This window comes from Trachemys scripta, chromosome 3, assembly GCF_013100865.1.
Source record: "Trachemys scripta elegans isolate TJP31775 chromosome 3, CAS_Tse_1.0, whole genome shotgun sequence".
Classification (NCBI taxonomy): Eukaryota; Metazoa; Chordata; order Testudines; family Emydidae; genus Trachemys; species Trachemys scripta.
Genome location: NC_048300.1, coordinates 54,310,131 through 54,363,921, shown reverse-complemented (window position 1 = coordinate 54,363,921; position 53,791 = coordinate 54,310,131). Strand labels below are relative to the sequence as shown.

The following is a 53,791-nucleotide window of genomic DNA, read 5'->3' as shown; positions in this document are numbered from 1 at the left end:
TGGGGAGCTTATGGTTGAGACTAGCTCACTTTTTATATCTATATATTTTTAGATCTCAAAGCATTTTACAAAGGAATGGAAATCTCCATTTTATAAATGGGCAGATTGAGGCACAGAATTCTCAAATTTAAAAAAAAAAAAAATGGGGAAGTGGAAAGATTTTTCTCAATGACATTTAAGGAGTCCCTAAAGCAGTATCTACACTATAGAAATTTGGCACGCTACCATGGTGGTTATAGCACACTTCTAATGTACATTTTGTTCACACAAGTGCTTATAATGCTATAATAAACTTTTAAGTTAGTCTTGCTTTGAGCAAGACTATACCACACTGTGGTCCACCATTGTCCATTTCCACCGGTGCAATGTTGGTATGGATAGACTGATGGTGTAACTGCCCCATAATTGGCCTATAGAGTGCCTTGGAGTGCTTAGGTGGCCAGTCTGGTCTGCTTTCTGCATTTCACTTTCCAGGCATCAAGTTAGCAGCAGCCACCAACTATACAAAAAAAAATATTCACTGTGGAGCAAAGCTGTGTGAAGCTTGTGCTGGGAAAACTTCAGTGATTAATTTGATTCAGATCACCTGCATGATCCAGTTGGCCAAAGGCAGACACGTGAACACTGGTAGCTGAAGAGAGGTGATTTAGGGTCAACTGAATTCTGCTCTGCAATATTTTAGTGCAGTGATGTTCAGCTAAAGGGCCAATCATACATCAGGGGAGATACTTTTGGCCTGCTCTGCTTTATTTTGTCCCAGTCAGGTAATACAGAAGAAGCAGAAACCATCCCCAAATCCCCCTCTAGGGAGTCCATCAATGTGAATGAGGCCTTGGCAGCATATTCAGCACCTTTTATCTTCCTCCCCACAGTCTTTGGTGCAGGGATCATGTTGGGGGCAGGAAAGGTACGTGGGTAATGTGTGCTACCCTCTGGCTATCAACAGCTGGTGTATGGTTCTTGGTAACCATTTCCAGCTGGGCAGAGAATGAGCCAGTCATAACTGGGTGTTGTTGTTGTTTTTTTTTTTTTGCCTACAGTTTTTTGTCCCTCTTGAGTGCAGGGAGGAGGGGAAGCTGCCCATTGCTAGGGGATCCCCTGAACTCGGGCAGAGTCACTCAAGTATCTTTCTCTCCTGGGGTTCTTACAGCTTTGCAAGTGATGGTTCTGGCTGCTCCACCTTCCTCCCTCCCTCCCCAGCAAAGCAGCAGGGGAGCTGCTGATCAACTGCAGCAAGCAAGAGAGAGCAGCTTCAGTCCTCCTGGCTTGCATCTAATAGTGCAGAGGAAGCAGTAAGAGGCAATGTCCCCTCTGCCTTCTTGTGGTCACAGGGCTGATTGACACTTCTACTGAATTACTGGGTGCAATTCCAGAAGCACCTTTTTTTTTTTTCAATTCATAATCATGACAAATTATCTTAAGTGTTACCCTCAAGGGCTGCAAGTTTGGAAACTGCTGCTTTGATGCATTGGTTCTCAAACTTGTCCAAAGAGAATGTACTAGTAGCTTGTAGCGAGCTGGCTCCTCATATACTGCTAGCTTTCCTTGTTTCTAGCTGCTAAATTGAATGAAACAGCTAGAAATATTTCTTCCATATAAACAACTTATGTAGGTGGCACAAGGATATTAGCAATTGCGAATGAAGCAAGGTGGTTCACAAATTAATCTTAAGATATGGCCTACGCTAGAAAAGATTTTTAGATGCTCTTCATGTATAGATAGGCACCACTTGGAGTGTCAAGCAGTAAAGCAAGAAGATAGAGATGGGTCTTGTATAGTAAGCCCTGGGACAATAAACTAGTCAGATTTACAGTGGAAAATTCACCCCTTTTCAAAGAGCTGGCACAAGTCCTCAGGACTTGCATTTCTGTCTAACCCAAAGTGTTTTTGGATAGCATGGAGGCATTATACGTTGTATTGGTGAGGGTCAAGGAGGATATAGATATGAACAGAAGAGACAGACCTCCCACTATCTGCAAGAAGTAAGTGAGATTCCTCCACACACTCCTTCAGGGTTGGATTGTGGCCATTTCTGATTTGTTGGTAGATTGCTATATACCACATGCCATCTCTACCGTCTTTGTCCTAGTGAGATAGATGGGTGAGGTAATATCTTTTATTGGACCATCTTCTGTTAGTGAGAGAGAAGCTTTGGAGCTCTAGGACACCAATTCAAGTTCAGCTCCAAGTCAGTAGTGAGTGAAAGTTCTTACTATTGGATGGCCGCCTGATTGTCTTCATGGACTGATTTTATTGGTCTAACTCACTTTCCAGTGGACAGGTGTTTATATCACATTTAGCTTCCCTGCTGGTAATTTCATTAGGAAGGGTTAAGACTGAAGGCTGGTATACACCAGACCTGGGGTTCTCAAACTTCATTGCACAGTGACCCCCTTCTGACAACAAAAATTGCTACACCACTCCAGGAGTGGGGACTGAAGCCTGAACCTCCCCAAGCACTGCTGCCCTGGACAGGGGAGCCAAAGCCAGAGCCCCACTTTGAACAGGTCAGGGTCAATGTGCAGTCAGCCTTCACTCCTGGGGCCAACAAGAGAATCCCACATGCGGCTGTGGCCAAAGACCGATATCACACATCATTGACGACTGACCTTGGACCAGATTTGATGGTGATCTGAGGGCTCTACACTTCACTGATGAAGCTGCCACATATTGGCTTGGCAAGCTCTGCATGTGATGATAAGCAGCAGCAGCTCCAAACCCACAGCCAAGACCTGGTGTTATCACTTATCTTGAATAGTTCTGTCGGAGTACAAGATATTGACAGGGGAACATTGCCTGATGCGGTGCAACTGCTTGCCTAGGCTCTCCACATTGACATTTAGGGTACAGAAGGGCCAATGAGTGGTGTGGCAAATCAAAGTTGGGACCAACCATGATCGGGTCAGTTACAGGAGACTGGTTTCTGACATCAGCTGCAGACCATTCTTCACACCACGTCGATATCACAGAGAAATCTGAGCAGGACAAGTGGCACCACAACAGGTGCCTCAACAAGCGCACCCTTGGGTGGTCAAAGAGATCTGTGTATAGTGGTAGGCTTGGGTTTGCCCTGATCATCTCAATCATTCTGGGTGTAACATCCTCATGATGGACAGCTGGAGAAGTGATTCTGATTAACACAGGGAGCCCTGGTACTGGTGTGGGTCAAATCACCTGTTATGATGTGCATGGTTGAGTGTAGTTGTGTGTTAATCAACTTGACATGAGATTGATCTGGCTCTGTTCAAGCACAGTATTGCTACAAAGTAACTGAGGGCTAAACCAGATTATTTGAGAGTTTGCTCCCTGTGAATATCGGCCAGTTTGCTTAGAAGGTTGTTCCATGACCTCACCTTAGCAGCAGTTTTTCCTCAGGTGGTTAAGATATGAGAGAGCTCTATCTAGGGTAACTCTGAGGTAGACTAGGTGGGATTTGTGTGTTCAAGCAATGACCATTGAGAAAGATATTGAGTTATTGGGCTGCTCTGGCCCTGTAAAGATGAAACACGCACTTGTAAAGATGGAACACACTCAAAACTGTCTGGGTCACATTTAGTTGTAAATTCCACCAACTACAGTATTAGGCCATCTTAAACATGTGAGCGTTTAGGGTGTCTTCAAGTTCTGGGAATGACCGTGCTTGGATGTCTAAGCAAATGTTATGTGTGTACATGAACCTGCAGGAGTGGGTAAGCGGAAGGTCATTTGTGTGCAGGTTGAAAGCACTGGTGCCAGCACAGAACCTTGGGTAGATCATGCCATAAGCTATGATGAATGTCAATATTGCACACTGGTAACACGGTATCCCAATGTCCACCCTTAAAAGTCACTGCCTGGCCATTATCCTATGTCCAATAGCCTGCTTCTATGCCTACTTCACCACTGAGTAGTACCTTTCTCCGCTAATGTAATCCTGGACTGCTGTTTTTGTAGGGTGGGGGACGGAGGGGAGGCAGACAGGGTTGGCTTGGGGAAGGAGAGAGAGAATGGGCATATGGGTTCCTTCCACTGCTACAGCACAGTACATGAATCCCAATTGTTTAAAGTTCAGCGATCTCTGCCAGTTGGTTAAGTCCCTGTAACATACTAAGGCCTGGTCTACACTAGGCGTTTATGTCGAAGTTAGCGCCATTACATCGAATTAACCCTGCACCCGTCCACACTGCGATGCTATTTAGTTCGACATAGAGGTCTCTTTAATTCGACTTCTGTACTCCTCCCCGACGAGGGGAGTAGTGCTAAATTCGACATGGCCATGTCGAATTAGGCTAGGTGTGGATGGAAATCGACGCTAATAGCTCCGGGAGCTATCCCACAGTGCACCACTCTGTTGACGCTCTGGACAGCAGTACGAGCTCGGATGCTCTGACCAGCCACACAGGAAAAGCCCCGGGAAAATTTGAATTTGAATTCCTTTTCCTGTCTGGCCAGTTTGAATCTCATTTCCTGTCTGGACATCGTGGCGATCACAGCAGCACTGGCAACGATGCAGAGCTCTCCAGCAGTGATGGCCGTGCAGTCTGTGAATAGAAAGAGGGCCCCAGCATGGACTGATCGGGAAGTCTTGGATCTCATCGCTGTGTGGGGCGATGAGTCCGTGCTTTCTGAGCTGCGCTCCAAGAAACGGAATGCAAAGATCTATGAGAAGATCTCTAAAGACATGTCAGAGAGAGGATACAGCCGGGATGTAACGCAGTGCCGCGTGAAAATCAAGGAGCTGAGACAAGGCTACCAGAAGACCAAAGAGGCAAACGGACGCTCCGGATCCCATCCCCAGACATCCCGTTTCTATGAGGCACTGCATTCCATCCTCGGTGCGGCCGCCACCACTACCCCACCACTGACCGTGGACTCTGAGGATGGGATATTGTCCACGGCCGGTTCCTCGCACATGTTAGCGGACGGGGAAGATGAGGAAGGAGATAAGGAGGACGAGGCAGTCGGCAGCGCTCACAACGCTGATTTCCCCGACAGCCAGGATCTCTTCATCACCCTTACAGAGATCCCCTACCAACCCTCCCCAGCCGTTACCCCGGACACAGAATCTGGTGAAGGATCATCCAGTAAGTGTTGTAAACATCTAAACATTTATTTTTAACAGAACAGGAATATTAACAATTAAAAGAATGGGTTGTTCATGATTAGTTTGCCCTAGGCACTTAACGGTTCAGTCATGGGCAGTGCAAGTTTTGAAAAAAAATCTAGCAATGTCCGGTTTTCCGTGATTGTCCTGCCCAAGCCGCTCTACTGTTTAGTCCCTGCTACTGCAGCTAGAGTAAGATGCGGTCTATATGTGCAGGGATAGAGCAGTAATCCTCCCGGGACATCTCGATGAAGCTCTCCTGGAGGTAATTGGAAAGCCGTTGCATGAGGTTCCTGGGGAGAGCGGCCTTATTGGGTCCTCCGAAGTACGACACGTTGCCGCGCCACGAGACTAGCAAGTACTCGGGAATCATTGCTCTGCACAGCAGGGCGGCATACGGCCCTGGTCTTTGGAGGCTTTCCCGGAGCATTCTCTCTCTCTCGCTGTCAGAGATCCTCATCAGGGTGATGTCGCCCATGGTGACCTGCTTTGAATTAGGTAGGGGAATGTTAGTGTTGGGACTGCTTGCTCGTTCCTTTACAGAACTGTAACCGCTGGTTTGCAGCCACGCGGTGGAGGCGGGAGAGGGGCTGCCGAAAGGGATCGTTCCTGGGGACAGCCGCGAGGGGGTGGGACAGGGGCAGAGTTCCCGCTTGCCGGATTGCTGGCAGCAGGTACTGACATTGCTTTAAATGTGAAATGAGGCCAGTGGTAATATAAAAGTTTTAAACTGCCACAAGTCTACGGCTTACCATGTCTGCCTGCAACAGAAATTCCGTTGTGCTGCCCCGCTTCTCAAATGTGCTGTGGAAGACCCCAGGCACTGAATGCGAAGGCCGAGAATTCGACCTTGTGCTGAGTGCGCATGTGATAGGTGCTGTGCATGGTCTTGTTCACAGAGAAAGACTATGTTCTTTGTTCACAACTACATTTATCTTTCTGAGGAATTCACTCCCTTTTTCCCATTCCCACAGCCACATCTGCGACTGTCTCACAACCTAGCCTGGCATCACACTCCCAGAGGCTAGCGAAGATTAGGCATAGGAAGAAGAGGACACGGGAGGACATGTTCTCTGAACTTATGGCCTGTTCCCAAGCCCAGGCAGCACAGCAGACCCAGTGGCGGGAGAAATTGACCCAAATGCAGCAAGCAAACATGGATCGGGAGGAGAGGTGGCGGCAGGAAGACCAGCAGGCGACTCAAACGCTGCTTGGACTACTGAGGGAGCAAACAGACACGCTCCGGCGCCTTGTGGATGTTCTGCAGGAACGGAGGCAGGAGGACAGAGCCCCGCTGCAGTCCATCTCTAACCGCCCTCCCCCGCCACCAAGTCCCATACCCACCTCACCCAAAGTGCAAAGAAGGAGAGGCGGCAGAGTCCCTGCTAACTCTCACTCCACCCCTGCAGAGAGCTCTAGTAGCAGAAGGCTCTCATTCCCCAAAACTTGAAAAGTTCTTTCCTTCCCGCCTGACACAAGCCCCCGTCCAAGTTTCACCTCCCAGTTCCATGTGTAGTTGATAATAAAAAATACGTTCATGTTAACTACTGTTTCAATCATGTTCTTTTGGAGGAGGAGGGGAAAGGGGGTTGGTAATTGGACAGGACAGTCACCTTTGGCAGGGTACATAGGCGGGGGCAGGCACAGCAGCAGGGCACATACACAGTGCAGTGATGCAGTGACTAGTTACCCTGGTTAGTCTGGGAGGTTGTTTTCATGTTATGTGGTGGGGGGTGGGTTGCTCTGTGACTTTGTGGCGGGGGAGGGCAGTTACAGATCTTAAGCGGCAGTCCTTATGCAGGATCACAGAGCCATGCAGCAGGGGATCTGTAATCGTCCTCCCCCTGCCACAAAGTCACATAGCCCCCCCATACACACAGTCCCGATCAGGAGGGGTGACAGGCTCCGTTGAAAGAACCATCCCACCGCAGCGGAGCCCGTCAATCCTTGAGTTTAGAAGCTTCATTCGCGTCACTACACTACACCCGCTCCGCACCACAGTCTGCGTCCCAGTTTTAAAAAATTCCCGCGAAAACAGTATTAAAAAAAACGGTGTGCATTAACAAAGTAGAACTATTTTTATTTCGAAACGTGTGTTGGAAGGGGGTGAAGGGGGTATGTAACTGGGTAGGATAGTCAACATTAACTGGGTAAAGAAACGGGGGCAGGTTCAGCTTCTCTGTACACAAACTTAAAAGTCACAGGTTACCCTGCTCACTCAGGAACTTTGCTTTCAAAGCCTCCCGGATGCACAGCGCTTCCCGCAGGTCTCTTCTAATCGCCCGGCTGTCTGGCTGAGCGTAATCAGCAGCCAGGCTATTTTCATCAACCTCCCACCCCGCCATAAAGGTCTCCCCCTTGCTCTCACAGAGATTGTGGAGCACACAGCAAGCTGCTATAACAATGGGGATATTGGTTTCGCTGAGATCACAGCGAGTCAGTAAGCTTCTCCATCTCCCCTTGAGACGGCCAAAAGCACACTCCACCACCATTCTGCACTTGCTCAGCCGGTAGTTGAAGAGTTCTTTTTCAGTGTCCAGGGCGCCAGTATAGGGCTTCATGAGCCAGGGCATTAGCGGGTAGGCTGGGTCCCCGAGGATGACTATAGGCATCTCCACATCCCCAACAGTTATTTTGTGGTCCGGGAAGTAAATACCTTGTTGCAGCCGTCTAAACAGACCAGAGTTCCTGAAAACACGAGCGTCATGAACCTTGCCCGGCCATCCCACGTAGATGTTGGTAAAACGTCCCCTGTGGTCCACCAGTGCTTGCAGCACCATGGAAAAATAGCCCTTTCGGTTAATGTACTGGGTGGCTTGGTGGTCCGGTGCCAGAATAGGGATGTGAGTTCCATCTATGGCCCCACCGCAGTTTGGGAATCCCATCGCTGCGAAGCCATCTATGATCGCCTCCACGTTTCCCAGGGTCACTACCTTTGGCAGCAGTACATCAACGATTGCCTTGGCTACTTGCATCACAACAACCCCCACGGTAGATTTGCCCACCCCGAACTGGTTCGCGACTGACCGGTAGCTGTCTGGCGTTGCAAGCTTCCAGAGGGCTATGGCCACTCGCTTCTGTACACTCAGTGCAGCTCGCAACCGGGTGTCATTGCGCTTCAGGGCAGGGGACAGCAACTCACAAAGTTCCAGGAAAGTTCCCTTCCGCATGCGAAAGTTTCGCAGCCACTGGGATTCATCCCAGACCTGCAGCACTATGCGGTCCCACCACTCAGTGCTTGTTTCCCGTGCCCAGAATCGCCGTTCCACGGCATCAACATGACCCATTGCCATCGTGATGTCCTCGGCGCTGGGTCCCCTGCTTTCTGAGAGGTCTGTGCTACTCTCAGACTTCAGGACATCACCGCGGTGCCGTAGCCTCCTCGCCTGACTTTTCTGCATCTGCCTCAGGGAAAGGTGTATGATAAGCTGCGAGGCGTTGAGAGCGGCCACAACTGCAGCGATGGTCGCAGCGTGCTCCATGCTCGCAGTGCTGTGGCATCCGCGCTGTCAATGACTGGAAAAGTGCGCGAACTGATTTCCCGCCGGCGCTTTCAGGGAGGGAGGGCGGGAGTGATGGACGGATGACGACAGTTACCCAAAAGCACCCTCGACACATTTTGTTACCCAGAAGGCATTGCCGGCTACACCCAGAATTCCAATGGGCAGAGGGGACTGCGGGAACTGTGGGATAGCTGACCACAGTGCACTGCTTCGAATGTCGACGCTTTCACCGTTAGTGTGGACTCACAAAGTCGAATTACTGTCCTTAGTGTGGACACAGACGTTCGACTTTGCAATATCGATTCCAAAAATTCGATGCAAGTAAATTCGAACTACTCTCGTAGTGTAGACAAGGCCTAAGAAGCATTTGGTCATGTCTCACCTAATCAGTTCCCTGCCACTGCAAGGGCCTCAGACATTGGTGGCAAGTCAGGCTCCTCTGTTCTCTGCCAGTGGCACACAACAGTTTATTCCCCATGGAGTTAAAATGTTTTAGTCTAACCCAACTTATTGGGCTCAATACAGGGATAACAGGGTGAAAGTTAATGGCCTGTTATATACAGGTCAGACTAGAAGGGACCATTAGATCATCCAGTTTAAAACTGGAATTCAAATTGCCCTGTAAACCTCCACAACAAAATGGACTTTCCTGACCTGAACTGGTGCTCTACTGACCAACAGTTATCTGGGATAGCTAGGTTCCATAGGGTAATTCACAGAGAGTGAAACTTTCATTCTGGTGGTGGGATGTTGGGGTTAGCTCACTACAGAATTAGGAAGGAGCTTTTCTGTAACTCTGAAGTTCAGCAGCTGTTGCTCATCCCAGATCTTAACAATTTTGTTCTACCAATCTGCTCATGGTCCAGACCCAAAAGTTGTGCTCCTTCATCCTCAAGTAGCACAAAGACCCAGTTTCTTTGGGGTAAGGGATATACAATCATTGCAACAACACCTCCAACTATTGCTCTGTCTCTGCCTGCCTGCAAGTTCAGGTATAGCTTCCATTGTATTGCTGCAGACACCATGCAACTGCTTTTCTCAAGCTCTGGCAAACACCTTTCTTTCTGAATGTTCACCTTGACCTCCATTTTGAGAAAAGCCCTAGAGGAAATGAGCTGGTACCCAAGAATTTATAGGAGTTTCTCTCCTTCTATACTTCTGTTGGCTTCCTCAAAAGTTTCCAAAAGTCTCTGCTCCTGAACTCTGGGATAGGTACCCACAGGGAAATGCAACTGCAGTACTATAAGTTTTGCACCACATTCACATATGCATTGAATTAAACATGGACTTGCTGTATTGTTGATGCTCAACTGTGCTAACCAATCAGTTCAATTACCAATGATTCAGTTTTTCCCTGTAAACACAGCCTTTTTGAAAAACCGATAGCACTGTTATGCTTGCTCTGGTGCAGCAGTGAATGCAACGTCATGCTTTTAAGAAGGAAATAATATTTTTAAAGGACATATACTTAAAATATAGGGCTTTTTATAAAGAGAATACACCTTTTAGTGGCTCATTTTATCAGTGTTCCTAAATTATCTAGATTCGGATTGCAAGAATTTCTGAAAATCCATCACTTTGTATAATCCGTGTTACATACTTAGGCCTGGCTGTATTAAATATTTTCAGGCATATCGTCTACTTTTCTTGTGCTCTTTCATCAATTTGCTGATCTACTGTATCTTTCTGACCAGACCCCTCTCATGCTTCCTCTGAATGCTTTTCCATTATAGAGAATCATTACAAGGTACTGTTCCAATGCCACTTTTACATTTTTGCATATTTTTGATTCAAGAAAGGCAGTGTACAGAGTGAGGGAGAGAGATTTCCTTGTACAACTGGTGGAAATGTTTGGAAGTGGATACATTTTCAACTTGTATCTTAGATTAATCTTTAAAACCACTCAATCCAGATTGCCCTTGGATACTTCAGTGATATGTCTGGGTCTAACTGCAAGGAAATCATTAATTAAAAAATTCTAAGCTTATTTTTCAACTCTTAGAAGTAGCAAACTGCTCCCTAGCGACCTATTTGGCTACAAGTGCTTGGTTTAAAATCATCTGGGACTCATTTATTATGGAAAAGCTTACAGACAATACAGAATAGTTCCTGCATAATTTACCTCCCTTTTTTAGAATGAAAACAAAATAACCATATTGATTCAACTTGTTTTAATAGAAGCTAAATAGGGATTACATGCAATGCTAAATCCAGTATTTGACATTTAACAGAAATCTGTTTCCTGCTCATACTAGGTTTAAATTGAAAGTGGTGTAACAGTGCCTCCTGGTGTCTGAGTCAAACATATGGTGAACAAACAAAAAAACTTCCTGAAATTATTTGGACTATATTTAAAATTGTATTTTACAATGTTTAAAGGACCAGTTTCAATATATTGTGTGCAGGGCATGTAACTTGATGGTAATGTTTTTGATACTATGGAGTGACGAGTGTTACAGACCTTTGACCTTATAGCTGAGAATGGGAAGAAAAAAACCCTGTAACATCTTGTTGCAGAACCTCCATCCTCTACAGTGGATAAAAGACAAAAACAGGAGCGGTCCATTTGGGAGATATGTGGGAACAAGCAACTGCTACTTGTCCTGTACCCTAGCCCCCTTACGTTGATTTTTATAGGGGTGAACTGTAAATTTGAAGCTGAAAAAAAAAGTGCCTTAATTTACAAATATCAATATGTATTTATTGACAATTTAAAGAAGCACTGTAAATACTAGAGAGGAATTATGCCTAGTGCATGGATTAAGGTGTGAGATTAGATAAATCACTTAGCTTCCCTGTGCCTGAGTTTCCAAGGGTAGTTTTTAGGGATAATTTTTAGCTGCCAATGTGTGGGAGGATGAATTAATTGTTTTGTAAAGTGCTTCGAGGTCCTTGGATGAAAGGTGCCATAAGTGCAAAGTATACTGTACATTTTAAACACTTTTCTTGGACACACAAACTGCAGGCAGGAACTGATGCAGATTGATTAAACTCAAATACAGGCATGAAGCAGAAAAGAGGTACAAAAGAGCAGATTTCTGCCTGGCTGACTTAGCTTTATACTGTCAGTGTTCCCCATTTCAGCCTCTTCTGTGCAAATTTATAGCTAGCAATTTGCACACAGACTGACTGACCCATTTCCCCCTGCCTACATTATACGTTTGATCTCCAGAAGCCCACATGCCCTTTCTCACCATGTGATCACTGTCTCAGTTTCTAAGTGTGTCAGTCAAGTGTACTCCCGTTCCTCTGTTTGGTATTTTGTCTTCCCACTTTATTTTCAGGAGCCTGTGCAGGCATCTGCTGTTCAATCTGATGTGCCTAGCATATGTAGCCCACATTTCTGAACTATAAAGCAGGGATGACGGCCCGCGAGTCTCATAAATTCGCATCATCACCTTAGTTGATGGTTTGCTGTTATTCCAGGCATGTTTCTGTAATAGGCCAAAATTCTTAGCTGCTTTTCCAGTTCTATTTGTCAATTAAATCTGAAGGGCAAGATTCCCACTGTGTAGCACCCAAGTAACAAAAGCTATCAACGATGCCAAAAGATTTACCTTGCAGAGGGATGTCAGGCATTGGTTATTCCACCCCTTGGTACATGATCACAATCTTCTTGAAACTAATTGTCAACCTAAAGTTTTTGCATGATGCAGAAAATCTACCCAAGGGATTTTGCAGGGAAGATTCACGGTGGGCAACCATGGCTGTGTCATCCACAAACAGGAAATCTCTCAGAAGCTGCTCTTTCACCTTGTTTTTCACTCTAACGCTTGCGATGTTAAACAAGCTTCCATCTAGTCCAGTTCGAAGATAAATGCCATCACTGTTGCCCTTAAAGGCATGAAAAAGCAAGAATGAAAAGTAGGTGTTAAAAAGCACAGGGGCTAAAACATACCTGTTTCACCCCATTGTTGATATCAAAGACATTTGATTCTATATTCTCATGCACTATAGTTGCCCTCATACCTTGATGTAATGAACAAATGTTAAACAATTTGGGGGGGCAACCCAGTTTCTTCAGAATAAAAAGGCCTTGTCTGTTGACCGTATCGAAGGCCTTCCTCAGATCGATAAAGGCTATGTACAGTGGTTTTTGTTTTTCTCTACACTTCTCTTGCAGCTGCTTCACTTAAAATATCTATTAAAGTATTAATAAAGCATGGAGAAATGGAAAAAACTCTTCCTTGTTGCCATTAGAATTGATGTCCCTGAAGGCATGTCTGACACCACTGCTGCTTCTATTGGTCTGTAGAGTGGAAAACAATGATGCTGAGTGTTTCTTTCCATCCTCCAGTGAATCTTTAATTCTGCTATAAAACAGACAAGAATTTAAACCAGGATTTTATTGCTCAATATTTCTTGTGGGATTTAATCTGTGAAGAAAAAAATTGATAAAGCTGAATCTCACTAGTTCAGGGGTTCTCAAACTCTTGTACAGTGTGGACCAAAACTCAATAGTGTCTCATGGACCTTCTTCCCTCTCATTTGCAATCAATATTTTTTTGTGACAACTAAGGTAATTGCGTGCATGGAATGGTAACATTAGGATATTATTTATATATTTTAACTCTGATTTTGATGGGGTTTTTTTTTCTTCACTTCACCTCCCTCTCCCATCTATTATGTTTCTCCTTGAAGGAGCAGTGCTTAAAAAAGTCTTTGTCCTGTCTACACTGCAGCTTCTGTTAGGATTGGAATTTGCACCACTATAAAAAAAAAATACACATTTTCCCAGTATAGACACACACACACCCCCGCAATTGCTAGCCACTCCAGTTCCACTGGACCACCCCATTGCCAATATTGTCAACTCCAAGTGTTCAAAAGACATGAATTGGGCTCCCCAAAAAATCATTAGATTGGCTTAAAACTAGTGAGATTTTAAAAATAAATTCACAATTCTTTTATTTTCCTTCTAGGTTTGGGTTTTCAAGCTTTTCCCTGCAACCCTGAAAGCTAGAGACTTGGGGGGAAATAAAAACTGCTGAGTGTCTTATGTAATATCACAACACCTGGAGCTTGGACTTTTAGAAAAACACCAAATATTGTGAAACTCACTATAAAATTGGAGTTTGAAATTGTTTTAACAGATAGGAACACACGGGCACAAAGTAAGATGTCAGTGGAACCCAAGTCTCCTGACTCCCCATTGTGTAGATTCTTCTGTTCTTCGAGTTACTGTCCCAATGTCTAAGTAAGGTGTGTGCATTCCTGTCCACCTTTGATCAGAGATTTTTCATCAGAAGTGCCCGAGAGGCCACGCCTACACATCCTTTTGCTCTGAACTGAGGGTATAGGGAGGGGAGACCTGCTGCTGCTCTAGTTCTTCTCAGCTGGCTGTGGCTAGAGATGGAGCATTGCAACATTCAGAAGCAAAGCCTGCTATCTGACAGTTTACATTTCTACTTAACGTTCTTTATTTTTACTTTATTTCTTTTCCTGGCAGTTTCATGCCATGGGGTCCCCACGCCTCAATCCTTGGTTTGCTACAGCTAGCTAGGGCATCTGCCATCTTAGCCTCTGTAGCCTTTCTTCTGCCCAAAATTCCAAGCTTCAAACCCTGCCAGAGATCCTCCCCCCTCCCTTAAGATCTGTAGAGCATTATTGAGAGGATCCAGGTCAATGGCTAGAGGGAAGGAGCAAAATTCATCCCCAAAACACACTGCTTCTCCTTGCAGTTATGTGAGCTTCATGTGTAGACTGGGATAAAGGCATCCTTATTGAGAAATAGGGGATAAATTCTGCATACACAATTGGTCAGCAGCACGCTCTGTGTTGGGATTAACTTGCTAGTGCAGTCATGAAAGGGGTTTTTTAAATATTTTTAATGGGATATTGAGTTAATACTGTTAATCAGTGGAAAAGTATCCCAGTAGCTAGTCTGAATTTTATAATGTGTTTGACATGGTATTAAGCAGGCTGAGGTCTCTGTCTATCAAACCATGGACCTGGTTTATCATTGTTTAATATTGAACAGTGACTGGATTATGTTAATACCTTTGGCCTGTGTATTATATCTAAACTAATACAACAACTCACACAGGGTTTGTATTGGGATCCCATTTTCATATCCACCTCCCTCAAAGATCATCACGACAAATGCATCCTTGCTGGGTTGGGGAGCCCACCTTACGGACTCCATAGTGCAAGGTAAATGGAGCTCTCTAAGAATTGCTGCCCCACATTAACATTCTTGCCCTCAGGGCAGTCTGATATGCATGCTTCCACTTCCTGCCCAGGATCAAGTGTCACAACTGACAACAGCGCAGTGATGTACTAGATCATCTGCCAAGGAGGAGCAAGATCTCAGTCTTCATGCATAGAAGCGATGAAGCTCTGGAATTGGTGTCTAACCCACCAAATCAATATCTTAGCTGCTACCTATTGGGTCTGCAGAACACCTTAGCAGACACTCTGGACAGGCATTTTTGTCAGGATCACAAGTGTGAGCTGGGCAATCCTAACTCTTGCAAGATCTGGGCCTCCCCACAGATAGAAATCTTTGACACCATCCAACATGAAATGCCAGCACTCCTCAAGGGAAGGACTCAGCTGCAATTCTCTGGGGAGATGCCTTCCTCACACCTTGGCCTTGGATTCCGTTATATGCCTGTGTTCCAACACCACTGCTTCTCAGAGTCTTGAAGACACTGAAACAGGAGAAAGCAGTGGTTAACCTCAGAGCCCCAACATAACTGAAACAGGTTGGGTTCCTGGACCTGATTTGTCTAAGTCAAAGGCCACCTCTTCTCTCTTTGATCACAGACCTCCTGACCCAGAAGTCTGGCCATGTAACTCATCCCAATCTCTCCTCATTACACCTCCATGCATGGCTTTCAGGCCTACAGCAGGATTGTTCTCTTGAGGTGCAGTTCGTGCTGCTGAAGAATATAAAACCCACCACAAGGAAAACCTACCTGCCAAAGTGGAAGAGTTTCAAGCTTTGGTGCGCACAGCAGTCATTATCTCCATGTGAAGTTCACCTCTCTGTCATACTTGGCTACATGTTAAACTTAAAAACCCTTGGGTTATCATTCAGCTCTATCAAAGTCCACCTAGCTGCCATTTCAGCCTTTCCCCAACCAGTTGAAGGGTTTTCAGTTTTTGTGTATCCTACTACAAGATTCCTGAAGAAACTGATCAACCTCTTTCCTCACCTAGGACAGCCTGCTTCACCGAGGGGTCTTTATTTAGTTCTCAATGCCAAGAGAGCCCCCACCCGCCCTTGAACCCTTGGGGAGTTGTTTGCTTCTGCACTTATCCTACAAAACCATGTTCCTTGTAGCCATTATTTCAGCCAGAAGGATAAGTGAATTGGGAGCTAGTGATGGGGGTGTGGTATTGCAATCTTTTCCCTGCTACTGGCACCTCCTGTAGGTTACCAATCTCACTAGGTGGGTCTTGAGTGGCTCAGCCCTCTGACCAAGACACACAGTCAAGAATAGATCCCTTCAAGGATAGCAAAGAGCTCACCTGTCTGCCCTCACCAGGACCTTCAGCATCATCTCTGGGCCCTTTAAACCCAGCCCTTTTCTCGGGTTTGTAAAGAAGCCTTGTCCTCTTCTCTGGGCTTAGGCCACTTTGCCAGTGGGGGGAACCCGGACCTGCTCACTACTCCAGGTTCCAGCTCAGGGCCCCTATAAACAGCAGCCATGTACTGCTTCCATCAATTGGTTGCTGCTATGATCCCTAGGCCTCTTCCTACCTGATCCCTTCGCCTTTGCCCATTACCTGGGTTATAGTTCTCAGGTGCCCGCTCTCTCTCTCTCTCCCAGATCCAGGATATACAGTCAGTCAAGCTCCTTTGGCCAGGGAGCAGAACCCTTCCTAGCCCCTCTGTTCCCAGCTGGAACTGCCTTGTAAAGGGCCTGCAACTTTTTATCTGCGCCTGCTGGGCTCTGATTGGCTGCTTCCATCAGGCCTCTCTAGGCAGGCCTGGAGAACCCACCTCTGCTCCTTCTTCCTGGGGCAGGGTTTAGCAGGACTGCAGGGCCTCCAGCAGGGGACCCTGTCACAGGGCTTTTGTAGCTGATCCACTGGATACAATATTCTATCAAGACAAGGTGACTCTTAATCCTCATCCTCATTTTCTATCCAAAATGATGTGAAAAACGAACAAGAATCAGGACATTCATCTACCATTTTTTTACCCCAGAACCTCATACTTCAATGGAAGAAGCCAATCTACATACTCTAGGTGTGAGAAGACCACTTGCTTTCGATCTCAACAGGACCAAATCCTTCAGATCCATGAAGGGAGTGTCTCTTTCCACACAAAGATTGTCTAAATGGGTCTTCAGGATGCAACTTAGCCTATTACAAAGCTTCAGAGGTGCACCTTCCACCTAGGATGACAGCCCATTCCATCAGAGCTCAATCCACTTCTGTAGCCCTGCTTATAAACATGCTCATTACACACATTTGCAAACCTGCCATCTGGTCATCTATACATACATTTTCCCAACACTATGCTGTCATTCATGCCTCCAGATCACATGTGGCCTTTGCTGAGGCCATTCTCCAAACTATTCTAAACTCAATTTCTCAGCATCCTCCTCCATAATTGAGATACTGCTCGGGAGTCATCTAACACGGAGCACTCACAGGGACAATAGCTCGAAGAAGGAGACTACTTGTATGAACACTGGAGTTCTTGGAGAGGTTTTCTCCCTATGGATGCTCCACTAACTGCCCTTCTTTCTCCTCTGCTTTGGAGTTCTCTTCTTCAGACTGTGTTTAAGAAGGAACTGGAGCAGTGGTGGTTCCACCCTTCCTATATATCCTAGTTCTGGAACATGAGGGTGTGTACAACACAGACCCATGAACTCTGCTGATGAAAAAAATCTCTGAAGGCTAAAACGCATGTGCACATCTAATGTGGAGCAGCCAGAGAGATAAAACACCTTGAACTCCAGTTACTGTACAAGTACCTGCTACTTTTTTATCCTGGGCTCTCTCCTGTTTCTTTCTTGAGTGTACTTGTCTTTCTCATCTTTTTCCAGTGTCTGTTATCCTTCTGATTTAACTTTTATTTATTTTTTACACCCTACCTTCCTCTAAATGTTTCCTTCATCCCTCTAATAGAGTGGCTTGCCATTAAAGGCTAGAGATCTGGGATCAGCAAACCCTGATTTCCAAGTTGGCACACCTGAGCAGGAATCAAGTGATTCCCCTATAAGATCGACAGGAAGTTGCAGAGAAGGGATTGGGGTGTTGCGCAGGGAGACTGGGAAGTGAGACTGCAGGCAGAAAAGGCATAGGAGTGCCTCAATAAGAGAGTAAACAGATGGACTTTGAGTTTTATTTTAAGTTTACTTTGTGAATAAACCGAGACCCCAAGAAACAGTGTTGTGAATAGACAAAACAGGTATGTGAAGTTTATTTGAGGAACCAAGAGGAGAAACTGAGGTAAAAGTCCACTTACAGGTCTGCTCTGAGGCCACCAAGGGGTGCTTGGGAGGTTTCTACTCAATGACAATCTCTCTCTCTCCCTGCCTGGCTCCAACACCCTGTAAATTTCTGCACCTCCCCACCTTGGATCTCCTATCCCTCAGATCCCTTGTCCTCTCCATTCTCCTAGATCAGTGGTTTTCAACCTGTAGTCCGCAGACCCCTGGGGTACTGCAGACTATGCCTAAGATGTCCTAGGGGGTCCACCCCTCCATTTGAAATATTTTAGGGGTCTGCAAATGAAAAAAGGTTGAAAATTGCTGTCCTAGATGCTCTTTATCCTTTTTTTTTTTTGCTTTTCCCCTGTATGCTCTCTATCTTCTTGGGACTCTCTTTATCTTTTCAGTGGGCTCCTTCTTCCAACCCCTCTCTACACAGATTTCCATTCTTGGATCTCTTTCCTTTCCCCCACATAACAAGAGGTCTCACCCCCCCTAGTAAGTCTCAGTTCCCACACATCCTTAGTGTTTTTCCCACCAGGGCTGGCTCCAGGCACCAGCAAAGGAAGCAGGTGCCTGGGGTGGCCAATAGAAAGGGGCGGCACTCCGTCCGTTATTGGGGCGGCACGTCCGGGTCTTCGGCGGCAATTTGGTGGCGGAGCCTTCAGTCCCTCTCTTCTTCTTCGGCGGCACTTCGGCGGCAGCTCAAACGGGTTTTTCTTTTTTCTTTTTTTTTTTTTTCTTTGCCGCTTGGGGCGGCAAAAAAGCTGGAGCCGGCCCTGTTCCCCACACTACAGTCCCCTTCTTTATTCCATTTGGACTCTCAACCTCACTCAAATCTCAATAGCACCCTGCTCCCCTTTGCATCAAATCCTCTGTCCCAGCACACACACCCCTTATTGCACAGCAGCTTCTGCCCCTTGTATTCCAGCCTCTAACTCACCCCTTCTGCCACTGGCACTTAGTCACTTCCCTGTTCTGCCCCACTGTGGTGCACCATCTCTGTCTTAGTCCTTAACACCCAGCCTCCAACCTATTCTGCCTCCAGCACCTCCTCATTCCCCCTTGCACCCCTAACTAGTGGCACCCCAGTAACCCAGACTAGATGATCTAATGGCCTTAAACTCTATGAACCACCATTTTAGCAGCCCCTAAGCACCAGCCACCTCTTCCCCCAAAGGTCGCTAAGTATTACACCCTCTACCTCCCATCTCCCTGCTCTGCCCCCAGCCTCCCATCTGCTTATCCTCTGCTATCACCCAACCTCCCCGCACAGGATCCTCATGGCTGGCCCATTCTCCCCTGCCCCAGCGCCCTGAGCCGCCTTGGGCTGAGAGCTGGGCAGGAGCAGAGCAGCAGTTGCTGCTGGCTAACAGTAGGAAAAGGGAGTGTCATGGTGCCCCCTGCCTGCCAGGAGGAGGGCTGCAGGGACTTGGCCAGAAGCCCTTGGGGCAGGCACTCCAGGGTGGGGGGTCCCTAACTCTGTCTACAGCCCGGGCCTGAGAGACTGGCAAGGTGGGGCACGACTTGACTGTGGCCTTTCCATCTGCAATCTTGCCTAGCAACAGGGCTCTCCCTTTTTTGATTGGGTAACACTAGCCTCGCCTCCCCTCCCCCAAGGAAAGGGCCTGAGGGGAAACCAACACCGCCTGGCCAGGATAGCATGAGGCCGAGTCCCTCACATTCTGATTGGCCGAGGCTGCTCCTATCCTCCCCGTGATTGGCTATACAAGGGGTGGGGCTGGGCAGCCTCCAGCTAGAACAGCCTCGTGCTGGTCTCTGCGGTGAAGGTAGGAGGGAGGCTGGGAGGCAGCCGGCTTCCCCTCCCACCTGAGGTGCCCAGCCTGAGGTAACTGTTCCAGCAATCTCCACCCTGCCCCCATTCGGAACAATGACCCCGCCCCACAGTACCCCATGGGGGGGTGGGGTGCTCTCCGCTGGTCAGTGGCCTCCCCCCGCCTCCTGCCTCTCCAGCAGGCAAACTCAGTGCCAGAGTCAGGTGGTCTGGGGCCTCAGGCACAGCACACGGCCAGGCCCACGGCTCGCCCTGCACAGGGTCCTGGGGCTCTCGCGGGCCTCCTTTCTCTCCAGAGTAGCAGGGGCATGGGGCTCCTTTAGTGAGTACTTGGCGAGGGCAGCTGCGCGGGGCCTGCTGTGCTTTTCTCCTCCTGCTGCTGCTGAAGTGGCTTTAGCAGGGCCCGGCAGAGCACTGGGTCTTGGTGGTTACGCCCCAATGAGCCGCACAGGGACATTTGCACCCTTCTGAGCTACTCTCTCAGGCTCTCTACAGACTCACATGTACGTCACCACATCGGTGAGACCTGGGCCACAGGCTCCAACTTAATTTCACAACCACCAGGCTAGAAATTTACTTAAAAACAAAAAGCTCAGATTCTGATGCAATCCCATGATTCCAGGAGCTGAGGCCCTTGATATGGGCCTGTAGTGCCTATGTCTTATTTTGGCCCTGCACAAACTGCTCTTTTAAGAAATCTCTGTATTTTGTGCAGGGATAAATCTGAGAAAAGAGGATTATGTTGGGGGTAAGGGAGAGATGGATAATTTCCCCTAGGCATTAACACCCTCTCTAAAGAATACTTCCCTCCCCTTGTGTTTGCTGCCAAAGATTGCTCCTTTCTTTTCCTAGAGATTAGCAGTCCCTTCTTCCTCCTATTGTGGTGATTAACAGACCATTTCACCTCTCCCACCCCCAATTATTTTTCTTCGCCAAGGATTACACTTCTCTTCTCTTCCCAGCCTCCACCCAAGAATATTCTGCTCACCCTCATTTCTTCGCCAAGGATTACACTTCTCTTCTCTTCCCAGCCTCCACCCAAGAATATTCTGCTCACCCTCATTCTAGCTGAAATTGTATGCAACCTAACTTTATCTAAAACCGTGACTTTCTTGATAATCTGTTTTAGGGGGAGTTTTCTCTGTCCAACCTGTACTTGCAACACTTCAGAAACAAATGTTATAAAAATAGTTCAGGACCTTATTGTTACTGTAACATTATGTTGTGCTTGAATTTAATAACAGTTTGTTAAAATTGCCAATAATTTAATTCCATTGGTATTATTTATGAGCACACAGTTAAGCTAAAGAACAATGTTGAGAAAAGAACAAATGGGTATAAACTGGCAGTGAATAAATTTAGGCTGGAAATTAGAAGAACGTTTTTAACCATCAGAGGAGTGAGGTTCAGGAACAGTCTTCCAATAAGAATTGTGGGAGCAAACAATTTAACTAGATTTAGATGGAGCTTCATACATTTATGATTGGGATTATATAAATTGGTTGCCTGCAGTAACAGGAGACTGGACTCTGATTCAGGAGGCCCCTTCCAGTCCTTTGTCACTAATTGCAAATAAAGTAAAAATAAAGATGCCTTTGATTACTATAGGTTTTAATGAAAAAAGGGAGCATGTAAGTCTGATCATACAACCTTTTTAATACGGGATATTTCACTGGAAATTCTGAATGAGAAAAGAATGATGAAGTCTCTTCCTCTATGGGAGAGTTTTACCTCAAGTAAGGCCCCTGTCTACAATTCATATTGATAGAAGATAGGGCCTTAGTCTTAGGTAATTATCACATTCCTTATCTCAGAAGATATAAAGTTCTTTGAGATGCTGGGATGAAAGGTACTATAGAAATTCAAAGTACTAGTGTTATAGCATGGGTGCTTGGGTGGCTTATGAGGAGTCGTACCATTTTTGGGATGATAATGTTCTGACTGTTTTGTTTTATTATTATTATTATTATTTTTATTTATTTATTTATTTATTTATTTATTATTAATACGAGGTGCTAGATGGCTCAGAAGGTTAGTAATGGGTAATGTTAGAATTTCACCCCTACATCATTAATTTGAATTGGTACAGGTAGGTAGCATCCAGCTGAAATTGTTTGTTAGCCTATAAAAGTTAAATTGCTGATCTCAGTCCAAATTCTAGTTGCAAAATGTATTGACAAATCTGTATACAACTTAATATAGCTCTAACATTCATGAGCACATATTTATACTTGCACTTAAAAAATCAAGTTTCCAATTCCAATCTTTAATACACACAATACTTATCTAGTAAAATCTCGTATTGTACAGTTTAATACAGATGACCTACAGGGAAAATATTTATTATAAAATTTCATATAATGTAGAGAGAATCTTTGACTATGGGCACTTTAATGCCAACTATTATTTTATTTTCACAAGATGACCACACAATCTGAGTGGTACAAAAAAGCAAAAATAGAATGTGTATTATATTGCTCACTATAACACATCGTGGCCCCAATCATGTGAATACTTATACCCAAGAACTTTATGCATATGAATTGCCACATTGAGTTGGGACTACTCATATGTAAAGTTGTTTACATTAGTATTTGCAGGATTGGGACTTATGTTAGTACATGACAACTGTTTTGTATTTCATCTTCCATACAAACTATACATGAAAACGCTTAGGCTAAATAATACAGTTACAGAGAGGGAATCTGCAAAGCAATTGTGTATGAATTTTTTATTATATCTATGGTTTCTCTTGGCACCAAAATGGATATAGAAAAAAGAGTTATTGGTGCCTTTTATTTTGCAACTTATCTATATAATCATCTGTATTGTTAATATTGTCTTTTTTTATTTTAACAGGAATCTTCAATTACAAAAATGAGACATAATCTGGTCTGTCAGACACCTCGCACTGTCACTGTTCATATAAAGTCAAGTGCATCTAGATCACACCAGCAAAAAAAATCTATTAGTCTAAAACGTCCTATTTTTAAAGACAGTCAGGAAAATTGTGAAAAAGATGTGCACAGTAACAAGTCTAAACGTCCAAAAGGTGCATGTCTGGTTATTCAGCGTCAGGAAATGACTGCTTTCTTTAAACTATTTGGTAGGTTAACAATTATACATTTTGGGTAAAACGTGTTGATTGAACACTAAAATACTTTTTATAAGCAACTATGTTTTCTAAATATAATGACTTGAGAGTGCTTCTCATGCATAAGTTAACAGCCATATCTTGCACTGAAGTGGCTGAATATTATTCCTCAGTTAACTGAAAACACTCCCATTCCTCCACCACAACTGTTATATTTCAATGTATAAATATTTACATTTTAAATAAAAATAACTACAAAAGGACTGTCAAACTGCTGAAAATACATTGCTTAAAGTCAGGGGTCGGCAACCTTTCAGAAGAGATGTGCCGAGTCTTCATTTATTCACTCTAATTTAAGGTTTTGTGTGCCAGTAATACATTTGAATGTTTTTAGAAGGTCTCTTTCTGAAAGTCTATAATATATAACTAAACTATTGTTATATGTAAAGTAAATAAGGTTTTTTAAAATGTTTAAGAAGCTTCATTTAAAATTAAATTAAAATGTACAGCCCCCAGACTGGTGACCAGGACCTGGGCAGTGTGAGTGCCACTGAAAATCAGCTCGCGTGCTGCCTTCGGCACGCATGCCATAGGTTGCCTACCCCTGGCTTAAAGATAAAACAAAAATCATTTGACCCTTCCTACGCGTATCATCTCCTTTCTATTTCTTCCTTCATCCCGATCCCACCCTACAGGTCAGCAAGGCTCTTTTTGCCAATATACATTTGTTTTACATTATGTTTCAGAACAGATTTGAAAGAGGCTGAATTTCCCACCAATGTAAGCAAATACATTATTGTGGGAAGAAAAGCCTTGTAGTTACGAATGGTGGAAAGTGGACTGAATGTAGAAGGAAGAAAGGAGTTTGGAGAAGTTAGTATTTTTCTCCCTTCCATATAATTTTTGTTGTTTTTTTTTCTTCTTCAGCTGAAAAGAGTGAGAAATAGAGGAAAGCTGTTTTGTTGCTGACTTGAAAATGTTGTCAATCAGAGCAGAGAATTTATAGTAGCCAATTACAGTAAATTTTCATATTTGTAGAATGATTATTAAAAGTGGTACATTGATTAGGCAAACCACCAAATTCGTTTTGCTTACTAATGGTTGTCAGCGTGCAGAGATTCTCAAAACTGTATGGTTAATCAGAAATAATTGTTAATTATAATGTAAATTATATACAACCCATTAAGAGTGTAGGGAATAAAATAAACAGAGAAAAACACCATACAGTGGCTTTCATTTGAGTTGCACTCACTAATGTTAACAGAGAATTTGGTTCTTTGTGTTCTCCACTTTGCCTTTGTTATGGCTTTTCTTTTTGCTTTTGTTGTTCAGATTTTTTTCTAAGCCTAACCTCTCTCTTCTGTCAGCTGCTCTGCTCCCTACTGATCAGTCCAGCCAATCTTCTTTTCTTTGGCTTGATAAAATGCCCATCTGTAGCTATATCTGTAGAAACAAATGCTTCCTACCCTCCCCACCCAATAAAAACAAAATAATTTTTCAATTGAAATATCATCGCTGTTTTTTGTTGCAGATGATGATCTAATTCAAGATTTCCTGTGGATGGACTGCTGCTGTAAAATTGCAGATAAGGTGAATTTGGTATAGTTTTGGTTAGTTGGCCACTTTTTGTGTCTTTTACTTTTAATCACTTGATATTGTAATATGAACATAAACCATATTCTGCTTTCTAATGTATTCACACAGCTTCTGGCAAAGTAACATAGGAAACAAATTACACTTTTCTGAGTGTGGGACATTAATAAAATATAATCTTGTGGTGATGTCGGAAACAGATTTAAAAGATGCTACGTCCTTTTAGGAAATTTTATATAGAAAACAAAAGAATACTAATGTTCTATTTTAATATTTTATGTTTTTCTAACAGTATCTTTTGGCAATGACTTTTGTTTATTTCAAGAGGGCTAGCTTCAGTATAAATGAGCACACCAGACTTAATTTCTTTGTTGCTCTGTAAGTATTCTTTAAATATTTGGTTCAATTATAACATGTTTTTTCATTGATTTAGTTCTGTGTTTATTCCATTAATAACTTTGATTTATAAATTAGGATTCTTATGGGGAGAGGTTTCACATCACAACCCTTCCCCATATGAGCAGGCTAGAGAAAAATACATTAATTGGCCCCGGTTAAAAACTTCTTGAGATCTTTTCTTTGAATAGCGCCCCCAGACTTTGAAGCAGGGACTTGAAATTTGGCAGGGGGATTGCCTTTGTATTAAGGGAGTGCCTTTTGCTATCCCTGTGAAAATCTGCCCAAATATGGCCAAATTATAAACCTTTAAAAATTGCAGTTCATACATGTTGTTCAGTAGACACTTCTTTAATATTAGCAGCTGGAATCTCCAAAAATTCTGCCTTCATGAAGCAAGCTCAAGATTCTCACAGCTCCTAGCTGTCAAGTCTGCACCTGCACCATCCCCACAGAGCAACTGAGCATGGTGCAGCTACAGAGCCTCAGAACAACTTTCCCTATCATGGCTCCTCCTGGTCTCGGGGCAGGACTGGGCATTGGAACTGAGACGAAGGAGTCTCTCTCTCCTGTGCTCTTACTGTGCTCTTCCCCACCACTGTGTCTTTGTCACAGTTGGGACCCAGGCAGCATGGAGAAAGATGTCTGATTCAAATGCAGAGGAGACAGATCAGACCTGGGAGAGGGAAAGGATTAGATTGGGACAAGGAGTCTCATGAGACTGGGATTGGAGAGGGGAAAAAAACTGTGATCGAGAGTTGAAGGTGGGAGATGAGGACTGGCTGGGCAAGGAGATTGGGAACCAAAGAGGAGAGAGCAGGCTAGGACTGGTTGAACGGGGAGGCTGGGATGAATTGGGCAAGCAGACTGGGACCAGGGACCATTGGGGGGAAATGTGGGGGGACTTGGAGCCAGTTGGTCGGGGAAAACACTGAGATCAGATGTGGAACTGGGGAAAGTTCTAGATGGTCTAGACAGTATTTGGTCCTGCCATGCGGGCAGGGGACTGGACTCGATGACCTCTCAAGGTCCCTTCCAGTCCTAGAATCTATGAATCTATGAAAGAGGGAGACTAGGACTGGCTGGACAAGGATACTGAGACTAGGAACCAGTTGGAGGAGTGGGGGCAGGAGGTGGAAGAGAGACAGATCTGACAACGAGATGGGGTGTGGAAGGAGAAAAGAAACTGGGAAAAGGAATCGGAGACAGGTGGAGAGGGAAACTGAGATTAGATGAGGATCCTTCAGAGGGAGACTGTAACTTGAATACAGTGGGGAGGAGGGAGAGACTGATTGGTTGAGGAGCTGGAAGGGGGAACTTGGATTGTCAGGGAATGGGGACTGGGGACAAGGAGTTGGGGCTGGATAGAGGACAGCTGGGACTATCTGGGTAAGAAGACTAGGTTAAGAAGCCTGAGGAGTGGAGACTGGATTGGATAGACCGGGTGAATGGCACTGCAACAAGGATCCAGTTGTGGGGAGGAGACAGACAGGGCAGAAGGGATCAAACTTCAGGGAAGGGGGTAGAACAGTATGTGCCTTCTAGAGCACACTCCCTTCCAGAGCCTGGAATGGAACCCATGATTCCTGTGTCTCTCCATGTCTCTGCTATCAGCAAATGTGTGTGAAACCAAGTGGCAAAGATGGCAACAGTTACTGGAGCAGGGGGACTCAATTCTGGGTCTCCCACATTAGTGGTTTATCCTCCAGGCTATAGAATCATTCTCTCTCTCTCTTTCTGACCTAATGACTATTTAAATATTTATCCAAAATGGACAGCTTCAACAGGAGAAACTGCCAGCAACCCACATCAGAATATCCCCTAGGCCAGTGGCTAAGACACTCCTCTAAGAGATGGGAAATTCCTATGTAAATCCTTTCACCTGATCAGGCAGAGGGGAGTATTCAACTCAAGTCTCCCACATCCCGAGTGAGTGCTCTAATCCCACTAGGCTGAAAGGAGGTGCTGCCATCTCTGCTGCCTCCTCAGTTTTGTATGGGCCCCAATCCAATAGGCATCTCTGATCACATCTGACAGATTGGGCCCTGAAGGTGAGATAGGCAGGGGAACACTTATCTTCACCTGGTTAGAGGATCTCATGAGGGCTTAGGCATTAGATAGGTGTCTGGACACCTAGAGTGAGGGAGCAGTGCACATGCCCAGGGGCAAAAATGTAGGCATGTAGAGGACTTTTACAGTGAAAATTTAGATGCTGAGTGAATTTAGGTGCTTATTGGGTTAAGTGGCTGCTGAACCAGGGGTTTTGAGGACCTCACTGGTGCCTAAATTTTTGACTTAAGAACCTAAAGTGGAGAGTTAAATGCCTTGTTCCTTTTGTGAACCTGAACTTTTGTGTCTGGGCTGCTAAACTTTCATGACCCTTTGGCAAGCAGTACTGATAACTGATTGTGGTGGATTTGTGGCTCTAGATAGGAGGTAACAATATTTGCCTGTGGTTGGGGTGGGGATGTAGGAGGGACAAAACCAAGGAACAAGAAATATCATTTTCTGAAAGAATGGAGAAGGGTGGATGTTAAAAAATTGGGTTCTCCTTAAAAATGGTGTTGTACCTATTGTATGTTTTTATTTATTTTGCTGCTTTATTAATGTTGAATATTTTTTTGCTTCCTGGTTTCTAAACAGACTTGGTTTAGGAAGTACAATTTTCACATGTAGAGAAGGCCTGTAAGGACTTAGTTTTGAAGCAGATCTATCACTGACATTTTCTTTAAACTTTTAAACCTCAGACAATGTATTTGTGCCTCATATCCTAAGGAGTCAATCTAAAACTATTCATTTTAATGTGAGGATGCCCTGTTTATTTGGCGAAAGCAGTGAAACTGGATGATATTTAATGTATGTGCCCATCCAGTGAACTTTAGCACAAAGCCAATTTTTATGACTGTTTCATATACATTTGTATTAATGGATTGAAGTAAACCAGAAAATTCCTCTCATCCTGGGAGAAGTCTAAAGTTTGGTAGCAAATTTCCCCAAACTAGTGGAAGTAAGGAATTATTTTAAAGGTGTATAAATTTAAAATCATGTTATGTGATGACTCAAGGTTGGAGATCCTTAATATATATTTTTGTAGGTATCTCGCAAATACAGTTGAAGAAGATGATGAAGAGTCCAAGTATGAAATTTTTCCATGGGCTTTGGGAAAAACCTGGCGGAAGCTTTTCCCTAATTTCTTAAAGTTAAGAGACCAGCTCTGGGGTAGAATTGACTACAGAGCTATTGTAAGCAGACGTTGCTGTGAAGAGGTAGGCAGGCTTTTCATGCATTTGATTCTTGAGCTATTTACACCAGTTGAGGATCTGGTAGGATATATATTACATGCATTTTCTGTAACAGAAATGTATTGATAAACCAGGGATTAAGGGGGAAAAAGCAGCTGAAATTTAATGATTTGCCTATTCTGTTTTGAAACGGATTATTTTCCTTTGCATTTAATATGCATTCTTAGGAACTCTGACCTGGATTCAGAAAGGGACTTCGGCTTGCAACTATGAGCATTGTGGCACCTAACTTCTAGGTACCTATAAAACCACAGGAATACCACCATAATCCACAAAGCCTAAATTAGGCGCCTAGGGTCCCTATATAATGAATGGAAGAGATAGGTGCCTTAAATATGATCTACAAAAGCCAGCATGTTAGGTTCGGAGCTGCCTAAGTTAGCCAATGAGCGTGGTATGCAAAATGGTGTCATGGAGATAAGTGCCTAAATCTAGGCTTCAAGGACGCGCCTATCTCTTCCTAGCAATCCACATATAGGAACCTGTCTCCTAGAGTCAGGTGGTTTAGCTACCTAAATAGTTTTTTGCAGGAATGAGTTAGGCCCCTGCCTCACTCTACACAAAACGGCCAGAGAAGGAGGAGATGGTGCTGCTCATCTTATAACATTTATCGCAGTGGTTACAGCAATCAGCTGGGATGTGGGAAACCCAGAAGGGAAGACAGGATTTGAACAGGGCTCTCCCACCTCTTTTCTCCCACTCTGGCAGAGGGAAGAATTGAACCTGTCTCTCCCACTGGGTGCTCTTATCACTGAGATAAATGTTATAAGCCAGGCACCACTACCATCTCCTCTGCACAGATTTTGAATGGGATCTGATTTGGTAGGTGGCCTATGAGCATACCTTCTGGATTGGGCCCCTCACATGATTTAGGGGGATGAATGCATATCTTCCCCGAGCTTGTGAATTGCTCTGGCACTTAGGTGGGAGACAGGTGCCTGGATACCTAGAGTGACACAGCAGTGTGCATGCCCGGAGGCAGAAACTTAGGGTATGTCTACACTACGAAATTAGGTCGAATTTATAGAAGTCGGTTGTTTAGAAATCGTTTTTATACAGTCAATTGTGTGTGTAAATAAATGCTCTAAGGGCATTAAGTCGGCGGACTGTGTCCACAGTACCGAGGCTCACGTTGACTTCCGGAGCGTTGCACTGTAGGTAGCTATCCCACAGTTCCCGCAGTCTCCGCTGCCCATTGGAATTCTGGGTTGAGATCCCAATGCCTGATGAGGCAAAAACAGTGTCGCGGGGGATTCTGGGTACATGTCATCAGGCTCCCCCCTCCGTGAGAGCAATGGCAGACAATCGTTTTGCGCCTTTTTCCTGGGTTACCTGTGCAGACGACATACCACGGCAAGCATGGAGCCAGCTCAGCTCAGCGTCACCATATGTCATCTGGGTGCCGGCAGACGTGGTACTGCATTGCTACACAGCAGCAGCTAATTACCTTTTGGCAGTAGACGGTGCAGTATGACTGGTAGCCATCATCGGCTATCTGGGTGCTGGCAGACGTGGGACTGCATTGCTATACAGCAGCAGCTTCTTGCCTTTTGGCAGCAGATGCTGTATTACGATTGGTATCCGTCATCGTCGTACTCCTCAGTGAGTTCGGTCAGAAGCGCCTGGGCAGACATGTTTTGTCTCCTGGAGACTCAGTCCTGCCGGCAGTCTTATTGCACCGTCTTGACGATGATGGCTAGCAATCGTAATGCAGCATTTTCTGCCAAGCACCCAGAAGATGCCGATGGTTATCAGTCATGCTGCACCGTCTGCTGTCAGCCTAAGATGTAAAAGATAGATGGACCAGATTTGTTCTGTATTCATTTGCTTCCCTCTCCCTCTGTGAAATCAACGGCCTGCTAAACCCAGGGTTTTGAGTTCAATCTTTCGGGGGGAGGCATTCTGTGTGACAGTTGTTTGTGTTTATGTTTCTCCCTGATGCACAGCTACCTTTGTTGATTTTAATTCCCTGTAAGCCATGTCATCAGTCGTCAGTCGCCCCTGCCTCCCTCCCTCCCTCCGTTTTGCGTCTTTTTTGAGCCCAGATGCCATAGCACTGGGATCATGGAGCCCGCTCAGATCACTGCAGCCATTATAAGCACTATGAACACCACGCGCATTATCCTGGAGTATATGCAGAGCCAGAACCTGCCAAGGCAAAACCAGGTGAGGAGGCGACTGCAGCGCGGCGACGAGAGTGATGAAGAAATAGACATGGACATTGACCTCTCACAAAGTACAGGACCCAGCAATGTGCAAATCATGGTGTTACTGGGGGAGGTTCATGGCGTGGAACGCCGATTCTGGGCCCAGGAAACAAGCACAAATTGGTGGGATCGCATCGTGTTGCAGGTGTGGGACGATTCCCAGTGGCTGCGAAACTTTCGCATGCGTAAGGGCACTTTCATGGAACTTTGTGACTTGCTTTCCCCTGCCCTGAAGCACAGAATACCATGATGAGAGCAGCCCTCACAGTTGAGAAGCGAGTGGCGATAGACCTGTGGAAGCTTGCAATGCCAGACAGCTACCGGTCAGTCGGGAATCAATTTGGAGTGGGCAAATCTACTGTGGGGGCTGCTGTGATCCAAGTAGCCAATGCAATCAAAAATCCTCTGATATCAAGGGTAGTGACTCTGGGAAACATGCAGGTCATAGTGGATGGCTTTGCTGCAATGAGATTCCCTAACTGTGGTGGGGCGATAGACGGAACCCATATCCCTATCTTGTCACTGGAGCACCAAGCCAGCGAGTACATAAAGCGAAAAGGGTGCTTTTCAATGCTGCTGCAAGCCCTGGTGGATCACAAGGGATGTTTCACTAACATCAATGTGGGATGGCCGGGAAAGGTACATGATGCTCGCGTCTTCAGGAACTCTGGTCTGTTTCAAAAGCTGGAGGAAAGAACTTTCTTCCCGGACCAGAAAATAACCATTGGGGATGTTGAAATGCCTATCGTTATCCTTGGGGATACAGCCTACCCCCTTAATGCCATGGCTCATGAAGCCGTACACAGGCAGCCTGGACAATAGTCAGGACCTGTTCAACTATAGGCTGAGCAAGTGCAGAATGGTGGTAGAATGTGCATTTGGACGTTTAAAAGCATGCTGGCGTAGTTTACTGACTCGGATAGACCTCAGCGAAACCAATATCCCCAATGTTATTGCTGCTTGCTGTGCACTCCACAATATCTGTGAGAGTAAGGGGGAGACATTTATGGCGGAGTGGGAGGTTGAGGCAAAGCGCCTGTCCGCTGATTACATGCAGCCAGACACCAGGGCGGTTAGAAGAGTACAGCAGGGCGCGGTGCGCATCAGAGAAGCTTTGAAAACCAGTTTTGTGACTGGCCAGGCTATGGTGTGAAACTTCTGTTTGTTTCTCCTTGATGAACTGCCCCCCCCACCCCCAGTTCACTCTACTTCCCTGTAAGCTAACCACCCTCCCCTCCCCCCTTCGAGCACCGCTTGCAGAGGCAATAAAGTCATTGTTACTTCACACCCAATTCTCTGGGCTGATCACTTCACCCCTTCCCCACACCGCGTAGCTAACAGCGGGGAATATTTCTGTTCAGCCGAGCAGGAACGGGAACCTCTCAATGTCCCCTTAATAAAATCACCCCATTTCAACCAGGTGACCATGAATATATCACTCTCCTGAGGATAACAAAGAGAGATAAGGAATGGATGTTGTCTGCATGACAGCAAACACCGGGACCATACGCTGCCATGCTTTGTTATGCAATGATTCCAGACTACGTGCTACTGGCCTGGTGTGGTAAAGTGTCCTACCATGGCGGACGGGATAAGGCAGCCCTCCCCAGAAACCTTTTGCAAAGGCTTTGGGAGTACATGAAGGAGAGCTTTCTGGAGATGTCCCTGGATTCCGCTCCATCCCCATACACGTTAACAGACTTTTCCAGTAGATGTACTGGCCGTGATTGCCAGGGCAAATTAATCATTAAACACGCTTCCTTATAAATCATGTGTAATATTTACAAAGGTACACTCACCAGAGGTCCCTTGTGTGCCCTCAGGGTCTGGGAGCATGCCTTGGGTGAGTTCGGGGGTTACTGGTTCCAGGTCCAGGGTGATAAACATATCCTGGCTGTTGGGGAAACCGGTTTCTCCGCTTCCTTGCTGTAAGCTATCTTCATTGTCTTCATCATCATCTTCCTCGTACCCCGAACCCGCTTCCCTGTTCCGTGATTCTCCATTGATGGAGTCAAAGCACAGGGTTGGGGTAGTGGTGGCTGCACCCCCTAGCATGGCATGCAGCTCCGCATAGAAGCGGCATGTCTGCGGCTCTGCCCCGGACCTTCCGTTTGCCTCTCTGGCTTTGTGGTAGGCTTGCCTTAGCTCTTTAATTTTCACGCGGCACTACTGTGCGTCCCTGTTATGGCCTCTGTCCTTCATGGCCTTTGAGACTTTTTCTAATGTTTTGGCATTTCGTTTACTGCAACGAAGTTCAGCTAGCACTGATTCGTCTCCCCATATGGCGAGCACATCCCGTACCTCCCTTTCGGTCCATGCTGGAGCTCTTTTGTGATCCTGGGACTCCATCATGGTTACCTGTGCTGATGAGCGCTGCGTGGTCACCTGTGCTCTCCACGCTGGGCAAACAGGAAATTAAATTCAAAAGTTCGCGAGGCTTTTCCTGTCTACCTGGTCTGTTTATCTGAGTTGAGAGTGCTGTCCAGAGCGGTCACAGTGAAGCACTGTGGAATAGCTCCCGGAGACCAATACTGTCGAATTCCATCCAAACTACCCCAAATCCGACCCGGAAAGGCCGATTTCAGCGCTAATCCCCTAGTTGGAAGTGGAGTAAAGAAATCACTTTAAAGGGCCCTTTAAGTCGAAAAAAAGGGCTTCATCGTGTGGACGTGTCCAGGCTTAATTCGATTTAACGCTGCTAAATTTGACCTAAACTCGTAGTGTAGACCAGGCCTCTGACACCTCAGGAACTTTTACCCTGGAAACTTGCTGAGTGAGTTTAGGCTCCCACAGGGCTTGGTGGAAGTTTTGTGGATCGCAGTAGAGCCAAAAACTGGGACTGAAGCCATTGGGTGCCTAAGTCTGGGGTTTCATGCTTAACTACCTTTGTGGATCTAGGCCTCTGTTTTTAGGGTAAACTCCATATCCAAATTTTTTAAAATTTGCCCACATAGCCAGTCCACCTTGCACTTGGAAAGTTTTACATTGTGCCACTCAGCATTCACTACCAAAGTTGCTCCATGAGTTTTTGCTGACCAGAATCCTTGTGTCTTATACAAATACTCTATTTACTATTGGTCCTGAATGAAGGAATTTGCTGCAAAGTTGAAACTGATTATACAAGTCACCTCATTCAGTTTAGAATTATTTCATTTTTCAAACTACTTAGAAAATTGTCAATTTCAATTTTTAGATAAAAATCCAATACTTTGGGTGAAATCCTGGCCCAAGTGAACTCAACAGCAAAACTCCATTTGACTTCAGTAAGGCCAGGATTTTACCCTTTATTTCTAAAAATTCAAGGTGTTTTAACAACCCCTTAATTGCTGTTGCATTATTTCTTCCTTTTTTTTCAAACCTGAGCTTAACAGAAAAGGAAAAAAAAGTCACCCTGATAAATACTGTTCCTCAGTATTCTCTGTTTGGATTTATTCCTCCTGCCAGGAAAGGCCCTGTAATGACATGAGGGATTGAACTACAGAAAGTAGTGAAATACATTTTCTGTTTGGATTTGGAAAAGATGGGAGCTTATCTATTTCCATTAAATATTGTAAAACTGCATAGTTACAGCCTAGCACAGCGAGAACTGATACCAGATTTAAGATTGAGGAAACAAAAAAATTCCCCAAACAAACTATTTTTTCGGTTAGGAGGTTCCATATTGAAACTATGGCATCATCAATTGTTGGAAAGCATGATACAGTTTACACTGGGATTTTAAACTGGATAAGTGGAATGGCACAAGACTTTGTCAAACTGTAAAGTTAAGGGAATTTTAATTAAGTTATTCAGAGCGGTTCAGCCAGCAAAGAGCACTTCTAACTTCCCTACCACTCTAAACCAATGATGTGTATTTCTCAGACACAGATATGATGGAAACTGAATGTGGCTTTTCTTCCTTGAAACCCTACATCAATTAGAAAGTAAAGTGATTATTGCATCACCAAATAATTTTTGCACAGAGGAGGTATTTTCAAACTTGTTCTTTCCTCCATAATGTTCAGTTTCATAGAGAGGTACCATCTTCCAGGACAAACATATACTTAGAAATAGAAATAGGTTTCTCTTCATTTCAGTTGTATAGTATTTGCTTGTTATTTTTCTGATACTGGTTCCATACATAATTAAGATTTTTCTAATCTAGGTAATGGCTATTGCTCCATCACATTATATATGGCAGCGAGAACGTTCCATGCATCACAGTGGGGCTGTCAGAAATTACAGCAGAGATGAAGTGCAGCTGCCCCGGGGACCAAGTGCCACACCAGCAGATTGTTCGCTTTGTGGTAAAAAAGGAAGATTTGTAGGACTGGGATTATCATCCTCATCGTCTTCATCCACTGGGACTTTGGAGATCATGGAGCAACATGTATATCAGGAATTGAAGGACACTTTCGCAGTTGAAAAAATGCTAGTTGATCCTTCTTCTTGCTGTTATTCCCAAGGTACAGTTTAGTATTGTAAGTCGCTTTATTACCTTGGAATCTGCTGTATCTGTATAGCACTGGGGTTGGGACCCCTCAGGGGGTCATAAGGTTATTACATGGGGGGGGGTCGCGAGCTGTCAGCCTCTACCCCAAGCCCTGCTTTGCCTCCTGTATTTATAATGGTGTTAAATATATTAAAAAGTGTTTTTAATGTATAAGGGCGGGCGGGTTTGCACTCAGAGGCTTGCTATGTGAAAGGGGTCACCAGTACAAAAGTTTGAGAATCACTGGTCTAGCACATCTAATATATCAGCATTTCTAAAGCACACACCTCTGCTGCAGGACTGAGTTCTGTACAAAGTGGGACTAAACTCTGCTTTTCCCTTGCTCTGTATGTAAGAGGTCTGTCACTTTATGTCAAGCTTTTGGTTAAGTGAGAAACAAGCCACTTCATATTCCGCTTGCATGTTAGTTTTGGAAAGTATGAATGTAGTGCTTGTGAAAGGAGACTAGAATCTCCATCGCTTTATTTATCTACAGAATTGGGATAGCACAAATAGCAGCAATAAAAGCTCTTTTAGCTGCCCTGCCAAGGTTGCTTATCTCTAACCTGGAGAAACACCGGCAGAGCAGTATGGTGAAGCTTTTCTAGTAATAAGACTACAGTGTAGTCTTCATGCCTATTAAATCCTTGGACACTCTATTAAGACTCAGATTTATGGGAATGGGGGTCATATAGGCACCTAGACAGAGACTACCAACAAATGTGCTAATTAGTGCCAAGCATGTTTTAGTTTTGAATTGTGAACATTTATTAAATCAATTTTCTTGACCTCCAAGGATTTAGCAGTGTTGTGCAGCCAGTTAACAATCCCATTTGTAACCAGAACTCTATCCAGATTGTGTGCTCTTCTTGGTAAAATAAATGAGTGTATTTTGAGTAAACCCTTGTTAGGAGACAGGTTTCAGACGTTTTACTATCTTAAAGCATCTTTTGCAAAAGTATTCTGAGTTCCTTCCATGGTTCTTTACATACTTGTAATAAAGAGCAGTATGTTTTGTTTCACCAAACTATTCTGAAGTCTTGTTAGACGAAATTCACTATCACAATAACAGACTATTTTTGCTGCAAATTACCCTTTCTTGTTAGTATTAATCTAAACACGCTGTGGCTGAATGAACTAAAGATGTTCTACGTCTATTGAAATTATCCTTGTCTCCTTAACTGTTCTCAATTCTAACTCTTCTGGGAGTTGACAAATCCTGTTAACTTTTATTCATAGCTACTCACTGACTTCAGCGGACTGTTGATGAATATATCTATTATGAGCAAGAAGTTGTCCAATATTAATGTCTCAAATTAATTCTGAAAATTCCTTTCTAACATTTCCTGCTTGTTAGAAGCAACAATAAGAATAAATTATGCTTATCTGAGTTTTAAGATTACTGTTATGAGCAACACAAGTTCAGGGTTTTAAAAAAAAACAAAACAGTGCAGCCCTCTATCATATATATTCTGAACTTGATCACTCATGAAATCAATTGTTTTTTTTCTAACCCACCTCCCACCCCAAAATCTTGGATAGCTTTTATTGTATCTGAGACGTCTCCATCATATAAAGTAGGTATTGGTTCATTTTTAAATTAAATATTAAGACTGGATCATGCTTTAGATGATTATCTTTTGGTAGATTAATTTTATAAAAATGTGTAAGGCCCAAATCTACCAAGATTTACACATGTGCTTAACCACTGGGCACTACTCACAGTGTGAAACTTTAAATACATGCATACATCTTTGAAGGAGTGGGATTAATTTATCTAAATAATAAATGGTGACATAATAAATTCTCTTTAATATCCATTTTTCCATTAGTGCAAAGGGGATTGAAATGTTGGCATTAGGAATCCTACAGAGTTTTATACTTATTGTTTTGATATCGTCCGTAAACTGCTCCAACTCTAAGGGGCTTTTTAAACCTTGGAAGTTTTTCAATTGTGTGATATTTTTAACAGAAAAGGAATTAGGCAGACGAGTCCAGTAGAACATATCACAGGTTCAGCTTACTATTAAACTACTTTGCACTTACACAGAGCCTCCAAACTGAGACTATAATCACACTTCTGTCCCAGTTTTTTTAAACTTACTACTGTTACAGATAAGAGTTAAGATTACTATATCTGAAAGAGATTAGGAAAAAAATTAGTTCATTTACTTCATGCATTTGATAGCACTTTGTATATAGACAGGTTCACGGTGTCCCTGGAACAAGTCCTTTTGCTCTGCTTGTGTGGGTTTTCCACATAGCTTCAGATGAGAAAAACATTTTAAAAGATAGAATAAGTTATTTATATAACCACAACTGACACAAGAACTCAGAGGAAGGTGGTAATACTTGAAACTATTTCTAATGTATTTTAAGTGGTCCAGACCCAGGGATGGTTTCCATTTCAACCTCAGAATACCCCATAGGGTAGAGAAGTTTTAGCATATCCATTTTAATTAGGAAGAAACTCAGGCACAGATTTTTCCAAAACTACAGAAGAAGTACATTACAGGGATGGGATTAAAACTAGAACTCCTAACTCTTCAGTCCTTTGCTTTGTCCACAGTACCATCCCTCCTCTTCTCCCTCCAACAAATAGTAGACATACTTTCTGTAATGGTGTTGAAAATGATCTGACCACTATCAGCCAAACAATCTTCAGCCCTGATTGACAGAGGTATAGCAAGGAAAATCTTGTCAATAACTGGTCTTTTTCTTTGTGTAAACAGTGCCTTGAGGTAAATAAGTATATATAATAGGATCAAAATTCTGTGAATTGCATTTCCTATTGACTCAGTGTAGAATTGTGCAAACATATTTTGCTCCTAACAAAGGTGATCAGTATTGATTGGTACATAACAATGCAAACAGGAACTGAATCTGTAGCAGAAGGCAAAATTTGGTCTATTGTATTCTTACCTTCTCTCTCTCTTTTTTTTTTTATTTCTGGTAGATTGCAACAGTCTATCCACCAAAGGGAGAAAGATTAGCTGCATGAATCAAGACAAATCCATGGATTGGTTTACAGGAAATGAAGAATGAAATGTTTGACCAGAGTTATTAGACATAGCTCAGAATACCAAACTCATTGCAAGATCAATTATAAAATGTTTGTTTCTAATGGTATTGCATAGCTGTACCACAGTTCACTACTTCATTAGCGTCCCTTCTTTAGATTGTACATGGAATATAAAAATGTACATTCAATATAAATCAAAGTAGTAATTTAAAAAAATTTACAAGTCTACAAAATTAAACAGCCATTTACAACATTTAATTTTATTCTGGCAAAGTACAGTACTCAAATTAGCAGCTGCCATCTGGAGCAGTGTCTGGATATGCCACTTTATATTTCCTCAGCTTGATGAGAAATGCTAGTTGGAGGGAAAAAAAAATATTATTGCCACAGGAACGTCAGTGTGCATTTAATAGATAACTACTATAAGTTATATCAATTCATTATGTCAATGATAAAATACTAGTTTAGAAAGAGCGAGTGTTTGTGAAAAATACAATACTATTTAACAAATCTTAAGATTATAAAAACATTTCCCAAACATTTCTTACCTGTGTGACCAGTTTGCCAAGGGTAAGGTCTAGCAATGTAAGGCTCTGAACCATATGGTTTGACATAATCAGAAAGTGATTCTGCTGAATTAAAATAAAAAAAATATTTATTTCCTGGCAGTGCAAACATAAATAACTTACATACATCATATTAGAGTATTTTATGTCCAAATACTAATTTCTCTAACATCTTGCCTTTCTCTCTTTTGTTAATCCACTCCTATCAGGCTGCTCTGCAGCCATGCATCAGTATAGACAGCCTCTTTTGCTATATTCACAAACCTATAGCTAGAATGAGCTGTACTGTCTGAATTTGCCAGAGCTGCAGCTTGCAGACAAAGCATCCTATTTTTGGTTAATATCTGCTACATGCTGTCCCCAAAACACCATAATCATAATGGATCATAAAGCAGCAACAGTCTGAATATGGAAGCTACCCTAAGACAGTTCCTGAATTCAAGTTTAAAAAGTTTCACTCAATAGCATGATTAAGCTACCAATTAGAATTTATTTTTATTTATTTAAATTTGCAACTGGATTTATTAAAAGGCCATCTCATTTAAATTTATATTTACCATTAATATAGCTGCCAATCAAAATTTAGGAAAGCTCCCCAAAAAATATTGATGGTAGCCAGAAAAAGTTCATTTGTAGGAGAGGACTTGGGTGCTAAACCTGTTCTCCACAACCCAGACTTTCAGCTTCACTACTCCTACTACTTTTCATAGGAAGTAGTACAAGAGCTAGGGGTGAGTAGATCAGGAGGTGTCTGAAAAACAGAAAATGGTATTTTACGTGATTACATTTTTAGCTCTCAAACCCTCATCCTCATTTTTTTATGATAAAAGTAAAAAAAAAAAAAAAGTGTTTGTTTATATTTCATGCTTAGAGATCCAGATTTTCAGCTTTCAGACTACAGAAAAAAGTTATATTTCAAGCCAACCACACCAACAACAAGTCTCTGTCTGGTAAGCATGGGCTAATACTTTTACATCATGCCACAGCAATGCTTCAGGAAAGGTGTTAGAAAACCAGCAGATGCCGGTATGGACCAATGGAGCTTGCATACATCACAAGCTGATAACTTTGGCTCATAAATGTGGAGGATATATGTACATCTGAAGTGATGTAAGCAGATTATTTGAAAGAGGAAGGGTGTGTGAAATTGTGGCAGACTTCTCTGAATTATATCTTGTTCAAAACAGATGTGGTGAGGGAGAATCCACCTTCAAAGGGGGGAAAATTTACATTAGTCTCCTAGTCCAATACACAGGGGTGGCTCCAGGCACCAGCAAACGAAACAGGTGCTTGGGGTGGCCAATGGGAAAGGGCGGCACGTCCAGGTCTTCGGCGGTGGGTCCCTCAGTCCCTCTCAGAGGGAAGGACCCACCGCTGAATTGCTGCCAAGGAATGAAGTGGCGCAGTTGAGCTGCCGCCGATCGCTGCTTTTTTTTTTTCTTTTTTTCTTCCTTCGCCGCTTGGGGCAGCAAAAAAGCCTGAGCCGGCCCTGCCAATATATATCTAATTCAGGGTAGCTCCTTACCAACATCGTCACTTTCTCCAACTACTGCTTGATCCCGAATAGGAAGTTCTTCATCTTCTTTTGGTTGAGGTTCCTCATCTACAATTTGTTGAGGTTCCACTCTTGGGGCTAACCTGCCATCCTTCTGCTTAGCAGGGAGTACCAACCAATCTTTGTGAGTCACCTCAATGATCCTTTCACATAAAAGAGAGAAATCGCAGGTCCGTATTCCTTCCAACAGATCAATAACCTGTGTGATACTTTCAGAGAAATGCAAGGGATATGGTGTTACATTTTTTTTTTTTTTGAGATCCTTTTATATAACTGCTAGTCCTGGACCTGTGCACTGCACTGTGCTCTTCCCTTCTTGGTGAACACAAAGCCATCAGTTTTAGTATAAGCCAGCAACAAATCTGAATACTGCACAGAAGAACCTGGGCAATTATCCTGCAGACATTATTCAGGTAAAACGCCCTCTGACTCCAATAGCAATTTTGCCTAAGTAAGGACTGCAGGACTTATACTGAGTGCAGCTCATAAAGTATTACAGGAACAACAAATGTAGACAACTGTTACAAAAAATAAACATTTTGTATTTAAAATCTATTATGCATAAAAACATGCTTAACAAAACTACAGTTATTTGCTGTCTGACTCAAAGAAGTTTATCAATGCCAGGTTTGAATACTTACTTTGCGAGGTATACAGCACACACGCCACCTTGCTTAAGGTTTGGATACACAACAGGCAAAGCAATCTGAGGCTTAAGCATATCCAGAGCTACCTATAGAAGAACAAGAGAATTATTAACCAGACTGAATAGACATAAATCTGTTTTCTACTTTTGTTGACTTGGAGAAACTAGGAGTTTGTTTATGAAAAATTAATGCATAGATCTACGATCTACATTTGCAAAAAATAACTTTATTCCAGTCTTTGAACAGCTTATGCAGGCCTAAGATCCATGTGTTTTTTGTTTTGTTTTTTTAAAAATCCCTGAACGCTTAGACTGCTCAGTGTTACTGCATTCCAGATGAAGTGTTGACAAGATCTGGTAGTTTTTACTAAATGAACAATTCATATTTAACCAACATACAGTAGTCATGACTTAATGTCAAACCGTCCAGCAACTAAACTGTATCATGCAGGCAAAATAAAAAAAACGAATGCCTGAAACAGATTGCATGTAATTGATTTTTGCATATCTGCTTTAAAAAAAGTTAAGAAGTGTTCAAACTATATTTTGCAATGAAATAATCACATCATACTATTAAATATTAAAATTCAGATGTTTAACTCATGAGACTTCTATCTCAGCAAACTCTCTGACAACTGCTCTTCAAGAAACTATTTAAACTGCAAACAAAGAATGGAGCATGTAAGAATACCTGTTTTGTGGACTAATAAACTGTTATATCCAAGATTCTGAGTCAGAGGCCTGGTCTACACTACGACTTTAATTCGGATTTATCAGCTTTAATTCGAATTAACCCTGTAACTGTCCACACAACGACGCCATTTAATTCGATGTAAAGGGCCCTTTAAATCGATTTCTGTACTCCACCCCAACGAGCGGAGTAGCGCCAAAATCGATTTTAGCAATTCGAATTAGGGTTAGTGTGGCCGCAATTCGATGGTATTGGCCTCCGGGAGCTATCCCACAGTGCATCATTGTGACCGCTCTGGACAGCAATCCGAACTCGGATGCACTGGCCAGGTAGACAGGAAAAGCCCCGCGAACATTTGAACTTCATTTCCTGTTTGCCCAGCGTGGAGAGCACAGGTGACCACAGATACCTCATCAGCACAGGTAACCATGCAGGCTGATAATCGAAAAAGAGCACCAGCATGGACCGTGAGGGAGGTACTGGATCTGATCGCTGTATGGGGAGAGGATTCAGTGCTTGCAGAACTTCGTTCTAAAAGACGAAATGCAAAAACTTTTGAAAAAATTTCCAAGGGCATGATGGAGAGAGGCCACAATAGGGACTCTGAGCAGTGCCGCGTGAAGGTCAAGGAGCTCAGACAAGCCTATCAAAAAACAAAGGAGGCAAACGGTCGCTCCGGGTCAGAGCTGCGGACATGCCGCTACTACGCCGAGCTGCATGCAATTCTAGGGGGGGCTGCCACCACTACCCCACCTGTGTTCGTGGATTCTGGGTCAGGGATAGTCTCGACGCCTGAGGATTCTGCCGATGGGGTAGAGGAGGAGGAGGAGGAGGAGGATGAGCTTGCAGAGAGCACACAGCACTCCCTTCTCCCCAACAGCCAGGATCTTTTTATCACCCCGACTGAAGTACCCTCCCAAGCCTCCCAAGCCAGTACCCAAGACTCTGACCCCATGGAAGGGACCTCAGGTGAGTTTACCTTTTAAAATATAAAACTTGTTTTAAAAGCAAACGGTTTTTAATGATTACTTTGCCTGACTTTGCATTCGCGGTCAGTTCAGCTACTGGAAAAGTCTGTAGCTACTGGAAAAGTCTGTTAACGTGTATGGGGATGGAGCGGAAATCCTCCAGGGACATCTCAATGAAGCTCTCCTGGAGGTACTCCGAAAGCCTTGCCAGAAGGTTTCTGGGCAGTGCATCTTTATTCCCTCCTCCATGGTAGGACACTTGACCACGCCATGCTTGCAGCAAGTAATCTGGTATCATTGCCTGACAAAGCCTGGCAGCGTATGGTCCCGGTGTTTGCTGGCATTCAAGCAACATCCGTTCTTTATCTTGTTGTGTAATCCTCAGGAGAGTGATATCACTCCTGGTAACCTGGTTGAAATACGGGAACTTAATTAAGGGGACAGAGGTGGCCGTTCCTACTGGGCTGTTTGCCTGTGGCGGAAAATAAATCCTTCCCTGCAGTTAGCCAAGCGCAGATGGGAAATTGGCCCTGAGTTTTTCGCGTTTGGCTAGCAGGGATCTTCCCTGTTACCAGCCACGTGGTGGGGGGAGGGTACCGTGATCATCCCAGAGAATTCATGGAGAGGGTGGGGGGGTCGGCGGCGGGGGGGTTGGTAGTTTGGTGCCTGCAGGGATCTTCCTGCAGGGTTAGTTTGTTTTCTGGTGCTGCTGAATGTTAACAGAAAAACCGCAGCACTCTACTTGCCTGAAGGGGCCCAGACAAGCACCACCACACTGCCCCCCCCCCCAACTGGCTGAGATTGGCCAGGCTTCTGCAGCACTCTACAAGCTATGCTTGGTATGTTGGAAAGCACGGACGGCGCTGAAGCTTACCATGGCCGCATGCAAGCCGAATTCTGTTGCTGGAACGTGAACCTCTGTTGCCCAGACCTGTGATTGATCTCTAGCAGCAAAGCCACAGGCACTCAGCATTAAGAGGCAAAATGCGACCTTGCACAGAAATCACATGTGCTATGTAATGTGAACAGTGTTGGTCACCGTGAAAGAGTATAAGCATTGTTCTGCAAAATGTAGCTTTTAAAACAATTCTCTCTTTTTTCCCCTCCCTACAGCAGCTGCAAATTCCTCAAGCCTCCCTCCTCCATCCCGAAGGTTATCACAGATAAGGCGTCGTAAGAAGAAGACGCGGGAGGACATGTTTTCTGAAATTATGCAATCCAGCAGGAGTGACAGAGCTCATCTGAATGAGTGGAAGGAAACAGTTTCAAAGTATAGGAAAGAAGTCAGTGAACGTGAGGACAGGAGGGACCAACGTGAGGAGAGGAGAGACGATCGAGATGAGAGATGGCGGCAGGAAGACCAGAGGATGAAGGATGCAACGCTGGGGCTGCTCCGGCGTCTGGTGGAGGTTCAGGAACGGCTGCTGGAAAACAGACTGCCGCTTCAGCCCCTGTTCCACCCTCCCCCCTCCCCATGTTCCGTATCCTCCTCACCCAGACGTGTAAGAACGCGGGGGGGGAGGCTCCGTACACCTTCCCATTCCACCCCAGTAGACAGCCCAAGCAAAAGGCTGTCATTTTTTTAACCTTTTCTTTGTGGCTTTTTCCTTCCCAGCAATCCTCCTCCCAAATACCACCCGGGTTCCCTCCCTCTTTTTCTAATCTATTAATAAAGAATAAATGATTTTTAAATGATAGTGACTTTATTTGGTTTGAAAGAAAGCTGGGGGAAGGGGCAGGGTGGGTTCCTTACAGAAAATCAGTCAGTAAAGGGGGAGGGTATTCATGAAGGAGAAACAAACAGATATTTCACACGGTAGCCTGGCCAGCCATGAAACTGGTTTTCAAAGCTTCTCTGATGCACAGCGCTTCATGGTGTGATCTTCTAATCGCCCTGGTGTCTGGCTGCGCGTAATCAGCAGCCAGGCGATTTGCCTCAGCCTCCCACCCCGCCATAAAGGTCTCCCCCTTACTTTCACAGAGATTGTGGAGCACACAGCAAGCAGAAATAACAATGGGGAGATTTCTTTGGCTGAGGTCAGAGCGAGTCAATAATGAACGCCAGCGGCCTTTTAAACGGCCAAATGCACATTCTACCACCATTCTGCACTTGCTTAGCCTGTAGTTAAACAGCTCCTGACTCCTGTCCAGGCTGCCTGTGTATGGCTTCATAAGCCATGGCATTAAGGGGTAGGCTGGGTCCCCAAGAATAACTATGGGCATTTCAACATCCCCAACGGTTATTTTCTGGTCCGGAAAGTAAGTCCCTTGCTGCAGCCCTTTAAACAGAGTAGTGTTCCTGAAGACGCGAGCGTCATGAACCCTTCCCGCCCAGCCTGGGTTGATGTTGGTGAAACGTCCCTTGTGATCCACAAGTGCTTGCAGCACCATTGAAAAGTACCCCTTGCGGTTTATGTACTCGGTGGCTTGGTGCTCCGGTGCCAAGATAGGGATATGGGTTCCGTCTATTGCCCCACCACAGTTAGGGAATCCCATTGCAGCAAAACCATCCACTATAGCCTGCACATTTCCCAGAGTCACTAACTTTCGTAGCAGCACCTGAGTGATTGCTTTGGCTACTTGCATCACAGCAGCCCCCACAGTAGATTTGCCCACTCCAAATTGATTCCCGACTGACCGGTAGCTGTCTGGCGTTGCAAGCTTCCACAGGGCTATCGCCACGCACTTCTCAACTGTGAGGGCTGCTCTCATCTTGGTATTCTGGCGTTTCAGGGCAGGGGACAGCAAGTCACAAAGTTCCATGAAAGTGCCCTTACGCATGCGAAAGTTCCGCAGCCACTGGGAATCGTCCCAGACCTGCAACACTATGCGGTCCCACCAGTCTGTGCTTGTCTCCCGGGCCCAGAATCGGCGTTCCATGGATAGAATCTGCCCCATTAACAACATGATCTCCAAAGCACCGGGGCCTGTGGTTTCACTGAATTCTGTATCCGTGTCTGTGTCCATGTCCTCATCATGCTGCCGCCGCCGCTGCCTCCTCTCCTCGTTTTTCTGGTCCTGGCTGAGCATAAACTCCACGAGAACGCACGAGGTGTTTGCAATATTCATGAGTGCTGTCTTGACCTCAGCGGGCTCCATGCTTGCCGTGGTATGGAGTCTGCAGTGTTCACCCACCCAAGAAAAAAGGCGCGAAAATGGTTGTCTGCCGTCCGTTGCTTTCATGCAGGGAGGGAGGGAGGGAGGAAGTGAGACTGTACCCAGAACCACCTGCGACGATGTTTTTTGTCCCATCAGGCACTGGGATCTTAACCCACAATCCCAATGGGCGCGGGAGACTGCAGGAACTATGGGATAGCTATGGATTTGCTACCCACAGTGCAACGGTGCAGAAATCGACGCTAGCCCCGGTACTTGGACGCACACCACCGAATTACTGTGCTAGTGTGGCCGCACTCATTTCGACTTTATACAACCTGTATCTCAAATCCGAATTATCTAAATTCGGATTAATCCCGTAGTGTAGACAGATTATATTTTTAGGTTGCTGGCTATTTTGTATCTGTGCACATAAACTCGTCAACTAAATTTCATTTATTTGTTTAATCTAAAGATTTATGTTGATCCAATAAGACTGATAATAATAAATTACTGCATTAACTTGCTTCTCACTGTTTATGTTGGAACAATATGGGTTCAAACAATTCTTGTAAAACACATCAATTTAAAAGAATAAGGATATAAAAACCAAAAGTGTATTTTGTTTACATACTTTGCATGAAAATGTTAATATTAAAAGTTACAGCATGAAGACAGAGGAATTGACATTACCCTTCATTACTTCAGTTTAGACTGTAGTAACATTCTATTCAGGAGCACAGGTGATATCAAAGTTATTTATTTATTTATTTTAAATAACACAGTTATAGTACAAATAAGTCTGCAATTTTTCTTGAACTTAATATATACAAAGCATGTGCCTAGTTCAGCAGTGGAAAAATCTATTTCCCCTCACAACTGTACTATTGTTGCAAATGGAGACCGACAAAGTATGCTTTTCCCTATAAGACAGAAAGGAGTAAATGTATGGACATATCAGTGTTTCTTTTGAGGATGATACACCATCAGACCTTCAACGACACTTGCTGACAATAGGAGATGGGATTTGTCCATCCCCGCTAACAGAGACTTGGTTGTTTCTTTATAGTTTATGCTTAGGCTAGATGTGGGAAATCCCACAATGGAGAGGATAAGAAAATTGCTTTTCATTTCATCAGGAAAAAAAAAAAAAAAAAAAAAAAAAAAATCAGATGCCAATCTCTTTAAGGTAGGGAGTTTTCTACTAAAGACTTACTGCATCAAATGTTATAGATTTCATATCCTCAGCAGCTGTTAAAATATCTTTATTAATGAAATTCACGTTGTCTGGCCACTCTTCTCCATGTCCTATTTCCCATGCATCACGCCAGCGCCTGTAATTCTTCTTGGCTACAGCATGGTGATCTTTTCTGATTTCATAACTTATAACACGTCCTCGAGGTCCAACTTAAAGCAAATGAAACACACTAAATTTACTATTTTTTTTCCTGATTCAAGTTAACAGGTTAAAAACATCAAAGTAAATAACAGAACGGGTTAGTCTAAATTGTCTCCCCTTTCTCACCTTAACAAGTTATTATATAAAAGATAATCAACTACAATTTATTATTGTTCAAATTTAAGTGATCCTGTGCAGGTAAAAGTGCCAGATTAACATCTTGGAGGCTGAAATTTGCCTACTCTATGAATAGATACAGCAGAGGCTGGCAGAACCATTTGTCTCAACCCTCACCTGGAGAGAGCACCTCTAGCAATAAGAGAAGAATTCAATATCTATGGTCCTTTCAGTCTCTGATCTCTCTGCTAATGCTGCCAACAATGGTATGGGCTCGTCTACACTGCTGCAATAAATTTATGTGCTGTATCTCTCCAGGGCAGATGCTGCAGGCACAAACTAAAAGGTTTCCAAGGCACATTAATGTAGTCCTTTTCAGACAGGATTACATTAATGAGAACTAGGAACCTTTTAGTTTATGCCCGCAGCATCCACATGCGGGAGTTACAGTGCAGCAACTGCAGGGCATAGCCTCAGTTATGCCTAACACTGGGATGAGATTAAAGCAGTGGCCAAAGACAGACTACAGTGAAACCCAATGTACTTATTTTCACTTGTGACCCACATCAGAGTGCAGGTCTCCAGGAGTGAAACAGCAGCCTTAGCCAGACACCCTGTATTTCAGTGAACTCACTCTGTAGCAGATACAGGAGTTTTGGAAAGATAAACATGGACACACATTCATTTCTAGTGCCTAAATCAGAGTTGGTTTTACATTCACAGTAACAGAAGCATGGCTCACTTGCTGAAATTTACCTCTGTGCAGAGGGCCAACACAAGATGTCTATGGACCACTTAAGCTTTGTGCCAACATTACACAACTCTGATCCCCTTCTCTCCCCATTCCCCTGCACAGCTCAGACATCCCCTTTTCCATAGGAGGAGCAGCAGCAATTGTGGGGGAAGGGGAGCCTGTAGAGCCCCTTTTCTACTATTGGAAGCAGCAGAGGGAGGTGGAGAGTTCTGGGTTTCTTCCCCAAGTGAGGGAAGGGGAGCGAAGGAGCTCCTTCTCCAAGCCTGGTGGATCAGCCAAAGAGAAGAATTTGGGAGGAATGTGGGGATATTTGTAGGAAAGGAATCAAAGGTTCCACTTTCTGGACATTACCAGGTATGTCACTGGACGGGAAGGTGCCCAACGTTCCCTCCCTTATGGTTGTGTTCTGTCAGTGCATCAGAGTTCCTAGAGAGCAAAGACCACTTTGAGGATGATCCGTTATTCATTGAGGAATTGTAAGAAAAAACCTACATGCCCCTGGTAAATTTTGAGGACAGAAGGCTGTGAGGAATGCATACAGAAGTGGGATCTAGTGTATAGGGAAGGGGGTTTACATTTCCATCTTCCTCAAGGAAAGCTCAGGGAGGTGTGAAGTAGCCCATTCATCTCAAAGAAATGTTCTCAGCTGAATGAGAACACCCCATGGTGGAGATGATACAGCCTGAAACCATGGGTGTTTATTGCTCCATTCCTCTCAAAGCATGTTCTCATCTTGCCCTCCTTATTCGTCAGCTCTTGTGGGCCTATGTCAAACTTGCTGGTTCTCAGCATCTTGCCTTGGCCTCAGCACTGTAAGTGCCAAGCACTCCTGTTCTCAGCTCCCCAGTACAGTCTCTGCATTGTATACTGTGCCATGCATTGACTATGCCTCACCCTGATCTCAGCAGTGAGCTTCTGTGCCACACATACCTGTTAAGTACCTGGCGCAGACTCGGTTTATCATTCCTAATGCAGGAGACTTCATCAAGCCTATCCCAGAAAATAAATGATCTGTTCTGGCTGGGACTCTGCAAAATGGCATCAGAGCCAGCACAAATGTGGCAACTAGTTCCTCCCATATCATCCTGGCCCCACCACTGCCATTTCGGCTTCATATTCCCCCCTGTGACACATAGTTTGGTCAACCTAACCCCCACTGTAAATGCAGCTAGGTAGATGGAAGAATTCTTCCATTGACCTAGCTAGTGCCTCTCAAAGAGGTAGATTAACTACATCAATAGAAAAACCTCTTCCCATCAATGTAGGAAACATCTACACTACAGCACTGTAGTGCATGGTGTTAAGTATCAGGGGGTAGCGGTGTTGGTCTGTATTCACAAAAACAACAAGGAGTTCAGTGGCACCTTAAATTAAATTTAAGGTGCCACCGGACTCTGTGTTACTGTAGTGTAGATATGGCATAAGCAAGTCTCAACCTTAATAGCACAGCTGCTCCTCCACTATGATCATGACTTCAGTGATGCAGTCTACAAACAGGGGTGAGGAAAGAGTAACCCAAGAATAGCAAGAAAGAGGCTAGAAAGGCAATACAAGGATACCAATGATAAAAACATGGAGTGAAATTCAACCCCGTACAGAGCATCAGCACAAGGCCTGTACACCTTAGGACATCAATATGCAGCCTAAATGGCTTCCAGGCTACGTGCTAGCCCTCTGCACAGTGCAAAATTTCACCCTAGGTAAACAGCATATATAAATCTGAAGTCACAGCAAATCCTGAAAGTGGACATAGAGAGTGACTTCAAGTTTTTTTGATTAATGGAAAAGTAGCACTTGTTATACTAAGATTTCTGTGTTGCTTCTGAAATAAACTCCTATATTTGCTAAATCTAGGGTCTTTTACCTGCTCTTGATAGAAACAAGCTCATCCCACCAGACCCACTACCAGTTTCCACCACAGTGTCTCCCTGGTTGATATCCATCATCATCAGCATTGCATTAATATCCTAAGGGTTAAAAGAGAAATAAAATACCAATACTTTTATACTGTATATTCAAACTTTAATATGTTAGAATACTGCTTAAAGGGACAGCCTGATTTCCAGCGGTGCTGAGTACTCTTAGGTTCCATTGAAATCAATAGGAGCTGTGGGTATGCTGCACCTCTGAAAATCACTATGCAATCGCATAAGCCACCTGAAGCTCCTGCAGCTATTCAGGTCAACAAAGCAAATATTAATAGAAAGAAGTAATTTACTAATACAGGAATGATAGGACTCCTTAATATAGTAAAACACAAGTGGCAAATTATGATCGTAAAACAGTGGTTCTCAAACGTTTTTACTGGCGACCCCTTTCACACAGCAAGCCTCTGAGTGCGACCTCCTAATAAATTTAAACACACTTTTTAATATATTTAACACCATTATACATGCTGGAGGCAAGCGGGGTTTAGGGTGGAGGCTGACAGCTCGTGACCCCCCATGTAATAACCTCGCGACCCCCAGTTTGAGAACCCCTATTGTAAAAGCTAAAGTATCCCACTGTAAAACACTGACTGTTTAGTAGGAAGGAAGCTGTCTAAAAGTAAATTGTACTGTTTCCCTAAACTGAAAATGCTTGGATATACAAATTAAAAACAAAAGACTCTCCCTTAGAGACTGCATCTCTAACAAGGTTTTAAATTAGGACTACCCGAACTTTTATATGTGAAGGGCTGCTTAATAGAAATCCAAAACATCTCCAGATCCTTGAGATTGGAACTGTACATCTAATCAAAGTTCCCTAAACCCATGGCTCATCAGACCCTTCACCACCCTAACCCAATGGTTCCGGTACCCATCTTGTAGCTGGGTGAACTGGGGAGTTCCTGCCTTTTTAAAACCAATAATCATCACCAGCTGCTGTTTAAACGGTTTTTAAGTTAAAATTGTTCAGTTGTGGAAACATCCATTGCAACAACTGACAACCCACGCAACAGTGACTTACCTTTGGATATGAAATAGCAGGTCCTCTCTTCATCAACAACACAAAATCTTCTAAGGCTGGTCTCCTTATCAGGAACTGAAACCCACTAGAAGTCCTAAATATTTGGCCCGGTAGTTTGCCTATTATCTCCAGGTGGCTAATAGCTCCCCAATTGCTATTCAATTTCCCGACAGCTGTCAGGTTACGCATATGTTTAAACTCCGTGTAGGTTTTTCTGCGAAACTCTGCTAAAATCAAGTCCCCGGCTTGGAAAGGCAGATCTTTAGCCGATGTGTTATGGGTGTCAACAGGCGTCTTGTCTTCATCCCTCTGCAGCTGTGCGGGCGAAGACCTACTGGCAGCAGGCAGCTGGAGGGGAGATTCACTGCTGTCCTCCTGCCTTGTTTCCCCCTGGTCTGCGCGCCGTAGGTCCCTGATCTCTTCCGAGAGCAACTCCTCTGGTAGCAGTCGGCTCACTCTTTCCAGAGGAGACAGGGCCCTTTCCCAGGCTCGCCTCCTCCGGCTCCTCAGCACCTGACCCGGGTCCGCCTGCGATGCACCCGCCTGGGGGGAGTCGGCTACACGGGATGCAGCGGCACTGACCTGCTCTTCCGACTCGGCCCCACCTCCATCCCGGGGCGAGCCGGAACACACCGCTCTGACCGCCCGGAGGCGATGGGCGGAAGGCAGGGGACGAGAACCCTGCTCCCGGGTGCGCGGTGCCCCTAAGCGATCGCTAGCCTCAAACACTTCCCTGCCCAGCAGCGCCCGGAACCAGCTCGCCCGCCTCCTCCCGCACTGCGGCACCAACGCGGTCCTCTCCGGCCCCTCGCGCGCGGGCTGCGTCCGACTCTCCCTTCCCAGCACTTGCAGGCTCAGCCGCCGCCTGGCACACTGCAGCATGGCTGCGCCCTCCACCCGTCCGCACGGCGCCGGCCGGGAGCGCTACATACAAAGCTGCCGTGGCCGGGAGAGGCCCGGGCGCTGCTTGCCGGTCTAGCCTGTGCTGCAGGCTGGTTGTTCCCCCTGGGCTGGACTAAGGACTTGTTCACGCGCACGCGGACTCGCCTTTGCCTTCCCCCTCCAGGAACCACGAGGGCCAACACAGCAACACACGTCTGTACTAAGCCTGCGACCGTCCGGATCCACGTGTTTGCCCACATGGCCCAGGCAGCGCCGATCAGATTGGCGTCCGGCAGCCGCTGTTCCCTTCACAAACAGCCTTGTGTTCCTTCGACCCCCCTCACCCTAATAGCGTGAGAGTTTGAAAATGACCCACGAAACCCCTTCATCATGTAGAGGGAAAGATTTTAAAACGGCTTTAAAATGAATACAGACTGCGAAGATGGTTCCTTCCAAGTAGGAACAAGTGGGCGACAAGGAGCGGATCACTTGATGATTACCTGTTCTGTTCATTCCCTCTGGGGCGCCTGGCATTGGCCACCGTCTGAAGACAGGATACTGGGCTAGATGGACCTTTGGTCTGACCCAGTATGTCCGTTCTTATATTCTTAAGAGATTTGGAAGGATTTGAAATACAATCCCATAAACATTCCCATCTATAAAAAGGGAGAATTGACTCTTAAATCTGTTCTGAAGATTACAATTAATCCAAACATTAATCAAAAGCCAGTTAAAGTATTTTGAACAAAAAAAATGCTATAAGAATGTTAAGATTATTATTTATTATACCTTCTTATAGTTGTTGCCACACTCCCCTCCCTCCAAATCAAGAAAAAGAAAAACATACCTTAGTAGTAACAACTAATCTGAATGAATATAGTTTAAATCTGGTTTCTTGTTCAGCCAGACAAAAACACGAAGCCTGACTTTTTGATTTAAATGAATCATAATGTAATTTTAAGTTTCTTTGAGCAAAACAGTTTGGCACAAAAGACAAAACATAGGTAAGGCAGATATGCTGCTGCAATTTAATGTTTTTAAAAAACAAATACAATCAAAAGAAAATTACAATATGTTGTAAATTTGAATAGAACTTTGTCTCTAGAAGCTTGTCTAGAGGCTTGTTTTCACTTACAATGCATAATGGTGGAGACGGAACAACTGCAAAATCACTAGGCCGGAGGTCAGGGATTGACTACATTTTCTGAAGATTTAAGGTTTTTGTCTATGTTGCAACATAGTCTGAGCAATTTCTTTGCATCTTTATTTTTCAGAATGAATTATAAGGCCCGCATTTGCAATGAGCTCAGTGTGGATGGACCCTGTGACCACAGGGAGCTCACTGCAGGACTAGAGCCTAAAAGAGGAAAGACAATGGGAATCCACTGATGGCATGTGCCTATTTCAAAAAACAATAGCTAAAAACCTAAAACTAAGAAAAACCCATTTAAAAATCCACCCTCCCTCCTACCCTCATCCTTTAAATCCTTCCGTAAAATTCATTTCTGCTGTGTTGTTTAGAAGTGTTACACTTTACTGGGAAAAAAAATGCAAAGCTTCATTATTTGCATCAGAACCATAAGATGTACTCAGGCCCAGAGTGAATTCTTATATTGTTACTGTAAACTATTATGTACTTTCTCATCCCTTGCCATCATCCCTATGGGACACAGACCTTGAGTAAAATTTTCAAAAGCACCTATGTGACTTATGAGCCCAAGTCCTGTTTTTAAAGACACCTTTGAAAATGTTTTTGGTTGTCTTTTCTCATGTTTCTGTAAAGTGACTATCATATTTCCGGGTGCTGTAAATCAAATAAATAATCATGTTAATAGCTCTTGAAGATCTGGCTGTGAGATGTGCATGGTTTTAATAGGGTTACCATATTTAGTGCCTCCGAAAGGAGGACACTTTAAAGGGGCCCCAGCCCCGCCTCCGCTCCGGCCCCAACTCCGCCCCCTCCTCTGCTTCCCGCGAACATTTGAGTCGCGGGAAGCCTGAAGCAGGTAAGGGTGGGAGTGGGGGGAGGAGGCGCGGCCCACCCCCGGCACCGCAGGTCCCCAGCCCGTCCCCCGAGCCCCCGGCCCGGCCCGGCACCGCCGGCTGAGTCCCCGACCTGGCACCCGAGTCCCCGGCCCGGCCCGGCACCGGGCCCCCTCGAGCACCGCCGGCCGAGCCCCCGGCCCGGCCCGGCACCCGAGCCCCTGGCCCGGCACCCGGCCCCTCCGAGCACCGCCGGCACCCGGCCTGGCACCCGGCACCCGAGCCGCCGGCCGAGCCCCCCGGCCCGGCCCGGCACCGGGCCCCCCC

The 53,791-nt window shown here is 44.6% G+C and overlaps 2 protein-coding genes across 6 annotated transcripts; one reads left to right on the top strand and one right to left on the bottom strand.

Moving 5' to 3' along the window:
* Nucleotides 1-22,650: 22,650 nt before the first annotated feature.
* SPDYA (speedy/RINGO cell cycle regulator family member A) lies at nt 22,651-37,881 on the top strand. 2 transcript variants are annotated; one of them, XM_034764771.1, is made up of 6 exons: nt 22,651-22,879; nt 24,399-24,457; nt 24,753-24,838; nt 27,951-28,122; nt 34,510-34,810; nt 37,793-37,881. In XM_034764771.1, exons 1-6 carry the CDS (start codon nt 22,651-22,653, stop codon nt 37,879-37,881), a joined length of 936 nt encoding a protein of 311 aa, XP_034620662.1. The 2 variants fall into 2 exon arrangements, with proteins under 2 accessions (XP_034620662.1, XP_034620661.1); XM_034764770.1 differs by having other exon boundaries at nt 34,510-34,820; nt 37,803-37,881.
* TRMT61B (tRNA methyltransferase 61B) lies at nt 37,771-51,768 on the bottom strand. Of its 4 annotated transcripts, none has more exons than XM_034764768.1 (7): nt 50,600-51,766; nt 49,515-49,617; nt 46,597-46,787; nt 40,621-40,712; nt 39,950-40,188; nt 38,407-38,487; nt 37,771-38,213 (listed from the first exon to the last, which is right to left on the bottom strand). In XM_034764768.1, exons 1-7 carry the CDS (start codon nt 51,479-51,481, stop codon nt 38,146-38,148), a joined length of 1,656 nt encoding a protein of 551 aa, XP_034620659.1. In that variant the 5' UTR covers nt 51,482-51,766; the 3' UTR covers nt 37,771-38,145. The 4 variants fall into 4 exon arrangements, 2 of the variants coding, with proteins under 2 accessions (XP_034620659.1, XP_034620658.1); XM_034764767.1 differs by having other exon boundaries at nt 38,407-38,490; nt 50,600-51,761; XR_004645022.1 differs by lacking the exon at nt 37,771-38,213 and adding an exon at nt 38,982-39,175 and having other exon boundaries at nt 38,407-38,490; nt 50,600-51,768.
* Between the last annotated feature and the right edge of the window lie 2,023 nt (nt 51,769-53,791).

Coding starts and splice junctions, on each gene's coding strand:
- SPDYA (XM_034764771.1), top strand. CDS start 22,651: ATGAGACATAATCTGGTCTGTCAGACACCTCGCACTGTCACTGTTCAT. Junction 24,458..24,752: donor GCTGTAAAATTGCAGATAAG/GTGAATTTGGTA, acceptor TTTTTCTAACAG/TATCTTTTGGCAATGACTTT. Junction 24,839..27,950: donor CTTAATTTCTTTGTTGCTCT/GTAAGTATTCTT, acceptor ATATTTTTGTAG/GTATCTCGCAAATACAGTTG.
- TRMT61B (XM_034764767.1), bottom strand. CDS start 51,481: ATGCTGCAGTGTGCCAGGCGGCGGCTGAGCCTGCAAGTGCTGGGAAGG. Junction 49,618..50,599: donor CTGCTATTTCATATCCAAAG/GTAAGTCACTGT, acceptor TTTAACCCTTAG/GATATTAATGCAATGCTGAT. Junction 46,788..49,514: donor CTTGTTTCTATCAAGAGCAG/GTAAAAGACCCT, acceptor ATTTGCTTTAAG/TTGGACCTCGAGGACGTGTT.